General features: G+C 34.1%; 7 protein-coding genes across 8 annotated transcripts; all 7 read right to left on the bottom strand.

The window, feature by feature from the left end:
• Positions 1-5,002: 5,002 nt before the first annotated feature.
• On the bottom strand, positions 5,003-8,288 carry LOC131938127 (uncharacterized). The gene is made up of 2 exons (XM_059296029.1): positions 8,169-8,288; positions 5,003-6,016 (listed from the first exon to the last, which is right to left on the bottom strand). Exon 2 carries the CDS (start codon positions 6,008-6,010, stop codon positions 5,003-5,005), a length of 1,008 nt encoding a protein of 335 aa, XP_059152012.1. The 5' UTR covers positions 6,011-6,016; positions 8,169-8,288.
• A 10,337-nt stretch (positions 8,289-18,625) lies between these two features.
• Positions 18,626-20,944, bottom strand: LOC131938141 (uncharacterized). Its single transcript, XM_059296054.1, has 2 exons — positions 20,860-20,944; positions 18,626-19,843 (listed from the first exon to the last, which is right to left on the bottom strand). Coding segments are annotated over exons 1-2 (957 nt in total). The 5' UTR covers positions 20,862-20,944; the 3' UTR covers positions 18,626-18,888.
• A 3,759-nt stretch (positions 20,945-24,703) lies between these two features.
• LOC131938143 (uncharacterized) lies at positions 24,704-33,139 on the bottom strand. Of its 2 annotated transcripts, none has more exons than XM_059296056.1 (2): positions 33,106-33,139; positions 24,704-26,640 (listed from the first exon to the last, which is right to left on the bottom strand). In XM_059296056.1, coding segments are annotated over exons 1-2 (954 nt in total). In that variant the 5' UTR covers positions 33,108-33,139; the 3' UTR covers positions 24,704-25,688. The 2 variants fall into 2 exon arrangements, with proteins under 2 accessions (XP_059152039.1, XP_059152038.1); XM_059296055.1 differs by lacking the exon at positions 33,106-33,139 and adding an exon at positions 28,419-28,564.
• Positions 33,140-34,878: 1,739 nt separating this feature from the next.
• Positions 34,879-40,641, bottom strand: LOC131938117 (uncharacterized). The gene is made up of 2 exons (XM_059296020.1): positions 40,482-40,641; positions 34,879-36,398 (listed from the first exon to the last, which is right to left on the bottom strand). Coding segments are annotated over exons 1-2 (1,035 nt in total). The 5' UTR covers positions 40,484-40,641; the 3' UTR covers positions 34,879-35,365.
• A 7,005-nt stretch (positions 40,642-47,646) lies between these two features.
• LOC131938116 (uncharacterized) lies at positions 47,647-49,179 on the bottom strand. The gene is made up of 2 exons (XM_059296019.1): positions 49,073-49,179; positions 47,647-48,693 (listed from the first exon to the last, which is right to left on the bottom strand). Exon 2 carries the CDS (start codon positions 48,684-48,686, stop codon positions 47,871-47,873), a length of 816 nt encoding a protein of 271 aa, XP_059152002.1. The 5' UTR covers positions 48,687-48,693; positions 49,073-49,179; the 3' UTR covers positions 47,647-47,870.
• Positions 49,180-57,741: 8,562 nt separating this feature from the next.
• On the bottom strand, positions 57,742-61,804 carry LOC131938159 (uncharacterized). Its single transcript, XM_059296077.1, has 2 exons — positions 61,682-61,804; positions 57,742-58,944 (listed from the first exon to the last, which is right to left on the bottom strand). The coding sequence occupies exon 2, from the start codon at positions 58,940-58,942 to the stop codon at positions 57,758-57,760; it is 1,185 nt and encodes a 394-aa protein (XP_059152060.1). The 5' UTR covers positions 58,943-58,944; positions 61,682-61,804; the 3' UTR covers positions 57,742-57,757.
• Positions 61,805-70,606: 8,802 nt separating this feature from the next.
• On the bottom strand, positions 70,607-71,461 carry LOC131938125 (uncharacterized). Its single transcript, XM_059296028.1, has 2 exons — positions 71,426-71,461; positions 70,607-71,275 (listed from the first exon to the last, which is right to left on the bottom strand). Exons 1-2 carry the CDS (start codon positions 71,459-71,461, stop codon positions 70,607-70,609), a joined length of 705 nt encoding a protein of 234 aa, XP_059152011.1.
• Positions 71,462-72,089: the final 628 nt, after the last annotated feature.

Here is a 72,089-nt window from a genome sequence, read left to right as displayed (position 1 = left end):
TTTTTATTACAAATCGATCGTAAATAAAAAGTAAGTAGTTTTAGAAAAAGTGATATTTTTTTTTTAAATTTCATTACAGATAATATTATATACATACAATTTTATATGCACCAGCCCTCACACAAAAATTATCATTAGTAGAGGTCATGCGTTTGTACATTTTTAATAACTTTGTCTTTCTAACTAAAGGTCCCATTCAAACATGACGGTCTATGGGGCAAATGAAGTAGAGTTGAACCTGTTTTTTTGTGATCTTGGTTTATGAAGAGATATTGTGGTCAGTACTATGCCCAGGCGGCTTTACTTTCTCTAACTCAACATCTGGATCTGAACTAGAGACGTTCGGGATGGCAGTCGTGTTTACTATCCCCCGACTATTGTGTTTCAAGAAGCCAACGTTTATTTTTGAAAATTTCTGCTTGGCGCTTGTCCAGCGATTAGGTTGTCGATTATTTTGTGCTTGCTGTTGCTGCTTTTCCCTTATACTTTTATGTAATCCATTCGTTTTATCTAATAAAGATGTGGCTGTTTCTGTAAACTTTTTTACTTTTTCTTCATCTTTTATTAACAAATTTGATAAGTTCATCAACAAGGCTAAAACTGTATACGTCTCATTACATTTTGAATCAAACACGTCTTGATGTTCCGTTGTCTCGAGTTGCTTAACGATCCTCTCTGTTCTTTGTAGCAGATTTACACAACACTGTTCATAACTATAAAATCCTTTCGACTTAGTTCGTTTTACATTTTCATACAATAACTCCCACTGTTTTTTAACTTTGCTTTCGTCTTGAGTTCTATTATTAAAAATCACATAGCGGTTATCAACTTCTTGAAACAGAGCTTGAATATCTCCTCTTTGTTCTCTACACCAGGAACTAAAGTTTGTTTGGGTGTCACCATCGTTATGATCTGAATCAAAGTTATCTCCATATGTGAAAACAATAATACCATAATTTCTGATAGAGTCCTCTCCTAACAAATATTTTATTAACGAGATCGCGTCTTTCTCTTGTTTGGTGAAGCGAACTCCGTATTTTAGCACAATCAGCAAATCTGTAAAACCGTGGGGACAACTGCGTAAGGCATCAAGTAATGGATCGATTTGACAGGCTTCAAAATAGTTGTCGTCGATACTAAAGCCATCGCACACAGTGATGACCGAGTATGTATTATCTAAATTATATCGGCCGGTTATCATAGCAATTCCGGAGCCTTTAGACGAAACTTCCTTGCCACTGTCTTGGGAGCTAACCATACGAGCTATTGAGTCTCGCACGCAACTTTTTCCATTTCCTGATCTCCCTACAAGAAATAATACATGATCAGCAGCTACTTGATTACCTTCAGCATTAGACGCTAGCATTGTCTTTGACGACTGAGATGTTTCATTATCTAACGCATTATCAGGAGGATCAGTCTCTAGATTTCCTTTAAAAACTGATGACATTATTGATATCTGATTTTTTTTATATTGTTAGAATTCGTTTAGTGCAGTATTCAGTTAAGACAGAATAAACATACTTGACAGTTAATCTGCAATAGAAAGTATTTTCTTTTTACAACATTATAGACCTTTAAATCTTTGATTTTTTCCTATTGTAAACATACCAAGTCGGTCGGTTTTTTTCTAGTTAAAAATTGACTAATGTTGATTCTTAAATTATGTATAAATGTGTGCCTTAATTTTCAAACTGCTGCCTGATTAAGTATTTAAGATTAACCATATTTCATTTATTTAACTAATTACTTTACACTCAGTTTACATTCACAGTAAATAGAAATGTCACTTTTATTAAATATTAGTTGTTGTTAACTTTTCGGACTTGGCGGTTCATAGGCAGATGAAGTAGAGTTCATTAGTTTTTGTGACCTCGTCTTTTTAAGGGTCCTAGGTGCTTTGACCACAGGTGCTTTGACCATAGGGGTTTTAACATTAGGGGGTTTGACCATAGGGACTTTGACCATAGGGGGTTTGACCATAGGGGCTTTGACAACAACGGAGCTTTGACCACAGAGGGGGGTTAACCTTAATATATAGATGTTCAAATATGTATTACAAACTGTTATTTGGTTTAAATTTATGATACAATTAATACGATTTTATACATGTTTCCTGAGAGTTAAATAATAGAAATAAACATGTACTACAAAAAAGTCAAGAACGATATTTTAGTCTCCACACAAAGGCTTGCGCTATTATAATCTCCACATTAAGGCTGGCGCTAGGCCTCATAAATTTATTTTAAATATAAATGAAACACAATTAATGCGACATACAACAAGTTTCACAAAAACAATAATGCAGGTGTACTTGAAAATACCTAGCATATATGAAGGATAAAAAACATGCCAACAGTATAGTCAAAGAGGTAATACTTGTATGGTTAACTAAATGAGAGTTGAATTAACATACTATTACATCCTGCCGCAATTTAAAATATAATTTCACAACTTTTAAAATTGATCAAAGACAAAATACCTGTAGTCAAAGACCCTCTGCTAAGAAAACACCTGTGGTCAAACCCCTATGGTCAAACCCCCTATGGTCAAAGCACCTGTAATCAAAGGTCCGCGCACATTTTTAAGGGATAATGTGATCAGTGCTGTCTAAGTGAAAATAACCTTGTTACGTGCAATACTATTTCAGAAAGTGGGTTCTGTTTTTCACCAGTAAGACAACAACTCCCAGCCTTTCGTATAGCTATATATGTAGGCTACTTCTAATATAGGAGAACTTCTCCCCAGTATAGGCTGCCCTATAACCCAAGTTAAGCAGTATGTGTGACTGCGTTCATGTGGGTTTTTGTTTGTTTTATTCAATATGGTTGAACAACAAATAATTCCTTTCTTATTTCTGAAATAAAACATGCATCGAATCTTCTAAATTAAGGTTAATTTCATAATTTCTTACCTGCGCTATACTGCAACCAACAAGTTTCTGTCCGCTGTGTATTTGGAGCAACCCTACCAATCTGGCCACCTATCGTGGTTTTCCCAGAAAGAGAGTGGGAAAACCCCTTTACGTGTTTAGTGAATTGATAACATCATCTGACTGACCTACTTTAGCTGTGCTAGCGATGTGTTTATGTCGCTGACTAAGCATGCGCACACAGAGCTGTTTCAACGGTGCAATAGAGAGGCATTCCATTACAACCCATTCAAACGGCGGTTCTCAAAATGGTTCTCAAAGTTTGCAATGTTCTATGTAGATTTGGCATAGTTAAGCTATGCCATTTAAAGTAATAGATATAATATAAATCCAGAAATGAACACCTATTAAAAACATACTTTAAATAAACGATAGTATAATACAATGAAATTTATTGAGGAAAATGAATCAAACACGTGAAATCATTGGATTGATAAAATGAATTTAAAAAAGACAGTAACAAATGTGAAATTGTTACGTTTTCATCAACACAGATTTACACAGATTTATACAACAACTAGCCGTCCCGGCCAGGCCCTGCTCTGGCTTCTGTGAAAAACCCTTCTGTTAAAGACCATCACCTGTGTGTTTAGTAATCATCATAAACCCGGCATTGCCCACCCAAACCACAACCAACCAAAACCAAAACAACAAAACGCAAACATAACGCTAACACAATTACAAATACAAACGAAAACAAAAACTTACAACAAACCAACCACAACCACAAACACCAATACGAACACAAAGAAAAAAGCAAACGAAAACAAACCAAATCCAAACACAAAACCAACCACAAACACAAACCCAAAGAAAAAAACAAACGAAAAAGCAAACGAAAACAAACCAAATACAAACGCAAAACCAACCACAAACCCAAAGAAAAAAAACACAAAAGAAAAAACAAACGAAAACAAACCAAATCCAAACGCAAAACCAACCTCAAACACAAATACAAACACAAACCCAATGAAAATAAAACACAAACGAAAACGAAAAAAGAAAGAACAAAAACGAACCAAATCAAAACGCAACCACTAACGCAAACCCAACCTAAACACAAAGAAAACACTAACGCAAATATAAACGCAAAGTGCTCACGGGGCTGAATCGCCTACTTCAACTTAATAAACGACTATAGTACCCCAACTTATTCATAGTCTTTTGCACTCACTTTAATGAACGTAGGCGCGAAACCGAACACGGGAGGCCCGGGACCCCAAAAAGCACCCTGTCTGGGCGCCAGAGGACGCACCATGACGTCACCGCCTGATTGAACTTAGTAAACGCCTATAGTGCATAACTTATTTATAGTCTTTTGAACTCACGCGAACGTAGATACCATAGCGTACACCGGAAGGCCCGGGGCGCCAAATAGCACCCTGTCGGGGTGCCGGAGGACGCCCGGATTTGATTCACTTAAAGACTATAGTAACCTTTCTTATCCATAGTCTATCGCACTGTTTAAAACAAAATTATGCAGCATAGCGCTCACATGATAGCCCAGGGTGCCAAATCAAACCGTGCAGGGGCGCCGGCGGACGCGCCTGTTTCAATTTAGTGAACAAAAATGATAATACTCCAAGCTTATCCGTAAATGGAAAGAAATAAACGTATATGATTTGTAGGACCTGGCTTATTAAATGTTATTGATTTTAAAAAAAAAAAATAATTATTGAACAGTATGTTCAGTGTATAGAATAAATAAAAGGCAGTGTTAAAAATACCTAACGACATTGCACTTAATCAATCCCCGCTAATTGTGTAATTATTTTTTTTTTTCTTAACACCAAAAACAAAGTAATAAAATGTTAATTCTCTCTTCTTAAGGATTTATTTTTCATTAAAGGGATATAACTTTGCAGTCAATACATTTCCGACACAATCGTTTTATTATTAAAATTAGAAAATCATTATGGCTTAGTTTGACTTAAAACCATTTTTAAAACGGCAACCATTTCGTCACTCATTTATTTAATTAACATTTTTAAAGCGGACTAGTTATTTTTCTTAAGTGTATCCCTTACTGCATGTAAGGTTTTTTCTTTGACGTGATAGGTAATTGTAGTATTACGATAAAGTAGCGGAAAGGATTATTATCATCGTCACTCCAACTAATACAGCAGCCAGTATTATCTTCTTTTGGATAGACATATTTCTAAGTCTGTAGCACCTCTTCTTCATCCCCCTTTCCTCGTCATATTCATCACACGAACGTCTTCTTTTCATTACTTTGGTGCGCTTATCTTTCTTATCGTGATTGAAATCATGAATACCTTGATCTTCCAATATAAATTGTTTTGATTCTTCTCTTTTATTTTGTGGATGTTTGTTTTCCACATTAGTTATTTGAGAATTGCTCCTTTCATGTGTTGAATCAATTGGAAGAAGCTCTACATACTTCGATTTCCCAAATATCTTGCTAGCTTCAAATTTTGTTTCTGGCTTGTTTAAACCGACCCATTCGTCGCGGCTTTCTTTAGCAAGATTTAGTAACTCAGAAGTGTAAGGCCCGCTCTTTTTCACATCGGCCACCATTTCAAGTAACGCCTTCCTTTGATTATTTTTAACTGTGTCATCCTTTGCCTTATTGTTAAATAACACACATCTATTGCCACATTCAAGAAACAGTTTCTGAACTTCACCCTTCTGCTCTCTACACCAATCATCAAAGGTGTGGTTACCATCTTCATGATCAAGATCGAAGTTATCCCCATACGTCATCAAGATAATCCCCCATTTTTTAAATACGTCATTGCCAAAAATAGATTTGATAGTTTGTACTGCGTCCTTCTCCTGTTGGGTAAACCTCACCCCGTACTTCATCACAAACACAAGGGCGGTGAAACCGTCGGTCAACTTTCTAGATATCGACCTCACTAAATCTTCAGGGTCTACGATCATGTCATCGCCGCTATCACCTACTCCAGTACCATCAATCAGCACCAGATTGTTCTCGACATAGAAAGAGATGTCATTACCAGGTTGCGTTCTCTCTTCTGTGAGAATTGAGTTGATGGACGAACTTTTACCATTGCCAGTCCTTCCAACAAACAGCAAAACATCTTTAGTAGACATTTCTCTCTGTAAGATAACAATACATATCCTTTATATACATATATGTAAATACATATACAAGTACACACACACACTCATATATATATATATATATATATATATATATATATATATATATATATATATATATATGTGTGTGTGTGTGTGTGTGTGTGACGGGGTGGCCTACTGATAGAGAGCTAGACTGCTATCCCAATAGTATCGAGTTAAAATAAGTCGGATGCCCCTGAGTCCACCCAGCTCTGATGAGTACCTAATTCAAGTCAGAGAAAACAAAGTCGGCTGGGGATAGTGCTGATCACACCATCCATATATATGCCGAGTTCTCTGAAGCAGATTAACTCTAACTCATTTGCTGCACATGTCTTGGGCACGAACGGGAAAATATTAAGATTATATATATATATATATATATAAGATTATATATATATATATATATATATATATATATATATATATATATATACTAGCCGTCCCGGCCAGGCCCTGCTCTGGCTTCTGTGAAAAACCTTTCTGTTAAAGACCATTACCTGTGTGTTTAGTAATCATCATAAACCCGGCATTGCCCACCCAAACCACAACCAACCAAAACCAAAACAACAAAACGCAAACATAACGCTAACACAATTACAAATACAAACGAAAACAAAAACTTAACAACAAACACAACCACACCCACAAACACCAATACAAACACAAAGAAAAAACAAACAAAAAAGCAAACGAAAACAAAAACCTAACAACAAACCCAACCACAAACACCAATACCAACAAAAAAAAAATCAACGAAAAAAGCAAACGAAAACAAACCAAATCCAAACGCAAAACCAACCAAAAACACAAATACAAACCCAAAAAAAAAAAAACACAAACAAAAACGAAAAAAGAAAGAACAAAAACGAACCAAATTAAAACGCAACCACTAACGCAAACCCACCTAAACACAAAGAAAACACTAACGCGAACATAAACGCCCGGGGCGGAATCACCTGTTTTCGCTTAATGAACGACTATAGTACCCCAACTTATTCACAGTCTTTTGCACTCACTTAAACGAACGCGCCTGTTTCAATTTAATAAACAATTTTAATACTCCAAGCTTATCCGTAAAATACCTACAACATTTGCACTTGATCAATCCCCGCTAATTATGTAATTATTTTTTTCCCAACACCAAAACAAAGTAATTAAAAAGTAAATTATTTTCACGGAATGCAATGGTTTTATAAAGGGAAGTAATTGTGTTTTTCCTAATTTATCAAAGGGAAGTAAGTGCTATAGGACTAAATAAAGACATAATTAGAATTTTTGTAAAAGATGATATTTTTTTTTAAACTTGTGTTTAATGAACATGCCGACAATTATTACTATAATTTGAAAAATGAAAATTATTTCCCAACACTTTCAATGGTAATTTTTTAGCTCATAAATTTAGACAATTGCGCACGATAATTTTCTAACACTTAAATTCGTACAATTCCAACGACATACAAATGCATTACATACAGAACTGAGCTTTATATATTAGATATATATATATATATATATATATATATATATATATATATATATATATATATATATATATATATATCGGCGCCTTATATATATATATGATCATAACAATGTAATGTCGTATTCAAAATTATCAAAAAGTCAGACTCAGTTAAAGAATTGATTCACTCGTAACTCCCGAAAAGATTTAATTAGGAAACCAATATTAAACTTGCCAAGCATCAACTGGGGAAGACTAAGGTTTAATAACAGATTGTATAAACAATTCTAGTATCTCGCTGTCCAGTGGCGTAGGCAGGGGGGGGTAGGGGGGGGGTCATAATCCCCCTCATATGAGTGGGGGTGCAAATCGAAAGTTTGAGGGGGGGGTTCAAATCGAAAGTTTGAGGGGGGGGGGGAGCAAATCGAAAGTTTGTCCCCGGGTAAAAATTTGAACCCCCCCCCCCCCCCCCCCTTGAGACGATCCTGGCTACGCCACTGTCGCTGTCAATATTCTTTCGTGCACTTAAAGAAATTCCCCCTAAAGCAACTCTACACTCTATTTTGTTGGAATACGCACGTTTTTTCGATTAAAAGCATGCGAATGCAAACATACGTTATTGTAAGTTATATTTAAAAGGTGGTTAATAATAACTACACAAACCTGAATAGAAAAACGATTTGACAGCGTTTAGTTTATTCCCTGTTTAGATATAGTCCTGTGTGTTTTCAGACAGCCAGAAGCACACAGCTACGCTAATGCAGTTCGGCTGACAATATGTCCACAAGAAACAATTTACTATTTAGATATCTCAATGTGTGTTAATCATCCGACAGTAGACGTCGCTTCGTTCCGGGTTTTCACAAGTAATATCAGGAATACCCAGAATTACTGACGTGGAAAAATCAATAAGCCAACACGAATATGTTACTGCTTCTGTTCTACCATCATATAGTTTTTAAAAACAAAAAGCAGCTAGAATTGCTGTTTTGAAGATTTATGTCGTATATTACATATTATTATTATGACTGAATTGTTAAAAAATAAATAAAAGAGAATACTTTAAAATACGATATATTTCTTTTATTCTTAGTGTATGCAAAAAATACAATTTGCTTCCTAATTGTATAATGAATATAATAAAGAAAATTAAAATACTTCATTTAAATTACGATACACTCTATATTTCTCTGTTCCATTATTCCATCAAATCTGCTGATTTTTATTTTATGTTGTAAAAACATAATAATACGGCATATAGTAGTGATTAATGAAAGTAATATAGACACATATTTTGGAGATAATGAAAATACTGCTACAATTACCCCTTCTTAACCCCCCACCCACCAAACCAACGTATCCCCTTCCCATCCCCTACCCCAGCCAACCCAATGCAACCCGTAACGCTCCCAGTCCCACATCCCAACCAACCCACCCATTCTCCTGATCCCAACTTCCCCTCCCCCCACACCCATTAGCTACCCCAGCTTCAACCAACCATCCTCTTTTCCTGTCTTAACCACTTGTCTGATAATATGTAGTTGGTGATGCTCGAGAGATGCTTAAAATAAACTGGTTAAAAATTAAAACCAACATGATAAACATGTTGAAGTAAAAGAGTTAAGACAAATTATGATCTGAAAAGAAAAAAAAAGAAACTTTTGAAAACAACTCCTGAACGGTGTTGTTGGGTTTACAATTGTTCCAATTTAGTGCTCCAAGCCTATGCATATAGGAGAGAAAAAACTCAAACATAAAACAAATTCAACCTTAAACTTTGTTTCCGGCTTCTGATATGTTTTTGGAAGCACACTCAGAAAGAAAAATAGGATCTTATCGGAATCAACAGACCATATTGTCACTAAGATCCATACCGTAAGCATAATTTGTGAATACTTTGATGAACACATTTTATTTTATTTAAAATTCACTTGAAAAAAAAAACAAGATTTGGTTGCAGCTTATTTTTTTTTATAATTTAAACAATAATCATATATATTAAATTATTTTAAATATTTTTTCTCCACATTTCTAATTATGGGAAGCAACCGATTTTTACTTAAACTGGATTTGTTCAAAGATATTTTTATTACTTCATGCTAATAGAACTAGTTTAAAACAACACATTTTATTATTTGTATCTTATCACAAATTGTAATAAAACATTTAACGCTCATAAATAATGATTACATATAATCTAGTACAATGATTTTTATTCTTTAAACTGCATTTTCATAAGATTCTACGTTCGATACACACCAAGGTATTCAAGGGATTTGACATTCGTGCTTATAAAAACCGATCGATTATTGGATATATTGGGGCGCAGTGTGAACTTGCCTTTGGTGTGCTAACAAACCCAACCCGTGTTAAACACACCATGACCACACCTATCCGGTGAAAACAACCAGGCTTACCGCCAAAATACCCTATCTGCGCATCCTTGCAGAAATCTTAGTGGTAGCACGCTCGTAAGCCGAAGACTTGTTCTTTCTGCGCGCCTATTTTTGCCTTATAGAACATTATTTGTTTTGTATCTGTTCTAATGAACAACACCAACCTCATTAGAAATCCTTCACTTAAGAAAGAAACGGGAAATGTAAGATCTGTCGTTATAACTAAAGAAAGTGAAACATCTTACACATTTAAAAAAAATTCTGTCTGATCTTAAATTATTAGAATTTTACATTTTTCAGATTTATTATTCTAATTCATTGATTTGGTTGATGTTTTAATATTTTAAAAGTATTGATACTTCAACATTCTTCAACGTGTTATTAAGACGAGCATAGCATACCACTAACATTAAAAAAGGGACATTTTTATTTTTATATGAATGGAAAATAGTATATAACTATAATCATTATAGAAACATCTTGTGCGTTTTTTAGTCTTTTAAACAACAATTGTATCTATTAGTAATCAATTAATTGAGTCCTTGCACGATACATCACGGATCGTTCAGTATGTAAACATCCTCTATCGCGGTGTACATGTCCGCGATCTAAATGGCGATCTGTGCTGTGGAAGGTTGTGATACTCGAAGTGGCAGATCTAAAGGGATTCTTTTATTTCGACTGCCAAGGGTTATATTAAACCAAGGTATAGAGATCGGCATTCAACAACAATTTATATATATATATATATATATATAGATTTAGATCTATAATCCAACTCTAAATCTAATCATGTTGTAAACGAAATTAAATCTAGATTTAGACTGACTGGCTACGCTAGGTAGATATAGAATCTAGAATGTACTTATTTAATTAAATTTAAATACAAATTTAATTAAATTTTTTTCAGCCTACAAAATTTAGACCTATATGCGATTGATAATACACCAATAATTAACAATTAAAAAAATAGGAGTAATAATAACAATGTAATTATCTCTAAGATCTAGAATCTAGCTCTAGATTATAATCATTAATATTTAACAAACGAAATGATCTGAAATTGAAATAGATTGTATGACTAGACTCAGATCTAAATCTGCTACTAATGTTAAATTCGTAAAGGTATTTGATATTTTTGTTGTAGAAGGATATAATAAATTATTTAGGCCTACCTACTATGTATCTAATTACAGTGCTATGTATCTGATACTGGACTGAGTTTAATTAAATTTAGAAGCAGATCTGCGGTACTAATTTCCCCTTAGTTTCTCTTCTGGGCCCTGAGGGTAATACATTATATAAGAGATGCTATCTCTGGTTGGCTGAGATCTAAGAGCAGCAATCCATGTTACCTACAAAGACATCACGTTTTATGGTGGGTTAGAAACGACTGTGGGCTTGGTGTGAAGTAGCATGGAGTTAGAAATTTTGAGGGGAGGGAAGTGGTATTGATTCCTCTGTGGTCCCCACCCTGCTCGACCATGACGGTGGGCACATGATAAGATAAGAAACATTTTACTATTTAGATATCTCAATGTGTATAAATCATCCGACAGTCAACGTCGCTTCGTTCCGGGTTTTCACAAGTAATATCAGGAATACCCAGCATTACTGATGTGGAATAATCAATAAGCCGACACACATATGTTGCTGATTCTGTTCTACCATCGTATAGTGTTTAAAAACAAAGTGGTGCTAGGATAACTGTTTGTAAGATGTATGTCGTATTATTCCAATGTTATTATTATGACTGAATTGTTAAAGAATAAAATAAAAGAGAATACTTTAAATTTGGATATACTTCTTTTATCATTAGTTTATACAACACATACAAAATGCTTCCTACTTTCTTTAGTGAATATACATATTTATGAAAATACATATATATATATATATTACCTTTCTTAACCCCTCCTCCCACCAAAACAACCTATCCATTTCTCATCCCAACCCCAGCCAACCCAGCGCGACCCCTTACGCCGCCAACCCACCCCCATCCTAACGAACTCTCCCCTTTCTCTCCTTGTCAAGAAAATATGTTGTCACTACAATTCATCCGAAAGCATAATTCTCATGAACACATTTCGTTATTTAAAGACTAACTTAAAAAAAAACCACGACTTGGTTGCAGCTCAATTTTTTTTTAATTTTTAGCAATAATTATATGTATTCGATTATTTTAAATCTATTTCTCGATATTTTTAATTATGGGAAGCAACCGATTTTTACTCAAAACTGAATTTGTTTATAGATATTTTAATTACTTCATGCTAATAGAACTAGTTTTAAAAAATATATTTTGTTATTTGTATCTTATCACAAATTGTAATAAAACATTAAACACTCATATATAACGATTACATATAGTCTAGTCCTATGATTTTTATTTTTAAAAATGCTTTGTACATACAATTCTATGCTCGATACTCACCAAGGTATTCAAAGGACTGAAAACTCGTGCTTATAAAAGCCAATCGATTATTGGATTTATTGGGGCGCAGTGCGAACTTGCCTTTGGTGTGCTAAGGTGTGTTATAAAACACTAACGTGTGTTATAAAGCACTATCTCTACACCAATTCCACGGTGATTATACCTTACGGTAATACAGGCTATTCGCCATACGTCTATCTGCCCTTCAATGCAGAAATCTGCGTGGTAGCACGCTCGTAAGCCGAAGACTTGTTCTGTCTGCGCCCCTTTTTTGCCTTATAATAGAAAATTATCGTTTGCTATGTATGTGTTGCAACCTTATTCGAAACCCTTCACATAAGAGAGAAACGGGGTATATATATATATATATATATATATATATATATATATATATAAAGCTGTCGTTATAACTAAAGAAAGTCAAACATCTTACACGTTATAGGCAATTTTATTTTATTAAAGAATCCAAGGTTGATTTATTTATTTTTTTGGTGCATATATGTGTTATTTTTATGAGTAAGATTATGTTGGACAATTATGATGAAGTGAAATATGGCAAAGTTTGCTTGTAAAAAAATCTCTCAAGTATAATATATGCGGATAGTTATGTATTGATGCAAACAAGTTACTGTTATTCATTCTAAGCAATTTATTTGATGTTTTGCAATGTTTTATTTGCAATCGCTGTGAACTGCGTTATGGTTATATACTCTTTATTTAAATTCTTTTTTTAAAATATGTGTTGAAATAATTTCCTTTGTTAAGAAATACCAAATATTTTAGTAATATTTTGTATTTGATTAAAATGTTATTAATTTTGTATTTGATTGTGTAATATTACCTGGGTAAATGACATCGCCGTACATTATAAATAGAATAATTTAACTACATATAAACACAAATGACAAACGTAATATATTACGTATATTTTAATCTTTTTATTGCTTTATAACTGTCTACATTTAGCTATGATATATATTTATAATTATGCTATGTTTTTTAACGTTCTCTAGAACGATCATAACTGTTCAGAAGATTTAAGTTTCATACTAAAAGTGTTGTCTAAATAATAATGTTGGTTAGACTCAGCACACAAATATGAACACAAATAGCCATCTGGCTACTAATTACTTGGTTAAAAAAGCGTTTTAAAACAGTCTTAACTCCTTCAGTAATGTAAGGATTGCACGCATAGTTTGTAATATATCATCAGAAATTTAGTAGTATAATGTTTGTAATAATGCACGAAAAAGTAGAAAAGTGTTGATTTTCTTTAAATATATAATAATACACTACTATATAAATAACTATAAAGTGTATTTTATTATGCATCACTAACAACTATCCACTATTGTACAGCACTACCAACTGCTTATTGTTATACATCACTACAAACTTCAGCACTAGTAAGTACCCTTTGTTATACAGCACTACAAACTAACCTTTGTTATACAGCAGAATCTACTACCCTTTGTTATACAGCACAACCTACTACCCTTTGTTATACAGCACTACCAGCTACCATTTGTTATACAGCACTACAAACTACCCATTGTTATACAACACTACCAACTACCTCTTTGTTATACATCACAACCTACTACCCTTTGTTATACATCACTAACAACTACCCTTTGTTATACAGCACTACAAACTACCCTTTGTTTTACAGTACAACCTACTACCCTTTGTTATACAGCATAATCTACTAACCTTTGTTATACAGTACTACCAACTACCCTTTGTTATACTGCATCAGAAGCGCTGTGAAATCATCCTTGTCTGGCCATTAGTTGTTCTTTTTCTTCTTCCGCTTTCTTAATTTAGTTTATTGCGGAGGATTTAAACAAGTCCAACTTCGTGTATGAACTGGATTGTGATCTCCAGATCAGCGGGTGCCCCATATAGTTTTTCCTTGAGTGGGGTGTATAGGGGCCAGTGTTTGGATCGCGCTTGACTTATAAGGAGCAGTCCTAAAGTACGTGCTCTGTATTCTCCGGGCCCACAAGAGCAAGTTTCACAATTCCCAACTTTTAGTTTTTTTATATATGTGTTCTTTTAGTCTTTTGTGGTATGATCTGAGTCTGAAAATTATGTGTTATCTGCGTGTCAATTTGTAATGTCCGTCGTCTTTTTTGTAGCGTGGGTGTGTGTCAGACCACATTTGTGATTGTTTTATTCAATATAAAATGTTAGATTTAACATCTCAAATGCCCGAGTTCGAATGCCGGTCCAACACAGTAGAACGTCCCTGACTCCCCCTGCAGCTCTGATGGGTACCTAACTCATGTTAGGGAAAGTAAAGGCGGCTGGGCAAACTGCTGACCATACCTTCCCTTCATATATTGAGGTCAAGAAACGTGTTTTCTACTTCATACGGATCGCTAGGTCTAAAGAGGGTTCTTTACTTTCCTTTTATTATGAAACCTTGCTTATTGGTCTCTAATGCAGTGTTCAATAACTTTTCAACTGGTGTCTACCTTGGCGTTTATATAAACAGCCACTTGAAGACACTCTCTGTAAGGTGTAGCAGTAGCGTAGCGAGGGGGGTGGGGTGGGCGAGGGGGAAATATGTCCCCGGGCGCCGACCTTAAGGGGCGCTAAAATGGGTTGGAAAAATAGATTGAAAGGTTGAGGAGGGTGCAAATCGAAAGTTTGTGGGGGGGGGGGGGGGGTGCAAATCGAAAAGAAAAGTTTGTCCCCGGGCGCCGGGAAGGGTCGCTACGCCTGTGAGGCGAGGTGTAGACGAATATTAATAGTCCGAGTGCCTTCTAATAAAAACAATAATCAAACTTAACATTCCACAGCATACTTAAAACTGAACTCGAGAAACCATATCCAAGAATTGCATCGCTATCACGTTAAATTCACGGGTGGTAGTAACTAGTAAAATACCAGTAAATATTCTGCTTAAAATTTAATTTTTTTTTAATTTAATTTTTTGAATTGACACCCACGTAATCAAGCATGAACAAACATCCAACATAAAACATTTTCAACAATATATCTTTTTAAATTTTTAAACTCCTGTTATATTGATCAAGACAATTACAATGCCATTTGTTAAAATCAATGAAGAAAGTAATAATTTTATATAGACTTATTAAAACAAAACAAAGCAAATATGTCAAGATGTTTAATTGCATTTCATTTTTTATATTCCTTTTTTACACAATAAAAATAATTAAAACTGCATACTTGGAAATAATATATTGTAACTATTATGAATGGATTGGATAGCCTATTGAAACACAAATACCATACAAAAGCAAGCACACACTTTTAAAAGTCAGCGTAAAATATACAGAAAGCTGAGAGAAACGGGATACGTAAGAAGCTTTCGTTATAACTAAAGAAAGAGAAACATGTTTCTTACACATTTAAAAAAATGTATTTTTTAAACTATTAGAATTTTACATTATTCAAATTTATTATTCTAATTTATTGATTTGGTTGATGTTTTAATATTGTAAAATTACTGATACTTTAAGATACTTCAACGTGTTATTAAGACGAGCATAGCATACCACTAACAGTAAAAAGGGACATTTTTTATTTTTACATAAATGGTAAATAGTATATAACTCTGATCAATATAGAAACATGTGTATTTTTTAGGCTAACTGCAATTTTATCTTTTGGTACCAATTATCTAAAGTAACAACAAAAATGTTTCTTTTAAGATTTTATGTTCGATTTAGCATAACATTTTCAAATAAACATAAAAAACACCATTTAGTCCTTAATATTTACATTTATAATAATTATGTACACCATTTTTCTCCGAGATAATTAGAGATAAAGTATTTTAAGCATTGCTGCCAAATACTGTCTAAAATAGATAAACATAATAACTAAACGGATTGGAGTAACCAAAATGTTTTTTAAAGTTATTTATTAGTAATCAATTGTTAATAATACAAACACAACGAAAAGTGTTTGAATGAACGGCAAAAATACCGCCGTTTGTTTTATTAGGAGAGAACTATCAGTTACATCATCACATGAGCTTACTACTATAATTGCCTTCGGAGATTGATCGAATGTGGACATACTTACACACCAACCCATTTCCCTGCTCATATTGAGTCGTTCTGTACGCGGCGCTCCTGCGATATTGTAATCGGGGACTCACGAGAGAGCCCGTCTTCGTCCCCGACACTTAGGCTGTGAGTGATTAACGTATGAAGGATTTGCCCCTATACATATGATACAAATGCAGGCATTGTTTACGCTGAAATAACTAAGTTTTAGAAAATTAAGGGTCACAAGTCTAAGAAAATATTTTGGTAACGCATTGCTGAAATGCTTCTTATATATTTCGTCAGACTTTAAAGTATCCCTGCGGCAACGCGCAGAGACGGGTACTGTGGTTAATTTAAAAAAAAAATACAAAATGCTTCCAATTTGTTTAAAAAATATCATTAAAAAAATTAAAATACATTATTTAAATTGCCAATTTCAGTATTAGTTTTTGTTTAATGTTCCCATCTAATGTGCTTGTTCGAGTCGGTAAAGCTCATGGGTTGAAAAGTCTATAGTTCGTACCCCCGGACAGATGCGTCTCGTTAGCTGGGGACAGCAAATCTTGTAGTAGAAACAAGACAAAATGAAAAAATAAACCGGGAGTGATCTCCCATAAACTTTCTCGAATATTTACTTTCTCGTATATACGAAGTATAGAGAAAGTATTGTAATCGTGCACAAAAATCACTTGAAATTTTAACAATTTTCACCGTATTACACCTCAGTCCTTCATCACATCCAAAGTATAGAGGACTTATTTTAATCGGGCAAAAATTATCAATTCAGATTTATCAAATTTAAGAGGTTTTATGCGTAATCCAGTCTGAAAAACTGGGCTTTGCAATTCTGTCCGTATGTCTGTGTGTCTGTCTGTCCGTGTGTAAACACGATAACATGAGTACCGTTACAGCTAGGTTGATGAAATTTCATATATAAGTATTTTATCAAAATCGTAGATCCGTATCAACTTTTGAGCGATTTCCGATAACAAGAAGTGGTACTTTTTTACTTTGAATTTTTCAAAAGCCTATAACTTTAGTACTATTTCAGATAGATAAATGAAATTTCACATGTAAGTATAAAATCTAATTCTCTACCTTCTGTCAAATTTTGAGTAATTTCCGTTGCCCGGAAGTACTAATTTATGCTACTTCCGATTTCTCAAAAAACTAATGTAAATTTTTAAAGTACTAATAATATTGCGCACTATTATGCACTTTTTTAATTTGGCGTTCACTTGGTGTGCAATCTTTTGTCTACGAGATTTTATTCTATTTTTAAAACTTCCGGTTATCGGAAATCGCTCAAAAGTTGATACGGATCTACGATTTTGATAAAATACTTATATATGAAATTTCATCAACCTAGCTTTAACGGTACACAAGTTATCGTGTTTACACACGGACACACACACAGAGACAGACAGACACACAGACATACGGACAGAATTGCAAAGCCCAGTTTTTCAGACCTGATTACGCATAAAACCTCTTAATTTTGATAAATCTGGATTGATAATTTTTGCTCGATTAAAATAAGTCCTCTATACATCGGATGTGATGAAGGACTGAGGTGTAATACGGTGAAAATTGTTAAAATTTCAAGTTATTTTTGTGCACGATTACAATACTTTCTCTATACTTAGTATATACGAGAAAGTAAAAATAAAACATTTGCCTTGTAGTTTTTTCTTGGCTGGACAAAGCTTATGAAAGCAAATACAAAAAAAGCAGGCTGAAATCGGTGTCCACGGCCTATGTGGCGAATAATAAGTTGACATGTACTATTTAATGTGGTTTCTACTTCATACGGATCGCTAGGTCTAAAGAGGGTAAGGGGTGGAAGCAGGCGTTGTAACTGAAATAGCAATATAAACATAAAGTGATATCTGTCTGTTCTGTCTTTACTTGGACTATATTCTGTACCTTTGTCTACCCTTGGCGTTGAAATATCACTTTATGTTTATATTGCTATTTCGGTCTAAAGAGGGTTACTTTTCTTTTATTATGAAATCTTGCTTATTGGTCTCTAATGCAGCGTTCAATAACTTTTCTCCCAGAGGTATGCGACCCTTCCCGGCGCCCGGAGACAAACTTTTCGATTTGCACCCCCCCCCCCCCCTTAAACTTTCGAATTGCACCCCCCTCAAACTTTCGATTTTCACCCCCCTCAACCTTTCAATTTATTTTTCCAACCCATTTTGGCGCCCGCTAAGGTCGGCGCCCGGGGACATATGTCCCCCCCCCCCCTCGCAATCTCCAAGAAAAGTATATAGGCCTACATTTAAATAGATATGAAAAGATGAGAAAATATGAAATGATATTTCTTATCTGATTAACGTGTGCTTACAACGCTGTAGTTTCTAGCATTGAATGTTTACAAAATTCATGAATAGCCCCTGTAGTTTTAACGTTTTAATAATTTAAGTATATGTTTTCAAGATCTTTCCGGGCTAAAACAGTATCAATTAATTAAATACAGAAACAAAACAGTGTACAAAACTATCCACACAATAATTATACATTAATTAGAAACAGAAACAAAACATAGTGTACAAAACTATCCACAAAATGCATATTGTAAAGAGGGGTGTAGAAATGTAGATTATATCTGCCGTGGCTTGTGGATAGCGTACCCTCTTATAAAGCAAACAACCAGCAGTACCAAAAATAATTTCAAGAAGAGGTGTGTTTGCTCCTTTTACAACAAGAGTATACAAAACAGAAAAATTATTATACCATCCATCGAAGATAAAGTACAATATAACCCATATTATGATCATGCATTTTTGAGTATGAGGTGTTATAGACCGTAATTCGTTTAATATGTTGGCTAATAATGTAGGTGGAATATTTTTGCCACCGAATTTGTCAAACTGCTTTCTTGTGTAGGGGAGTCTTTGAAACATGTCCACCATATCCATCAGCATCCTCACCATGCTCTGTTTATCTTGTGATTTGTTATTGAACAACACATACCTGTGGCCACACTCTTTAAATAGTTCCGCGATATCTCCTTTTTGTTCCTTACACCAGTCATTAAAAGATACGCTTTTATCCTCGTGATCGATTTCAAATATATCCCCATGTGTAAAAACTAACACGCCCCTCTTTTTAAAAACATCATAGCCGAACAATGATTTGATTTTATAGATAGCGTCCTCCTCAAGTTTAGGGTACGTAGTGCCGTACTTCAAAACCAACACAAGAGCGTGGAAACCCGTTGGTGGGATAGCCTTTCTTACGGCAGTTGCTAAGGACGCTTTGCTACATTGTAGGTCAGTTTCAGTGTCCCCAACTAAGTTCCCATCAATGACAGTTACCTCCCTACCTTGGACCACGCTTGTACCAATATTTATATTGAGGCTACCTTGAATATTGATGACTTTTGAGTCAGGATTTAATTTAGACAAAATTGACTTCCAGGTTGAAGTTTTTCCACTGCCATTTAAACCAACAATAAAAATTCCTCTTTTAGAAGACCTATTTAAAGAAAAAATAAATGAGATAAAATATATTTTAAACTAAACTCAAGTTAGTTGAAATAATATTAAAGAACACGAAACTATACTTTAGTTTGTCTTTATGTACACACATGTAAAATAGACTACATGATTTGCGAACTCGTCGTATCTTCGATGTGTCTCTATGAAAACAATATTTAGCTATATGACAATATAAGTTTTCCTCTTCCGGCAATTTGACGCTGTCCCAGATGAAAGTTTGATGCCAAATTTTGAAGAATTTCATCAATCCTATATTCTTGGACGCACGACCTTGTATTCTAAAACTGAGTTATTTAAATGTAAATAACGCATGCGCTTGGATTTTGTTTATAGGGGGGGTACCTAAAATACCGCCCAGCACTTACCAGTGCGTAGTGTATGAAAGCCTTGAGTGTGTATAAATCACTCTCCATAATAGTGGTGTAGAACACACATCCAGACGTCTTCAGCTCCCGGTTACAATACCGCAGCTCCAGCCTAATTTAATTTGCTGAACGACTTTGGCACCCCATCTTATCCATAAACTTTTGCATTAAGTAAAACGAACGTACGCGCCATAGCTTTCACCGGTAAACCGGTGGCACTAATTCGCAGACTGCCGGGGCGCCGGAGGTCGCACATGATTCGACTTTAAAAACGACTATATTAGCGAATCGTATTAATAGCCGATCGCACTGATTAAAAAGATCTTCTAAGTCTAAAAAAAACATCCACCTACCTACCTACCTACACATTTCTCTATATATATACTTATATATATATATATATATATATATATATATATATATATATATATATATATATATATATATATATATATATATATACACATATATATACATATATATTCATATATATATATACATATATATATATATGCATATATATATACATATATATACATATATATATATATATATATATATATATATATATATATATATATATATATATATGATCGTTGCATTGTCTAAAAAATATTAATTTACTTACATATTGAAGAAGTACTGTGTGACAACTAGTCAAAAATAAATGTCTCAAGTAAGATTCTTCAACGTTTAATGCAGCATAATCGTCTAACAGAATATTGTATTGTCTTGTGTTTTATAGGTTTGCAACGCATCTATTTATGAACCGTGACCTACATCTAAATATCTTTGGGGGGGGGGGGGGAGGGTAAACTTTTGTTTAATTTCGACCAGTGGGATTCGCTGGATATGCTCGATGATAGAACAGTTTACCTGAGATGTGGGGGTAGGAAGGGATGAAGCGGCTGAAGGACTGGGGGGGGGGGGGGAATAAGAACGCTTGAGAAAGTAGCTATGAGGGGATCGGTGGGGAGGGTTAGGTTGCAGCGTTGGTGTCTGTCTTCTGTGTACAAGGTGAACACACGGACACATAAGTTAAGTTCAGTGAAGCGCATCTTGGGGTCTGTAAACACAGCTACCAACTGATAACACAACCACATTTAACGAAAAAAAATAAAAATTTCTTATAGTAAAGGAGTAGAAGTTTTGTAACCTCTCTTCTACTGGGAAAGGCCAAGAGCTGCTAGATGCACACATTTTGGTTTAGAAGATGTTCTTATTTGTTATAAAAAAACATTTTAACGTTACCTTATGAGAAATGTAGTCTGAATTTTTAATGATTAACATCATTTTATTTACAACAATATTTTAAATTATTGTCAGCTAAGTTTATGCTAGTTTTCACTTGATTACGTTATCACATGCAGAAAAAAAGATGGGGGTGATAGTGACTCCAAAAAGCAAATTTTGCAGAGCATAATATAATAAAAAAATTGGAAATGAATTGAAAGACTATTAATATAAATTAGTATTCAAATGGGTCGGCGTGGTATGGTTGGTAACGCTTATGTCCTCTAAACATAAAAGACCAGAGTTCGAGCCCCTGGGCAGATAAGGCCTGAATACTGAGTACAGCAACCCAACTTGTATAATTTGGCTATTTGGCTCAAAACAAGCAGAAAATGTACTACTTAATTGTACTGTAATTGGTCTAGTTGATAAACGACATGTACGTAGTTCTAGAAAAGTATACACGTAATGAGGGAACTAACCCTTCTCCCCAATTTTGCTTAGAACACCTTCCTGGTCCAGACTATCTTCTTTGATCTTAATTTTAGTTTAGGAAGAGATACCCTTCCAACACGATCATGTATACGTGTCAGCTGGTTATCCGCCATTTACGCCGGTGACTCCAATTTAGCCTGCTTTTATTTGTGGATTTGCTTCCATAGCCTTTGTCCTACTAATAACAAACTACAAGGCAGCATTTGATTTATGAATTGTCTCTCCTAGAACAGTTGCTATCCTAGCTAAAGAGCTTCATCTGCCCCAGGGTTCGAACACGAGACTTATCGGTTTAGCAAACATGAGCTTTACCAGCTCGACCACGCCGACCCCAACTATGATTTAAAACGAAGATCAAAATATCCTGACTTTGCTGGAGAACATAGGAAACCTTGGTGAAATTAGGAGCCACAAAGGTTATGAAGTATTAGACACTCTTAGTCTAGTTTAGCGATGTATGGGAGACAAGTACCCCTAGCTTCACTGGAGAGAGAGAGAGAAATTAAGAGAGAGGGATTGAGAGAGAGAGAGAGAGAGAGAGAAAGAGAGAGAGAGAGAAATTAAGAGAGAGGGATTGAGAGAGAGAGAGAGAGAAAAAAAGAGAGACAGAGAGAGAGAGAGAGAGAGAGAGAGAAAAAAAATAAACGATTGGCATTGAATAATATATCAAATCGTACACATGAGTTGCGATTGCCTGCTAGACCTAAACATTTCTGTGGGTATTTAAAACGTAAGACAAGTTATTGTAAGAACTATAGAAGTGCTGTTTGCTAACATTGTATACAGATACGCACCTCTAAAGCAGGCTCAGATTTAAACACTGCCAGTATCTCACAGTTTTGGCTAAACTATTAATGCAGCTGTTTTATTACTTTTTATAACCGTGTATCAACTACCCAAAATAAACATCCGCTTGTTTGTCCAGAAATCAGTTTAAAAATACTTATGTACAGCTTCAGTTCTAGGAACGTATCCTAATAGACAAAACTGTCAGCCAATGGCGTAACAGATCGGCTGAGGGTCCGCGGACATTACAAGAATGGGGGAACAAAACCATACGCGTTTTTTGCGATAGTAGTAACGACGTATAGCATCATTCCAGAGGCGTAGCAACCGGGGGACAGGGGGGTACATATGTCCCCGGGCGCCGACCCTAGGGGCGCCAAAAAAGCTCATTTTAGCTGCTATTTTGAATTAAAAATATAAAAGATATAGGGGGGAAGGGGGGGGAAGGGGCGGCAAATCGACAGTTTGTCCCTTCCACTGCGCCGGGAGTGGTCGCTACGCCTTTGCATCATTGACCTTCTTTTAAAAAAGGTATGTATAATATTTAATGATATATATCAAATTTATTTCGGTATAAATATACTGTAAGCATCTATATAGGCCTTCTACTAAAACTCAAGTTTGTTTACATGTTTGAATATTTATTTATTTATTTTATTTTTGTGTGTGTTTGGTAACAGGAGAGTGTCTGTACTATGTGTAGAACTGTACAATACGTAATTATGTAGAGAACAATGTACTTTTGGACCAAACTGTAAGTCACAAATTAATTTAAAGACGTTAATTAATGTATTGATTAAGTCATTGGTAGATTAACCACATTAATTATAAAATTTCCAGAAAATTGACTTTACCTATATATGATTTATTTACTTATTATAACAATAATGGCGGTTTACATCAAAGATTTTGGTGCTCATTCTAAAGTGTAATGAGTTATAAAGCTAATTTTCTGTCGGCAATAGATTTAACGATACGTCCGTTCGCTATTTTTATTAGGTTCCAACACTATTATCAATTTTCAACAGTTCTTCTAATTTGATTATACAATACATTTCTCTATATCTACAGATCAGCTGTCGGAGGAATGGAAAGTCAATCTTCCTAGATGTAAAATCTAGAATCTAGGTCTAACCAAAATATCATAATTATCTTCTTAGGGCGCTTAAATTCATGGATGGCACAGATTCTTTCAGCATCTCTTCGGGTGTGGGTGGGGGGGCACTAATAAAGTCTACAGCCTTCCCCTCTACGAACGACTTTGAATTTATAAATAAAATAAAAATTATCAGCCCCCCCCCTTAGAAAAAAAGGTCTGAAAGAAACACTGACATGTTGTGGCAAATACCAAGTAAATATTTTGTTTAACATATCAACTTTATTGTCTTTTAACAAATGTGTGGTTGTTTTTTGTTTTTTTTTTTTTGTTAGTTTTTAGCGCAATTTCCATACTGACAATTGCGATTATTAATTTGTTATTTCTGGATGGATGGATGGGTGTCCGCAGCTTTAAGTCGTATCTCCTCCTCAACAAAGCAATATCGAGGACTAGTTCCAAAAGGAAATATGTTAAGCAAGTTCCGAGGATGATTGTGCGCCAAAACAATTCCCGGAATTCCTTCCTGGATTTCCCGGAAAAGCCAAAAAACCTCGAAAAAAAATGCAGTTTTTGGCCCATATCTCGGCAACCAGACCACTTAGCGACTTGAAACATTTACCAATCGATTCCTGCCATAATTTAAACCAATATTGCCGAAGAAAGTTTTCAAAAATATCCTTTCGTTCGGTCGCAAAAAATTTGCTGAATATATGATTTATCTCGATTTAAAATTGTTATGGATAACATAAGGAAATTGCGCTTAAATTGTCACTAGACTTTTTATTAACTTGTTTTGTTTTTGTTAAATCGACACACCAAAAATTCAAGCACAAACCAAAACCCATTTTTTTTTAAATAATTTATTTATCTAGTTATGATGAACTCATATGATATTGATCTGCAAAATGTTTACAATGCCATATATTAAAATTAATGAAGAAAGTAAACGTTAAAATAAACTGATGGGAAAAAAATCAAAGGCAAGTATGTCAAGATATTTAGTTATGTCAAAGTTTTTTCTGCAATTTGTTTTAAACAATAAAAGTAATTAAAATTGTATACTTTGAAGTATTATATTGTAACATACTGTTATGAATTGATTAGATAGACTATTGAAGCACAAATAACATACAAAAGCAAGCAGACACTTTAAAAGTCAGCGTAACATATTCATAAAGCTTTAAATCAAGTTGCTAAATAAAAAAAAGCTTTGCCAAATTGGGAATCCGTTAAAATTAGGAAATGTATGGAATGCTGCAGTGAATATAACAGAACACATGTCCAAAGTCACATCAACAAGCGAACTTCAAAAACTCTCAAGACCGCCATAGCCCACAGTGTATGGCCGAGTAATAGAGCGCTAATCTTCTAACATAAAAGTCTCAAATTCGGATCCAGTGCTTGAGTCTCTTGGACGTCCGTGAGTCAAACAAACAGATAGAAACCTGACACAATTTAGGGAAAACAAAGGCTTGACATAGTGCTGACCACATTATTCCCTGCATAACATGGTAATTAAAGCAGATTAACTCTACTCCATCTGCCCCATGTGTCTTGGGCACGAACGGGAAGAAATTATGATGATCTATGTATGATACACGTATAGATATACTGTTAGTTTACATTAAATGCAATTTCTACAAAAACACATTATAATGGCAACATGAACATTCTTTATAATATTATGTCTTATGATATTGTTCAGGGTTTAAATGAGTAATAATGATACATTTCTATTCTTAAAATAATACATACATTGGTTCTAGTTCTGGACATTTTTATTATACTCTACTAAGCTGTACAAGCGTCTGATAACAGCTGTTTTATGAGAAGGAAAGCATGCATTAAGTGCTTTTGTTTTCTACTTCTTCATTTACGTAGTTTGAAGCGTCCATGTTTACAAGTTTTCTTCCAGCTTCATAGTACCAACTATATAAAGAGTACAGCGTGATGTGCAAAAACCGAAAAATACAAATGATCAGGAACGTTGTACATGGCGCATCTAATCCCACTCTTTGATTACGTAACTTCACAAAAAGAAAACATCCAGTAAATCCAAAAACTAAACCTACAAAAGGGTTATCCACTCCAACCAAAATGACATAAGATGTTGCAAAATGGCACCAAAATCCATCAAAGATGAAAAACAACGAAATAAATAATAAGATAGGAAAGATCTTAGGAAAGGGCTTCTCTCCAAAGTAGGGACCAGCTCGTAACAAATTAACATTTTCCATCAGCTGCTTCACCATGCTCTGTTTATCTTGTGATTTGTTATTGAACAACACATACCTGTGGCCACACTCAGCAAACAGTGACGCGATATCTCCTTGTTGTTGCTCACACCAGTCATTAAAATCCATTTTATCATCCTCATGATCAAGATAAAAATTATCCCCATGAGTAAAAACTAAAACTCCCCACTTTCTGAAGACGTATTCACCGAATAAAAGTTTAGCTCTCTCCACAGCGTCCTTCTCTTGTTTAGTGTATCTAGTACCGTACTTCATAACAAACACAAAGGCTGTGATACCATCACGTGGGATAGCCTTGTTTATGGCAGATTTCAAAGACGGTATGCTTGGTAGATCCGGTTCTGCGTCTCCAATACATTTCCCATCAATGGCGGTAATCAGTCTTCCATCAAACATGCCTGTACCAACATTCATGTTGAGGTTACCTTCAATGTTTATAAAATGCGATGGTACTACACGACCTTGTTGTGACAAAATCGACTTCCAAGTTGAAGTTTTTCCATTGCCATCTCGTCCAACAATGAAAAGGTTGATATTAGACCTATTAAAAAATAAAATGAAGAACTGATTTACACGTTATACTAAATGTAATTTAGGATTTCATAAAAATATAATAATATGAAAATATTTTTGGTTATGATTAGATGTGTGTGTTATGATAGTTTTAAAATAAATCGGTTAGCTTTGTCAACAGAGTTTCTTCTAGGCATCTCTTCGGGGGGGCGAAGACCCCCCCGAAAAATTTTTACCGCCCCCCCGAACGAAATGAAATTTATATAATTTATATAGAAAATATATACTTTTAACAGTGTCCGCCCCCCCCCGAAGAAAGTTTACCACCCCCCCCCCCCGAAGATTTCAAGTGCCCCCCCGGAGAAAAAAGTCTGGAAGAAACACTGTTTGTCAATATACTTAGATAAGAGAGAGGACGTGAACAGGAGAGATACTTGCGCGCTATAAAATATATTTAACAATATTTGCACATTCTTGTATATTTTTGAATCGTGCTAGATTACCTTATAATTATCTAACATATATGAATGTATATTGGGCCAAATATGATCATAGAGAACAGAGAATCTAAGAATGGGCAAAAAGATGAGAGTAGGGTGAACTAAGTGTCGTCTTTGTATTTAAGTGTGTTAACGTGATGTAACAAGAAAAATAGCAATCTTTCTATAGGTCAAAATACGCTAGCTTTAGAACCGCTTAGACGAAATCAAACCTTGTTGATGTCATATGTCCTTCTCTGGCAGTGTGAGAAAGGTTTCTATGTGCAAAAGAAGTACACAGAAGCTAGCAGTGGCATAGACAGTAGGCTGTTGAATGGGAAGGGGCGTAACTCCATATGGGCTCCGAAAATGAAAGATGTCATACAGAAGTCATACGTTTAGTTACAGCTACTGGCTATCATGTGATCTTGCTGATTGATTGATGTGTGTCTACAATTTCAAAGTTGTGAATGCCATTTATAGAAATATATATATATATATATATATATATATATATATATATATATATATATATATATATATATAATTATATATTTATTTTATTAGTATAATGGACACAAATATATGGAGTAAAAAACAAAAAAAGCCTCCCACACCATCACTGTAGTATTCTGCATACGCCACGTAAAACTATAGATTCACTGACAACAATTCACTTCATATTTCTGGCCATAGGCTTATGAATACACATGTAATCATATCACTTCATATATTTCGTCTTATCTATATAAATGTAACCATAGCCAACCTCTGAGTGACAACCTTTATCAGACGTCTATAATCTATCGACCAGATAACTCGATAACTTGAAAGGGAGATACAAATCGAGTTACAGAATTCTTGAGATCTATATATTATTGCCATGTATGCCTGGGTAATGAGCCACGAAAACCATTCGCATCTATGTTTAGGGTTAGGGTTGGGTTTGGGGTCAGTTTTGGGTAGAAAAGTACCACTATACAGACTTTTCATGCAGATTCTAAATCTAATGTCCCAATTCGACCCTCATCAATAAAATCTAAACCTACAAGTTTCATATACTTTTTAATAATCTTTTGAGTGGGAGGAAGGGGGGGGGGGTTACGTTTTAGCATGATTAAATGGAGAAATCATATATATATATATATATATATATATATATATATATATATGTGTGTGTGTGCGTGTGTGTGTGTGTAATGTGTGTGTATTTATTTATGTTTCTTTATTTATTTATATACATAAATATAGATATACAGATATATTGATACATTTATAATATTAATTCTTCTAAATATATTTACATAAAAATGACATTTTAACTTACATTTTGAAGCAGTACTGTGTTAAATGCGTCAATTCATACACAACAGCCGAAGTATTCTGCTTTAGACGTCTACTGGATCCTTCTGTAGTGCATCATATCATCTGCATCGTTTTTCCCACTGCTGTTTTTGAATACGCCAGCAACGCGTCTATTTTTATCCGTGGCCTAGATAGGATTTTCGGGAAAATTTCCGCTTCGTAGAAAAGAAATTACATCAAGCTTCGCGAGGCGAAGATGTGGATTATATTAAATCAATACAAAGCGTACAATGTAGAGAATAATGGTAACAGATGTATTACAAAAATGGCTTGGAATGTTGTCGTTTATTTTTCTTCTAAAATAGGCCTACAGACGAAGTCGTTTGAAAACTGGAGTAGAAAAAAATTTGTAAAAAAAAAACCTACAAACATAATTGAAAGTAACTCAAGTTATAGAGGATTTTGTAGAAATTATAAAGCATTTTGAGATGAAAATAACATGGACACAATTACAATGTTTTACAAATTGAGCTTCAGTTTAACTTAATCCCTTAATAAAGACGTTTGTTTAAAAATGCTAAATACTCTAACAAATGTAAATAATAAACACACATGTGTCTCTAGGTCTATACATCAGGTTATATATATATATATATATATATATATATATATATATATATATATATATATATATATATATATATATATATATATATATGTGTGTGTGTGTATGTGTGCAGTGGCGTATCGAGGGGGGTGCGGGGGGTGCGGACCGTACCGGGTGACACCATTCAGGGGGTGACACCAAGGCAAAAAATAGCAAAGTATATACAGAAATATGATAATTTCATTTCATTAAATGATTAATTAGAGTGCATTAGATAGTCTTTTAAGAGCAAAGTGGACAAATCCCGAATAGGGTCGAGGTAGGGGGGGGGGGGGTGACACCATGACGGAAAACATGAGAAAACATGCAACATTCAGCTGTATTTATAACCGAATATAGATATGAATCGTTAGTATTATCTGAGCACAGTTTAAAGCAATCATCGTGGGGGTGACAGGGAAGGGGAGTTACATTAACTCAACTTTGATATATATATATATATATATATATATATATATATATATATATATATATATATGCCTGAGGATAACGGTTTGATTGAGAATCGTAATAAGCTATATGTTAATCCATGTATGGGGTGGGGGGAGGGGTGGGGGGTGGGACTAAAAAATTAAATACATACAGAAAGAAAAAAAAATTGAAAAACTTTACACATGCGTATACACATACTTACAAGCAGTATTTCTTCCAGACTTTTTTCTCCGGGGGCACTTGATATTTCCGGGGAGGGGGGGGGGGGGGGGGCGGATAACATTTTCCGTGGTGGCGGACCTTGGTAAAAATATGTTTTCTATATAAATTCCTTTCACCCCCCCCCCCCCCCCCCAAAGAGATGCCTGGAAAACTATGCTTACAAGTGTATATAATATATTTTTCTTAAAGGGGGGGGGGTGCGGTGGGGGGGGTGACACCATTAGGTGCCGCACCGGGTAACACCCGACCTCGCTACGCCACTGTGTATATATAAATACATATTTATTTATGTGTGTGTGAGTTTGTAAATGTAGGTATTGTATACACTTTATATACCTGTTTATCAGGCAAACTAAAAGCTGTTTTCTAAGGAATACACTTTCTACGTCACTTGGGTGACAGGCGCGGCGACAATGTCGAAGCAAAATGACATTCTTTAACAGTAACAGCTGTTTGTATATAATAGCTGTATGTGCATTACATGGTAGATTCAGTGTGTTATTATAGATCGTTTGGGGTGTGTACGAGTGGAGATGGTTAATATAGAAGTGAAATACTCGGAACAAGAGTTTGGGAAATTGTTTGAAATGTCTTATTTGAATCTGTAGTGTATAAATTGTCAGTTTTGCGTTATTTCTAAAGATATTAGGATTAACACTTAGAAATAACTCTTGCCATGCTAGTTTTAACACTCAGAAAAAAAAATCGTAATGCTAGTATTGGTACTTAGAAATCAACTCACACATTTTAGTAAGTCCTATCGCAATGCACATTTAATGCTCATTAATTTAAGTAATTGGCTTGTTTTTAACATATTCTTTATACTATCGTAAAAAAAACTTGTCATAAAAAGCCAGATCGACCTCTAGTATGGAGGGAGGTGGTCGGTTGATAGAATATATGACTGCTTGCACCAAAGTCTCGAGTTCGGATCGCGGGCGATAATCCGTGGCACGCTCCTGGTTCCGTATAGCTCTGATGGGTAGGCCTACGGTGTTGATCACACCTTCTTGTCCTATACCTACATCACAAAAACTGGTAAAATATATATTTATCTTCCTCTTAGTTCGCCAGCTCCGAACAAGTGACTTTTCCTTCCCTATCTTCACCGTACTATGTCAGTCTTACATAATAATCATAATTTTGTTTTAATTTTAGATTTACTTTTCTCTGTCTACATTCTTTCAACAATTGATGGAGTTGTCTCTGATTTAAACCCATTCTTAGTTTCGTGAAAAACGTAAGAAACCACTCTCCTATGATTGATTCCTGACTTACTTTAGTTTGATTGAGCTCAAAAGTGACTGCGCTATGTTTTTGCATTTCATGATCACTAAACACATGAAGACCACTTTATTGGCTCAACTTGCTAAAGAGCAATACATTACGCTTTTACCCTCAATTTTATGTATATCTTAGTCACGCAAGAATTATTCTTATCACTGTATGTGGTTTACAATGTGACTTACACGATGTATATAAAAACCTTAGTCTCCTCTATATACGTGTGTAGTAAAAAATGCATTTATTTTTTAAGAAAGTGTGTATTTGCTTATTAAATAACTGCATAAATACGGTCTCCAACACGTCTCATGTAAGTTCTCATACACCCTGAACCACAGCCAATACAATACAAAGCGAAAAGTGATTTTAGAAACAAAAACTGTAATTAAAAATTGCTTTTTAATGAAGGATTTTAATATGAGAAAAAAAATAGAACACAGCTAAAACAAAATGTTAACATTAAAAATTACAAGGATAAAACATGCATGATAAAAATCTTTTAGAATAAGAAGTAAATAAATGACTATAATCTCTAGGCTATATATGTGTGTTGAGTACATTGTATGGCTATTTTGTAAACTAACCTGTGTAGAGAACTAGAACGTTGACGACAATTTACAGTAACGAAAATATTTTATTCTTTATTATGATAAAACTCTCTCATTCACATACAGTATAGCAAACAAGAAAATTACTTATTATAATAATACTTCGCCGTTCTACCTATAATAGATTTTTAAAAAATGACTTTTTATTGCATATGGCATGTAGAAGAAAATACAATTAACATTAGATTAATGTGTTTCTTGAGTTACATCTATTCTTAAAAACAATACAATAGACTGACATTTAAATGAATAATTTTAAAAATATTTAAATTGGTTATTGATAGGGCTACCTTGATCTGAACCAATTATTACCTTTAATAAACCTGCAAGCGACTAGATCCCCTATACCCACAACATTGATTGTCCTTTTGTGTTTATTTAGTAAACATCTGATGTATCCTTTATGAGCATACGTTTTATCATTATTAGAGTTATCTTCTTTATCACTGTCCTCGATAACATTTGTAGATTTAGCTAGATGTTTATCAGTGGTCGAAGACATTTTAAGAATTGAACTTCTAGCCGGCCAGAAAAAACATTGCATGGATGACAAAAATAGCCAGAATTATTTTTCTGTTTGCTGCCTTAGCATACCGCCATATGGTATTACGTAATGGTAAAGACAGAAGAAGTAAGCTTATTGATGAGACAAAATATACATCATCAGCATTCTGTAAAGTATAAACAACCATGTTATAAAATATATCCTACACAATCCACCTCCAAAGTAGGGACCAGCTCGTAACAATTGAACTTTTTCCATCAGTTTCAGCACCATGCTCTGTTTATCTTGTGATTTGTTATTGAACAACACATACCTGTGGCCACACTCAGCAAACAGTGACGCGATATCTCCTTGTTGTTCCATACACCAGTCATCAAAAGATACATTTTCAACTTCATGATCAAGAGCAAAATTATCCCCATGAGTAAAAACTAAAACTCCCCATTTTCTGAAGACGTCTTCGCCGAACAAAAGTTTAATTCTCTCAACGGAGTCCTTCTCTTGTTTAGTGTATCTAGTGCCGTACTTCATAACAAACACAAATGCCGTGATTCCATAACGTGGAATAACCTTCCTTATGGCAGGAATCAATGACGACATGCTACATTGTAGGTCCGGTTCTGTGTCCCCAACACATTTCCCATCTATGGCAGTAATCGATTTTCCTTTAAACAAGCCTGTACCAACATTCATTTCGAGGTCACCCTCAATGTTAATAAAATGCGATGGTTCTACATGACCTTGTGACAAAATTGACTTCCAAGTTGAAGTTTTTCCGCTGCCATCTCGTCCAACCATGAAAAGGTTGATATTAAACCTATTTAAAGTATACAATAAAAAACTGATTGACATATTATACTAAATGCAATATATATATATATATATATATATATATATATATATATATATATATATATATATATATATATATATATATATATATATATATATATATATATATTGATACATATATAATGATATTTATACTTACATTTTGAAGCAGTACTGTGTTAAAACGTCAACTCATATACGACAGTCAAAGTATTCTGCTTAAAAACATCAACTCATATACAAAAGTCAAAGTATGCTGCTTAAAAACATCAACTCATAAACAACAGTCAAAATAGTCTGCTCAAACCGCCTGCGCAATCCTTCTGTAGTGCATCACATCATCTGCATCGTTTTTCCCACTTCTGTTTCGAAAAGGCCAGCAACGCGTCTATTTATATCCGTGACCTAGATAGGATTTTCGGGAAAATTTACGTTTCGTAGAAAAGAAAATACATCAAGCTTTGCGAAGATGTAGAGTATAATTAATCAGAGGCGTAACGACCCTTCCCGACGCCCGGGGACAAACTTTCAATTTGCCATTTGCACCTCCCCCCCTCCTTTCAAACTTTCAATTTGCCCCACCCCCTTAAACTTTCAACATCACCTCTTCCCCCCCCCCCCCCCCACTCAAAATTTCACTTAGTTTTTTCGACCCATTTTGGCGCCTCAAGGTCGGCGCCCGGGGACATATGTACCCCCCGGCCCCTCTCGCTATGCCTCTGTACTTAATCAATACAAAACATACATTGTAGTGAATAATGGTAACAGATGTAATACAACAATTGCTTAGAATGTGGTAGTTTATTTTTTTTTAAATAATAGAGGAAATCGAATGAAAACTGAAGTAGAAAAACAAATAGGCCTATAATCGAAAATAACAAAAGAGGATTTTGTAGAAATTATAAAGCTTTTTGAGATAAAATTAGCAAGGACACAATAACTATGTTTTAGGTCTAGCAAGTAGCATTGGAAGTTTACATCAGAAAGTGAGGATTAGTCCCACTAAATCCCTTAATAAAGACGTTCGTTTAAGAAATGCTCAATACGTAATTACAAAGTATTCAATAATATACAGTAACATATGTAAACAATAAACACACACGCGTTTCAGTGTCCTCGAGTATGGGAGGAGGTGGTCGCTTGATAGAATACATGACTGCATGCACCAAAGTCTCGAGTTCGGATCGCGGGCAATAGTTCGGAGGATGCTCCTGGTTCCCTCTAGCTCTGGTGGGTACTGTGTTGACTAAACATTCATGTCATATATCCAAATCACAGACACTTGTGAAATCTATTTTATCTTCCTCTTAGTATGCCAGCTCCGAGCAAGTGATTTTTCCTTCACCCTTTTATATGTCAGTCTTACATACTAATCGTAATTTTGTTTTAATTTTAGATTTACTTTTCTCTGTCTACATTCTTTAAACAATTGACAGTGTTGTTTCTAGTTTAAACCCAATCTCGGTATGGTGGGAAACGTAAGAAATCACTCTGCTATGATTGGTTCATGACTTACGCAAGACTTATTGAGCTTAAAGTGACTGCGCTATGTTTTTGCATTTCATGATCACTAAATCACATGAAGACCACTTTATTGGCTCAACTTGCTAAAGAGCAATAAAGTACGCTTTTACCCCCAAATTTTATGTATATCTTAGTCACGCAAGAATTATTCTTATCACTGTATGTGGTTTACAATGTGACTTACACGATATATATATAAAACCCTTAGTCCTCTATATACGTGTGTAGTAATAAAATGCATTTATTTTTTAAGAAAGTGTGTATTTGCTTATAAAATGACTCCATAAACACGGTCTGCAATACGTCTCATGTAAGTTCTCATACATCCTGAACCACAGCCAAGACAATACAAAGCGAAAAGTGATAACAATTTTTAGAAAAAAAAACTAAAATTAAACCATTGCGTTTTAATGAATTATTTTAATATGAGAAAAAAATCGAACATTAGGTAATACAAAATCTTAACATTAACAATTACAAGGATAAACCATGCATTGTAAAAAATCTTTTAGAATAAGAAGTAAATGTATGACTATTATCTCTATGCTATGTATGTGGTTTGAGCACATTGTATGGCTATTTTTTCAACTGTACAAGTGTAGTGAACTAGAACGTCGACTACCATTTTCAGTAACGAAAATATGTTATTCTTTATTATGATAAAACTCTGTCATTTACATACAGTATAGCAAACAAGAAAATTACTTATTATAATAATACTTCACCGTCCTACCTAGATTTTTTTAAAAAGCGACTATTTATTGCATATGACATGTAGAAGAAAATTCACTTAACATTAGATTAATGTGTCTCTTGAGTTACAACTTAGTTTAAAAACAATACAATAGACCGACATTTAAATGAATTATTTTTAAAAATGTTTAAATTGGTCATTGTTAGGGCAACCTTGATCTGAACCAATTACCTTTAATACAGCTGTAAGCGACTATAACCCCTATACCCACAACAATGATAGTCCTTTTGTGTTTATTTAGTAAACATCTGATGTATTCTTTATGATCATTATTAGAGTTATCTTCTTTATCACTGTCCTCGATAACACTTGTAGATTTAGCTAGATGTTTATCAGTGGTTGAAGACATTTTAAGAATTGAACTTCTAGCCGGCCATAAAAACATTGCATTGATGACGAAAACAGCCAGAATAGTTTTTGTGTTTGCTGCCTTAGCATACCGCCATATGGTATTACGTAATGGTAAAGACAGAGCTAGTAAGCTTATTGATGAGGCGCACAATACACTATGCTTCCGTAAAAACTCAACCACCGATGTGGTATAAGATTTGCTACACAATCCACCTCCAAAGTAGGGACCATCTCGTAACAATTTAACTTTTCCCATCAGTTTCAGCACCATGCCCTGTTTATCTTGTGATTTGTTATTGAACAACACATACCTGTGGCCACATTCAACAAACAGTGACGCAATATCTCCTTGTTGTTCCTTACACCAGGCATCAAAATCCATTTTTTCATCCTCATGATCAAGATCAAAATTATCCCCATGGGTAAAAACTAAAACTCCCCACTTTCTGAAGACATCTTCGCCGAATAAACGTTTAATTTTATCAACAGCGTCCTTCTCTTGTTTAGTATATCTAGTGCCGTATTTCATAACAAACACAAATGCTGTGATACCCTCAGGTGGGATAGCTTTTCTTATGGCAGCTACAAGTAAGGATGTGCTTGGCAGATCTGGTTCTGTGTCCCCAACACATTTCCCATCAATGGCTGTTACCTCAAAGTTTTCAGACTTTCTTGTACCAATACCAATCGCCAGTGTATCGTTAATGTAAATAAACTTATCTAGTTGGTCGCGAGTTTGTTTCGACAAAATTGATCTACATGTTGAAGTTTTTCCGTTGCCGTCTCTCCCAACAATGAAAAGTTTAGCTCTAACCATTGATGACCTGTTTGAAGAAAATACGTTTTTTTTAATCAAACACAAATAAACACACTAAAACAGAACACGATACGAGACACTTTACTTTTAGCTCATGGTTTCATTACATATAATAATATATGAGAAGTTTCAGTCCTTGTACATTACCTTTGTGTGATTCTCTACACAGAAATAATTATTAATCTTAATTATGGTTTGTAACTTGTACTTCTACATGAGCAGTCACAATACCGAGATCTATTCAATGTGTACACTATTTCCAAAGGCAGATATCTCGGTGTCCTTAATAATCACAGCAAATGTGACATTCAATAAGGCACACACACACACACACACACACACACACACAAACAAACACACACACACGCATATATATATATATATATATATATATATATATATATATATATATAAATATATGTATATATATATATATGTATATATATATATATGTATATATATACATATATATATATATATATATATATATATATATATATATATATATATATATATATATATATATATATATATATATATATATATATATATATATATATATATATATATATATATACAAAGAAGTAAGGGGGTTATAACCCCGTCCCGAGCCCACTACCTCCCGCCCATGGTCCACTCTATTCAAAATAAATGTCATAATACCACTGTTACGTTTTTAAATTAGTAAAAATGCAAAAATATAAATATTGTTATAATACCCTAAACATGATGCCATGTATTATCTGAATGGGTATCCGACCGTTATCGCACCCTAACTTCCCTCCACCATCACCACCACAAGAACGGAACTGGCCGTAAATGTGTATAGCGACATAAGGTTATAGACATGAAGTTAGCGGAGAGGGATGAATGCATGTATGGAACCCCCCCCCCCTCCCACCCAGTAGCGTACGCAGGGGGGGAGCAGGGGGAGCGGCCGCTCCCCCTCTGGCCATTTTCAGCAAAGTGGCGCCTTTTTGGAAACTTTTTAAAGTTTTAAACAATGATATTTGTTAAAAAAATATTTTTGGTCGGCACATCTATGTAAATCACAAGATTTCTTTTCATGCAGCAATTAAGCATTATTGTACTAGCCTAGTTGTGTCTACGTTTACAACACGTATTAACAGCTGCATCAGTTTGCCATTCTAAAAATAACCTTTTGATGCATTGCAATGTTTAAAAAACCTCTAAGGGTAGTACCACTTGGCAAGAGGGGTGTTAAGTTTAAGGCAACTGTATAATGTATTTGCTTACGAATAATTGAATTAGAAAATGTTATACATAAAACTTCACACATAATTACTTTATATATACAGTTTGAGTCGTGTGATTATTTTTAAAAAAAATTACAATACAGAAACAAATACAACTGATGGGGCACCTCTATTTAAATTTACTTATGAGCAAACTACGTAGTGGTGGGGAAATTTTGACAAGGCCAACAACGTCATCACGATGAAGTAGTATTATTTTTACAGTTTGGGCGATAGTGATTACAATTACAAATTATATGAAACAGTTACAACCCCCCTCCCCCAAGGAACCCACTGTAAAAAAAAATTGTCATAATACCTCTGCTACTTATTTAAATCTATTTCTGTAATATATATTTGCGTAATATATATTTGTTTAATATATGTATGTTTAGAACAGTCATCTAAAAACTGACGCTATGTTTACTCTGAGTTGGTTATCTCCCCCCCCCCTCACACACCTCACCACTACAATTGTGTAGAGCGACATTAATGTCACACCTAGGTGTACACTGGGTTGGATAATTGACCTAAAGTGACCGGACAGTGGTGAATGAAGTTGAACCCCCCCCCCAACCCACCCCGATCTGATCTGTTAAGTACGTGTAGAAAAACGCGTAATGATGTACCAAAGTACAATGCCGCCAGAAAATTAGCTTTTTAAACGTAAAACTCTGTGAATATTGTTTTTGCAATTTCCAGTAAACAGGTGTGTGATCAATACAGTGATCTAACCCATACCTATCACTATGTTAAAAATGATCTTTAAAGAACACAAAGAAACAGTAGTTATTTTGAAATATATGATCTGAACTAAAAGACCGATATTTAGTAAAATGTAGGCTGTTATTCCGAATGTTTTTCTAATAGATCAAAAAGCGTGATTTTATACCAACTCTGATTTTAAAAACTTTCATTATGCTGTAATACTTTAGCATTTATGATAACGATATATTAAATTCTGATTATAGACAAAAACATTTTGTAAACACGAATAGTGTTAAACAATTTCATTATATTCTAAAGTAATTTTTTTTATTTGTTTTGACATTTATAATTAAATGTGTAGATATATACATATTTATATTAAGAGAGTGATTATTTCCCCTATTTCACTTGTCTTAATTAATTTCCCAGGAATTATTATGTACGAAATTTTTTTTCAAGAATTACAAAATAGATTGTGTTACGTTCATTGTTTTTGGTTGTATTGTGTGTATATATATTTTTTTTGTTTAGATTGATACAATTTTTGTTTTGTCGGCCTACATTGTGTGTTTTTTCTTATTTCTTCAGAGTGCTACTTTCAATTTATTTTATATCATAGCGAAGTAATGACATACAGCTAGTAATTATATATATATATATATATATATATACTAGCCGTCCCGGCCAGGCCCTGCTCTGGCTTCTGTGAAAAACCTTTCTGTTAAAGACCATTACCTGTGTGTTTAGTAATCATCATAAACCCGGCATTGCCCACCCAAACCACAACCAATCAAAACCAAAACAACAAAACGCAAACATAACGCTAACACAATTACACATACAAACGAAAACAAAAACCTAACAACAAACCCAACCACAACCACAAACACCAATACAAACACAAAGAAAAAACAAACAAAAAAGCAAACGAAAACAAAAACCTAACAACAAACCCAACCACAAACACCAATACCAACAACAACAAAAAAAACAACAACGAAAAAGCAAACGAAAACAAACCAAATCCAATCGCAAAACCAACCAAAAACACAAATACAAACCCAAACAAAAAAACACAAACAAAAACGAAAAAAGAAAGAACAAAAACTAACCAAATCAAAACGCAACCACTAACGCAAACCCACCTAAACACAAAGAAAACACTAACGCGAACATAAACGCCCGGGGCGGAATCACCTGTTTTAGCTTAATGAACAACTGTAGTACCCCAACTTATTCATAGTCTTTTGCACTCACTTAAACGAACGCGCCTGTTTTAATTTAATGAACAATTTTAATACTCCAAGCTTATCCGTAAAATACCTACAACATTTGCACTTGATCAATCCCCGCTAATTATGTAATTATTTTTTTCCCAACACCAAAACAAAGTAATAAAAAGTAAATTATTTTCCACTAATGCAATGGTTTTATAAAGGGAAGTAATTGTGTTTTCCTAATTTATCAAAGGGAAGTAAGTGCTATAGGACTAAATAAAGACATAATTAGAATTTTTGTAAAAAATTATTACTATCAGTTTGAAAAATGAAAATTATTTCCCAACACTTTCAATATTAATTTTTTAACTCATAAATTTAGACAAATGCGCACGATGATTGTCTAACACTTAAATCCATCCAAGACCAACGACAAACATATGCGTAACATACAGAACTGAGCTTTATATATTAGATATATATATATATATATATATATATATATATATATATATATATATATATATATATATATATATATAATACACGTATATAGAAGGTGTTAAAAATTCTGCGCCTTTTTTTGCTCTTTTCGCTCCCCCTACAACGAAAACCTGGATACGCCTCTGCTCCCACCCCTCACCTCACCTCCCCACCCTACCTGTTACATATTACTGCTATTATGCGATTATATTTTAAAAAAAATATATTAACAAGCGGTATACAGCCTATAACATATATATATATATATATATATATATATATATATATATATATATATATATATATATATATATAAATATATATATATGAGTGTGTGTGTACGTGTGTGCTTTTGTGTGTGCCTGTGTTTTTTTTTTGTGAGTCCACATTTAAATATGCCAAAATTGACCAAAATTAATAACTTACATTATTAAGAAGTCTTATGACATAGATCTCCACACCAAAATGTATAATGTTGTATCGATTTCCGTCTAAAAATATCTCCTTCGTAGCACATCAACAACGCTACCGATACAACCACAAAGTTACCGACTACCGTGTATTGTATGATCGACCAGCCGCCTGCTTTTCGTTTATCACTCGTTTCACCGTGACCTCAATTCTCCGACGGTTTTTCGGGAAAATCTGTTATTACACGAAGCGAACTACACACTTCTTCGCGGAGTTTCCTATTGTTGTTATAGTTTTAGTATTAAGTTATCCTTACGTATACAAGTGTAATAATTTCCACAATTTAAATAAAATGTGTCTAAACATATAGCATTTAAGAAATGTTTGTAACATAAATTACAAGGAAATGGAATAAATATTTAATTTTAATTACAAAATATAAACGCTTATTTTTGTCCGTCCCACTTCCTTAGTAAGTATTAAGTATCAATTGCTCCCCACCCCCAACACCATCAGGAATGGTGCACACTGATAAAGAAAACTAATATACGAAACTAAAACTTAAGATCTCTTGTATGGGGCCGTCTATAAATGACGTCACACTCGCAAGGGGAGGAGGGGTCCGAAAATTTGTGACGTTGTGTGATAAGGGGGAGGGGGGGGGGGTCAGATAGTGTGACATCACATTTTTGCATTATAAAAAACCAATGTTAGAAAACGAATTATAGATGTTATTTCGCGTTTTAGAAAAGGGTTTTAATAAATTGTAATTGGAATTGATCAAAATACTCAGAGTTCTGACAAGATTTTGGAAAAAAATATCGATGTTTCTCAGAAAAAAATCAAAAGCAATTTCGAGGGTGGTTGTAGGCTGAGATGTGACGTCATTTTAGGGGGAGGGTCTAGTTTTTTAGGACGACGTGTGACGGAGGGGAGAGGGGGGGGGGGGTAAAAATCGTCAAAAAAGGCGTGATGTCTTTTATAGCTGACCCCTATATAGAAGTGACAATTCATGTATCACAACATGGTAGAGTGATGGGAAGAATTTTTTAAGAGAGTAATCATTTGTTGAAATAAAATGATTTATAGAATCTCATAAACTAGCGCTCTGATACGAAGGGGAGGAAGATTCCGATGTAACAGTTGTACAGTGGCGTAGCGAGGTCGGGTGTCACCCGGTGCGGCACTTAATGGTGTCACCCCCCCCCCCCCCAGAGGCGTTGCGACCCTTCCCGGGGACAAACTTTCAAGTTTTCGATTTGCACCCCCCCTCAAGTTTTTGATTTGCACCCCCCCCCCCCCTCAAACTTTCGATTTGCACCCCCCCTCAAGTTTTTCTCTATATATTTTGCTATTTTTTGCCTTGGTGTCACCCCCCTAAATGGTGTCACCCGGTGCGGTCCGCACGCCCCCCCCCCCCCTCGCTACGCCCCTGCAGTTGTATAATATACTTTCAAAAATGTATAAAGAATTAGATATTATTATATTGCGGGGGAGGAGAGGGGGAAAATATATTGTAATGGACCATACTGGGCGACCATTTCCTATTGAGGATAATACCATTTCCAAAGTTTAAGTAACTAACAGGAATTTTATCTTATCAAACATATCTGGCGCTGCAATTACTTTTAACTAAAAAATGTGATAATATATTTACTATTGGGTTTACGTCACGAATTTCCATTTCTGCATTGTATCGTGGTTTTGTGCAGGAAGAGGTGGGTAATTGCTAAAAACGAATTAAAATATTCGTGGTTACGTTTCTAAGAAATTGATATAGCCTGTACTAAGTAGTGTCAAATATTAGAGTTTTAAGTTTGTGAGGTGGGGTAACCCAGAAGTATTGTGCAATTTCTTGCCTCAAATGACCCCGCATCTATCTTAGCACCCTGAGTCTGTTGATCATGCTTCCTTCACAGAGTCATTACGGGCACGAGTTGAACCGACAGTCAAGCCACACCTGTGTCTCCTTTTAGTAACCTTGTGACCTGGCGCAACCCCGGCTACAAAATGAGTACTATGCGTCAACACTCGTTTTAAAGAACGCTCTACATTGGCTAAGTTACTAAACCTTACATGTGGCGGAGCATTACAAAGGAATATAAGAAAAAACTAAAAATAAAAAGACGATACTTTAATGGATTTAAGTGTTAGATTATTAAAGTGCTCATGGTCTAAATTCATGAGTTAAAATTAATATTGATAGCATGGTCAGATCGATGCTCAGCCAAAATATGTGATTTTAAACAACAATTAGGGGTCGGCTGGTCGAGTCGGTAAAGCTCATGGTTGCTAAACCGAAAAGTCTCGAGTTCGAACCCTCGGGCAGATGAGGCTCGTTAGCTGGGGACAGCCACTCTTCTAGAACAGACCACTCCAAAATAAAACAACTGCTGCCTTGTAGTTTGTTCTTGGTTGGACACAGGCTATGGAAGCAAATCCAAAAAGAAAAGCAGGCTGAAATCGGAGTCAATGGCCTCAATGGCGCGTAACTAGTTGACACGTATACTTAATTGTGAAGGAAGCATGCTAGAGTCGGCAAAGCTCATGGTTGATACATTCGAAAAAAAAGTCTCGAGTTCAAAACCATCTGGCAGATAAGGCTCGATCCCTCCCAACACAAAAAATTAAGAACGAAGAAGAAGAAGAATATTGAAAGTTTTTAAAAACAATTTTCATTTTACTTAATTAGATTATAATTTTCAATTAAGAACATTACATAAAATTTAAAAAAAAAAGTGCATCATCGGTTATAAAATAATTGTGTCTGAAATGTATTTGCATTTTGTCCTTGCGTCCCTTGATTTGGAAAACACAGTTACTTCCCTTTAAAAAACCATTAAATCGGGGGAGAAAGAATTTACTTTTTATTACTTTGTTTTGGTGTTAGGAAAAAAAAATTACATTAATAGCGGGGATTGATTACGTGCAATGTCGTTGGTATTTTTAATACTATACACTGAACATACTGTTTACTAATTATTTTTTTAAATCAATAACAGTTAATAAGTCAGGTCCTACAAATCCTATATGTTTATTTGTTTCCATTTACGGATAAGCTTTTTGGCGCCCCGGGCCTTCCCGTGTTCGCTATGGTACCTACGTTCGAGTATGAATAAGTTAGGTACTATAGTCGTTTACTGAGTGGAATCAGGCGGTTACGCCGCATATCGTCATGGTGCGATTTGGCGCCCCGGGCTAGATTGTGGACACTATGAGTTTATATTTGCGTTTGTTTTTTCTTTGTGTTTGAGTTTGGGTTTGCGTTTGTGGTTGTGTTTGCGTTTGGATTTGGGTTTCGGCTTGGGTCTGGGTTTGTTTTCATTTGCTTTTTTTCTTTGCGTTTGTGTTTTCGTTTGCTTTTTTCTTTGCGTTTGGTTTTCTTTGTGTTTGTGGTTGTGTTTGTGTTTGTTTTTGTGTTTTCGTTGGTGTTTGTATTTGTGTTTTTGTTATGTTTGCGTTGTTTTTTGTGTGTGTTTTGGTTTTGTTTGGTTGTGGTTCTGTTTGTGTTTGCGTTTGGATTTGTTTTCGTTTAATTTTTTGTTTGCGTTAGTGTTTGTGCTTTTTTTGTGTTTGTGGTTGTTTTTGTCTTTGCGTTTGTTTTTGTGTTTTAGTTTGTGTTTGTTTTGTGTTAGTGTTATGTTTGCGTTTTTTTGTGTGTTTTGGTTGGTTATGGTTAGGGTGGGCAATGCCGGGTAAATGCTGATTACTAAACACACAAGTTATGGTCCTTTACAGATACGTTTTTCAGAGATGCCAGTGCAGGGCCTGCCCGTGACGGCTAGTACGTTTATATAATTTGAATGTCAGTAAAAAATATTACACCTCTTAAAAATATCAATATGTAATTAGTTGACAAAACCCACATTCAAAGGTGCTTTCGTTTGATGTATACGACAAGAAAACAGCAAACAAAGATAATTAATTTGAAATCTAGTAACATTGATACCACAAGCACATATTTGTATGTATCCTCAATATATTTTTAAACTATATTTTTTTTCTTTTCTTTTAATATGTCTGATAGTGGCGTAAAAAGAATCGTCTCGAGGGTGTGGGATTCAAAACTATATTTTATGTTTATATTTATACTAGCCGTTCCGGCCCCGCTCTGGCCTCTGTTAAGGACTATTACATGTGTGTTTAGTAATCATCATATACCTGGCATTGCACACCCTAACCAGAACCAACAGAAACCAAAATAAATAAAAAACAGCAAACATAACACAAACACAAATACAAACACAAACGAAAAAAAACGCAAACACAAACACAAAAGCAAACAAAAGGCAAACGAAAACAAACCCAAATCCAAACGCAAACGCAAACACAAGCCCAACCACAAACCAAAACTCAAACACCAAGAAAACACACGCAAACATAAACGTAAAGTGCTGACAGCCTAGCCCGGGGCGCCAAATCGCACCCTGCTGAGGCGCCAGTGAAAACGCCTGATTCAACTTAGTAAACGATTATAGTACCACAAATTATTTTTAATCTAATGCGTTCACTTAAACGAATGTAGGCGCCATAGTGAACACGAGAAGGCCCGGGGCGTCAAATAACACTCTGTCGGGGCGCTGTCCGGATTCGACTCAGTCAAAGACTATAGATAAAAGTAAACATAGAATACATTTAAGAGCTGACTTCTAAACTGTTATTGATTTTTTTTAAATTGCTGTACAAAGCAAAGTCATCTAACAGAAACTTTGAACAATGATCTTTAAAGAAATTGTTTATTCGATCTTGCATTTACAATCGAGAACGTAGTAATACTTTACACTGCTAAATGTACTATTGAAACGTCTGCTTAAAAAAGTACGCACTATGGTTAGGTAAAAAAAAAGACGACGTTCATGTTTCGTGCGACAGACAAAAGCGAATTCCCCTTTGCGTGCAAAAAAACAGACAAAAACGAATTCCCAAAAAAGACAAAAAGGTGTCTTTTTTACGCCAACTGTCTTTGATTAAAAATAATAATTACTAAACAGTACGTTCAGCGTATACAATAAATAAAAGGCAATATTTAAAATATCTACCACATTGCACTTGATCAACCCATGCTAATTATGTAATTATTTTTGTTCCCAACACCAAAACAAAGTAACTAAAAGTTAAAAAAATGAATGTTTACAAAGATGTTAAGTTTTTTGTCGTTACACAAAAAAAAATTTAAGCTTCGATTATATGTGCTAATCTTAAAAGATTTCCTAGAATTTGTTGACTTAATGATGAGTTCAGGGGCGAGTCAGTAGGTTTAATTTTCTCCATAAATGATTTTTTTTCTTTTTTGGTAAAGTAAAATTGCTATTTTATGAGACTCACATTGGGGGTGCTCATATGACACACCTCTCTATTGTCTTTTTCAGTTTGAAAATGAAATTTTCGAAAACTTTCTCAACCTATGTAGCCATGAATACTGAAAATTGACAAAACATTTTTGCTTGCTGGAAATTTTAAAAATTCGCCAAGACGCATGATATTTTCCAATAAATAGAATAATTTATCATTTGCTATAAAATCTCCTTTATCATTTGCGTAAGAAACAAGCGAAAATGCTGAATTTATAAAATGTCATGATGTAATCTTCTTTGATTTAATAAAGTAGTTTTTAATTTCACTTTTCCATCCGCCATCATTGAAATGAATTTAAATAGCTTGAAGTACTGAAAAATACACATTATAAAAACAGTATGCGCATTTAAAATCGCTGTTTAATCAATTCCTTTTTTCACAAGCTTTTATTTAACTCATCTCTTCATCAGTCGTCAGTCTGTCGTCACTCTAGATCGAAACGCCCGAGCGAAATTACTAGCACTTCTAACTGATAGATACGTTTCGTAGTTTGAACGTGGGTCAGGACATGAAGACAATGCAACATGACATTAAATTTGACTTTATTGGATGACTAATTAATTTTTAATGAATTAATTGAGATTTTGACCAAATTAGTAGGCAGTTCAATCCAACTACTCCACACGCGTCATCACGTTCAATACGTGCTGTCGGTACCCGTTACACGTGAATTACAGGCCTATATATTTTAATATTTATATATGTTTGAGAAATATCAGATACATTTAAAATTACATCGGCTACCAATACCTATTAGGAAAATAAAAACCAAATTATAGACTATGGATTATTAGTCAACAGAACAACATATTAAATCCACACACTGATTGATAGACGTAAGTGATTCCGTTAAAAACCCGGCTATTGAATGGTCATTATGTTGTTTTTTAAAAGTAATTTGTATTAGTTTGACCGATAAAATTGTATATATTTCATAGCGTACGTCTTAATACGTAGATTTATAGAATCTAGATCTAAATAAAATTCGAATGAAATAGTTCAGTTTTTATATTCTAAAATCGGAAGATGACACCATTAGTGTTGTTTTTTTTTTTACAGTGAAAACATGTGGCATGTGACGTCATTGTTTAATGCGTTCTTGTCAAAACTATAAACACTTTTTCAGGTTGTATAATAAAAACTGTGTTTCTCCTTTATTTTTATTATTATTTTTTAATTAAATTGTACGTTATACATTTTAAAAAACTAACATTATTTTTAACAGAAGTCCGTATCCAGTTTTCCATATATCGCTGAAGATACTGATCTCATACTCTGTGAAAGTATTTTGATGAAAGAGTGAGAGAGAGAGAAGTACGCAAATGGGCTTTTGTATATTAGGATAATGGATCGCAGAGAGTAATGTCTGGAAAATTCAAATCGATATTTTGAAATTGTGATATATATGGTTTATTAAGATAAAATATAAAGCTTTTAAACATATAAGACAAGGCATAATACAAAAAAGTACACATTATATAACTCATGTAGGCCTATATGCTTAGACTACTATAACGATAAATAGCTGGATTGTTAATGAAATATTATTGCTATAAAGAAAGCCTTGTTGTAATGAGTTAAATATGACCGTCTCTAAAACTGTGTTGAGGAATGATATAACACCCCGTCTGTCTGTAATACGGGAATAATTTTGAATGTGCCCGTCTTCCGGTGTGTAATAATTTGGCAAATTAAAATAATTATATTCGCTAACTTTAATATAAGTTTATTTACACTTCCTGTACAATTAATGCTATAGTAAAAACATATTTGAAAACAAAATATAGCTTATTTAAGTAAAACACTGTTTGTAGAACATTGAATTAAAATAAAACATTACAATTTTTTAATTCAGTTTACATTTGTTTATCTATAAGATATACCTCTACACAGTAACAATGCGACCCTCGTAAACAACCACATATTTAAACAGGGTAAATTCAATAGACAACATTTCTTGTGTTTACTTATCATTCATGAAAAAAGAGGAAAGTAAAGCAGACATAGCATTATAAAAGATTATAAATGATTATATAGAGCTTTATAAATTTACCAAAATTTTAGATAATGATACCATTTTCTTGGCGGATTATTTTTTTTGATACAAAAACACACCAATACCAAAATCATAACAGCACCTAAACAAACATAACGACAAGTTACTTTAAAACGCCATCTTTGTGGTAAATTCAATTTACACTGATCAACACCTAAAATGCCTCTGGTGTAGGGACCATCTTGTAACATGTCCACTTTATAGGGGCCAACACGTAACTCATCAACCTTATCCATCAGCTGCTTCACCATGCTCTGTTTATCTTGTGCTTTGTTGTTGAACAACACATACCTGTGGCCAAAATCATCAAACAGTGACGCTATGTCTCCTATTTGTAATGCATACCAGTCATCAAACGACCAGCGTTTATCCTGACAATCTCTTTCAAAATCATCCCCATGGGTAAAAACTAAAACTCCCCACTTTCTGAAGACTTCTTCACCGAACACATGTTGAATTCTCTCCACGGTGTCCTTCTCTAGTTTAGTGTATCTGGAGCCATACTTCATAACAATCACAAATGCTGTAATACCCTCATTTGGTATAGCCTTTCGTATGGCCTCAACCAGGGAAACATTGTTACATTGTTTGTCAATGTCAAAGCACCCTATACCTTTCCCATCAATAGCACTAATACCATTTATATTCCCGTTTCTAAAATCGCTTGTACCAATGCCCAAGCAGAGATTATCATCAATTTTGATAGAACTCTCTGGTTTGTAACCCATTTCTTTCGACAGAATTGAACACCATGTTGAGGTTTTTCCGCAGCCATCTCTACCAACAACAAAAATGTTAGCCCTATGCATTTGTGACCTGTTCAGAGAAAACAGGCAAATAAATAATACAGTCAACATACTCAGTTAGACACACTCTAACAACACACAACAATAAACTGTCCGCTAAACTCGGCGATGTTTCAATTATATAATTTGTATTGTTACAATAAATTTTCTGAGATCTTTCATCCATATATAAATTATTAAAAAATAATATATAAATTACACACACACACACACATATATGTATATATATATATATATATATATATATATATATATATATATATATATATATATATATATATATATATATATATGTGTGTGTGTGTGTGTGTGTGTGTGTGTTTGTGTGTATGTGTGTTTGTGTATACACATTAGTATAATTAACAAGTTATTCAAAAATAACAACTTACTTTTTATAGAGATTGTGTGACACAGTACGCAGAAGAAAATATCAGATCTGAATCGTTTAAGAACTTTTCTCCGTTTGAAACTACAGCCGTCTTGGCACAACGCCAACTCTCCTACCGTATGATGGGCTGGCGTATTTCTACACGGTCCTTGATCCTATTCAACAGCCAATTTTTCGCGAAAATGTTTTTTTCACAGGAAGTGAACTAAACGCTTCTTCGCGGAGTAATCTATTCTTGTTGAAATACAATTATATTTAAAGCATAGATAACTATTTCAAAAAGTTTAATTTAAAAAGCGATACGTAGTGTGCAGAGCATTTCATTTTTGTAATAGATTGAGTTAATTGTGAGGTCAAGGGAACTCACTCTTCTGTATTAGTATTATATTTATATTGTTATCTTGAGTGATGTCCCTTGTGCATTTACTTCCGTCCTCTCTGTGTGTTACCATCGTGAGGTAGTTAGACCCATTAAATGTGTTATATACAACCACAGGCTTCTGTCGTCAATCTATTATAACTGGCGACGAAGGATAAACATCTACTAGAAAGAGCACCTACTTACGCAAAAAAGAGGTTTGCTAGAGCTTATTAGCTAATTATTTCTAGAATTATGGCGCTGTATGGCCAAATAAAAGAATTTGATGCGAATGATGAAATCATTCAAGATTACCTAGAGAGGTTAAGCTTTTACCTAGAAGCAAACAACGTGACGATAGAAGCCAAAAAGAGAGCTGTTTTGTTAACAGTCATAGGGCCTCAACAATTCAGGCTACTAAAGGACTTATGCGCACCAGCTAGTCCAGATACCAAGAGCTTTAACGAGCTGAGCAAATTGCTAACAGACCACCATGCGCCCACCCCATCAAAGTTTCTATGTCGAGCTAGATTTGACAGTAGGACTCGTCAACCAAACGAGTCAATATCAGAATATGTTGCTGCTTTACGTCATTTAAGTAGATTCTGTGAATTTGGAGAAACGCTGTCTGACAGACTATGTGAAAAGTTTGTGACAGGTGTAAACAGCCCTGATATTCAAAGAAAGTTGCTGCTCGAGTCAGATCTAACATTAGAAAAAGCAATACAACTTGCAACTTCAATCCAGCAGTCATCAGATGCGGCGAAATCTTTAGCACCTTCAGAGATCCATGCAGTAAACAGCAGGTTAGTCAATAAACATCAACCCCATCAGAGCATTCCAACTTATGCTAAACAGCCTGCTCGTTCAAATCCTAGATCTAAATCTAGTAATAATTATCAAAAATGTCATCGATGCAAAGGTCCCCATGCATCTCATCGGTGCAAGTTCAAGTTAGCAACTTGTTATAAGTGCGGTAAGCAAGGTCACATTGCCAAGGCCTGCTTTGCAAAGTCTTCGTCTGTTGCTAAATCTAGCCAGTCAAGACAGTACCGCAACCAAAAGCAGCACTATGTTAACTCTCACCAAGACTACCTAACCCAACCAATGAACCACTCTACCTGTGAAAATGCTCAAATTGATTTGCAGCCGGATTTCAACCTGTTCTCTGTTAAATCAATAAGTCATGCTCCCATCAATGTACAAGTTAATATCAACGGTAAGAGCATTAGCTTCCAACTTGACACTGGAGCATCTCTAACAGTCATAACAAAGAAAGATTTTGACGCTGTCACAGGAGGATCAGTGTCTCTACAGCCGTGTCACAAGTGTCTAACAACATACACTGGTGACAATGTTCCGGTAATAGGAGAGTGTATGGTTCATGTAAGTTATAATGGTCAAAGTGTTAAACTTCCTCTTCTTGTGGTTGAAGGAAATGGACCGCCATTACTAGGTAGGAACTGGTTAAGTGATCTTAAGTTAAATTGGGAGAGTATTTGTTCATTGAAGAATGTAAAAGAATCTAGTCTTACTTCACTAGATAAAGTTATATCTGAAAATAAATGTGTTTTTGGTAACTCTGGATTACTAAATGATAGAACAGTGAAGATAAGCATTAAAGACACAAATCCAAGATACTGCAAAGCTAGAGTTCCACCTTATGCAATGAGGAATAAAATTGAAAATGAGCTAAGTAGATTGGAATCTAATGGCATTATAAAGAAGGTAGACTATTCCGATTGGGCGACACCCATTGTGCCAGTGTTAAAGAAGGATGGTTCTATAAGAATTTGTGGAGATTACAAAACTACACTGAATAAGCAAATAGAGCTAAATAGGTACCCTATACCTAACATTGAGGAAATTTCTTTGAATTTGGCAGGAGGAGACAAATTCACTGAATTAGACTTTAGTCATGCTTACACTCAACTAGAACTGCATCCAGATTCAAAAGTCTATACGACAATAAACACACATAAAGGACTCTACCAATATGAAAGACTATGTTTTGGTATATCATCTAGCCCTGGAATTTTCCAAGCTGTCATGGACAGTATTTTTAAGGACATTCCAAATGTTTGTGTGTACTTTGACAATGTGTACATAACTGGTAAGAATGACACTGAACATCTTAAAACACTAGATAAAGTCTTGAAAATTGTTAGTGAAAAAGGTTTAAAGATAAACAAAGATAAATGTCAATTCATGCTGACAGAAATTAGTTTTCTTGGTTATATATTAAGCAAGCAAGGCATCAGACCTCAACCTGAGAAAACAAAAGCCATTAAAGAAGCACCCAAACCTGTAAATACCCAACAGCTAAGAGCTTTTTTGGGCTTGATAAATTACTATGCAAAGTTCATAGGGAATCTGTCTGGTAAACTATCACCACTGTACAAGCTGCTACAGAAAAATGCAACTTGGCACTGGGGTAAACAACAAGAAGCTGCTTTTAATACAGCAAAAGAGGCTTTGTCTGCTGACACCTTACTAACTCACTATGACCCAGGGAAAAGACTTATATTAACATGTGATGCTTCACCAGATGGTGTAGGAGCAGTCTTGTCCCACATGGATGAGAAGGGTGACAGACCCATTGCTTTTGCCAGTAGATCTTTGAACCAGGCTGAGAAAAATTATTCTCAGTTAGATAGGGAAGGCTTAGGCATCATTTTTGGTGTTAAGAAATTTCATAAGTTTCTGTTTGGTAGGAAGTTCACCATCTTTACAGATCATAAACCATTGCTAGGTTTATTTGGAGAAAACAAAACCCTACCTGAGCATGCCTCACCAAGAATTCAAAGATGGGCTATCACACTAACTGCATACAATTATGAATTGAAATACAAACCTGGATCTGAGAATAGTGCAGATAGTCTTAGTAGATTACCTTTAAAAAACCAAAGCCTGAGCTATGTACCAGAAGATGTATTTGTTCTCTTCACTATCATGGATAACTCCAATATAAATGTGAATGATATTAAGAGAGAAACACAAAAAGATGAGTGCTTAATAAAAGTATATGAGTACTGTAAAAATGGTTGGCCTGAAGAGTCTGTGAATGATGAATTAAGGCCATATTAAATAAGAAATAAAAACCTTTGTGAAGATAATATAAAAAATGGAGAAGATGCAGTCCATTATCAGTCAGAGTTGCCTAAACAAAGTATTTGTAACTTAATAAATGATTATGGTGATATGGCAATTTCAAATGTTTTAAAGAGAATACATTAGTAAGAAGGAATGTGATCATCAAACAACGTTGCTAACATCATTAGCACTTACAGAAACTAAAAGGGTAACATCAAAAGAAAAAAAGATTTTTGCCATTGAATACACCCACTTCAAATACTGGATCACAGTTGCAAAGTGATATTGTCCAGGATATTACTTTTAAACAGTATGTTTGGTTACGGAAAAAGCACTATCAGATTACCTGAGAAAATTGATCAATCAAAGAAATCTATGTCAGTCAAGGATCTGAATAACAGCATAATACTTTCAGATGCCAATTAAAAAAAAGTAAATCATGACAGAACACACATTGAAAGAGAATTTGGTGTTAATGAGAATGTGTATCTAAGAAACTATGGGAGAAGGGAAAAATGGATACCAGGTCAAATTGTTCAATGTACAGGACCTGTGTCTTATAAAGTAAAAACAAATGATGGACTTATTGTCCGTAGACATGCAGACCAGTTAAAAATAACTTGTGCAGATAATAAGTGTGAATCTGTCAATCCCACCAAGTCTGATCAGTTCACACCAACTCAGTTTGTTCCACAACCAAGTTCTGTTGATATGAGTGAACCAAGTTGTCTAGAGTTAGAAAATGTAAATTCTGGAGTTAATAATTTAAATCCTAGACCTCCTGAGATAGAGAATCCAAATGGTCAGAATATTGAGTCACCAAATCAAAAGCCACTGAGAAGGTCAAGCAGGACAATCAAAGTCCCAAATAAGTTAGACCTATGATTCTAAAGGTCAAAAGGACTTTGACATCATTGTTTTGTATTTTGATTATGTTGTAGCATATTGTGCATTGTTTGTAAGGATGTAATCTACCATAATGTTCATGTTACAATATAATTGGTGATTTTAGGATACTATCAATTGTTCTATTGAGAGATGTGTTATTGTGTTCTAAGGGTAAAGGGATGTAATAGATTGAGTTAATTGTGAGGTCAAGGGAACTCACTCTTCTGTATTAGTATTATATTTATATTGTTATCTTGAGTGATGTCCCTTGTGCATTTACTTCCGTCCTCTCTGTGTGTTACGATCGTGAGGTAGTTAGACCCAATAAATGTGTTATATACAACCACAGGCTTCTGTCGTCAATCTATTATAATTTTGTTCTTAGAGACGTAACAACCTGTACAAGTTGGGTTGTAATATAAGTGCCATTGCAACTCTTGCTGCTAAATAACGATATCTGATGAAGTTACACTTTTAATATTGCAATGTATCAATTAACATCTTGATGGAATGTAGCTAAAGATTACTGAGCATTATTGAGCATAATATGAACTTAAAATCTGCTGTATTTTATTTATGCGTCAGTGCTTTTCTCTTCACTGTTCTTAACCATTTTCGAGGAAAAACGTTAGACAGGTGTCATTAAATACCTTAGATGCAAGACCTGCTGTTATTCCATGAATTGTCAAGCCCGCTGAACCGGTTCGTCGTATTTCATTCAGAGTTCATACTAGTGAGAGATGGTGGAAGGGGGGGGGGGGAAGGGGCAATCGGAACTTCTGGAGCGGTGGGGTAGATAAACGAGGTCTGGAAGAAATTGTTCGTATTTCAAAGCACAAAGATCGTAACTCAAAGATCGCTTATTTTAGGAAACACGTATTTCGAGTTAAATAGTAGACACATTTTTAAAAAGTGCAATAGAACATTCAAGAGATTTCCCAATGAAGTTGTTCATTTGTGTCCATCAACATAAAGGTAAATTTAGTTAAGGCAGAGCAAAAAGGCTGCACCATAATAGCATGTTTTTTTTTCAAGAAAGGCACATCTTTCTGTATTTGCAGTTCTATACGTACAGTTATATATTTTTATTTTTAAATTTTAGATCCAACGTTAGTTTGTTTGCCACAAATTATTTTTGTAAATTTGAATAAATGTGTCTTGTAAAGGACTTTTGTTTAAAACTTGTATTACTTTTATTATGTAAGGTTTGTCCATAAACGACATTACACGCACACGAGATAGGGTCGTAATTTCGTGACGATGTGTGATGAGTGGAAAAGGGTATTACTTGACACTTTTGCATTTTGAAAAAGTATTGTAAGCAGCTAAATTTTAGCCGTTTGTTCGCGTTTTAGAAACTGCATTTTTGTAAATTCATTGATACTACTTAATGTGGCTGAGCTAAGCTAATAATTTAAAAAAAGTAATTTATGTTTTAAAAGAAATTATCCAACATATTTAAGGGGGGGGGGGTGCCTGTAGGGTGAGGAGCGACTACAAATTGACGGTGGCGGGGGGCTCTGGCTTTTTCTGACGATTTGTGACGGTGGTGGGATGGGATTTAAAACTTGACAGAAAAGTGTGACGTTATGTGAGAATGATCCCAAATGAATCATTTAATGTTGGAGTTCATTTACATAGGTGTGCACACTAATAACAATTTTGACACAAAACAACATACTCAAGAATATCGGTTCTCTTCATAGAAGTTAGTTCACGCCAATGTAAATAGTTTTCTTTGTTTGAAAGGCAAACTTAAATAGAACGATTATTAAACAATATAAATTTGGACGGTTGAAACTTAATTTGTTTCTATTAGTACATACAGAAATGATAGAAACAAATTTATAGATATTAGCACTTAGGCCTGTAGATTATTCAATATCATGATGAGCTAAGAATTCCAATATTATTTTAAACAAATTTTAAAACATGAATTTAAAATAGCATTTATAATACATAAAAGAAAAACATATTTTATCGATAACAAATTTATTTTACTAACGCCCATGATTGTATACATTGATGAATAACTCAAATATCGTGCAAAATATTTTCTTAGGTATTATATTTAAAGTTTTAAAAGACACATGTTTATAAAAGATTTATTTAAATAAATTAGTTTAATATTTAATGAAAAAATAATAAAGACCTGGTTTCTATTTCGGCATAACAGGTTACACGTTAAAACGTGAATTATCACAATATACATTCATTATCACATTCAAATATAATTTTACTAAATAAATCCTCTAAAATTTAGGTACAAACACAGTTCATGACGAAAAACTATTAAAAATAATTTTTAACCAAAAAATATTCATCATACTTAACTAACAATGTATTTTCTAAATAAAATGTAAGAATTTTACAATCCATAAAATGATGCATTTTCAACTTGTAATTACCTCTATAACATCAGTTAAATTCCGAATTAAAAATTGTCTGTAGAAATTTCCATTCTTTTGGCACAATTTGATGATGTTATTTCTAACCACATTATTGTCTATCTTGAAAGTGATATTGATTCAAAATTGCCCACCATACTTTTGCTTATTATTCATATAAGTAAATTTTTTTGTTTTTAACAAGACTCAACATAAATACATTTATATAAGCAGAATGCTGACTTAGACAGACGAAAGTTAAAACAAAGTCTAAGAACATTCGTCATAAAAATTATTTAATACGCACGTCTGTAAACTACTTCACTACTCACGAATGTCAACGAAAATTGTATACCTATAAATTGTATTAAACGAAATCAGCAATTTAGCCAAGAAGTCTAATAGGCTATGACTGAGGTGTCAAAGTAGTTTAGTAGGCCAGGGATCGGGCAACAATGAACTCGAAGGTAGAATAGATGAACGATGCTTTAATTTGTGTATCAGAAAACAGAGGCGTATGTACGCCCAACGTGTACTTTAATGTGGTTTTGATAATAAGAAATACATGAAACTAAATTAAAGAATTACATGTATTAAAAAATTATTTTTAAAAAATAACATAGAAGCTATTAGATAAGATTCCTTTCTTATTGTGTAAAGTTAAACGGTGAAAGACTGTAGCTGATGGGTGCCTACTGCATGTACAGCTGATAACACGTAAAGATACTGCCGTTATACGTGACATCCTACAGGCACTTAAGTTTACAACCTACCAGATCAGCAGGTCACGGCCCACCGTCAGACAAGGTAACTGCAATAACTAGACGAACTCTGGACAGCTGTGTGATTTGTATTCATTAAAAAACCTAAATTTTATCATTGAGCTAAAATCATCCCAAAGTTAAAGATGCCAATAAACAACCGGATACCTAAATATTCAAAAGTCATTCTACAACATCATATTTATATCACGCCATGTTATAAAAATAAAATCAGCAAACCGTAACAATGCCAAAAGTGTGTATAAATATATTGCATTTTATCTTTATGTATTAATCTTTTTTATGTGATCCCTGGTTCGTATAAGAAATACTTTCTTGTATATCAATAAAATACAAAAGACTAGCTCGTATGCAAATACAGGTTTATAAGCCTATTGGTTATTAAAATCATAAAACGTATATGTATAAAGAAAAAGGAACCTGCGTATTTTGCTGGGAAGCAGTTTGTAATTACACGGCGAATGATTTTATAAAAAAAGTGTAAACAATCAATGGTTCTTTTTCTTTCTATTTAGATAGACTAGTAAGACAGAACAAACAAATCATTTTTTAAAATGTTCTTATGTTGTCACATTTCAGGTGTAGCCTCTCTGGTTATTGATATTTTAAAATACAATTATATAGGGACGGATACCACAGAATACACATTAAGTCTACTTACGTTTGAGAATGATGAAATCATATTGTTTAATCTAAATTAAGTTAGAATATAAAGCTTAATTTAAATTTAAAGAAAAAAAAAACTCCCAGCAAAAAGCTAACTTGAACAAAATTACAAGGTATCTAGAGTTGAAACTTTTAGACTAGCATCATATTTTGACCATAAGTCAAGGACAGCTTAAAGTTTTCAAAAGTATAAAATATCTATTATTTGGCATTAGGCGCTACATTGTACTAGTCATCATCTAATATTATATTTAATAATATTTGATTACATTAATTAAACTGTGTTCTCAAACTACCCACCGGTTAAATCCATAGATTCAACATAGGCTACAAATAGACAAACCCATAGGGAAGTAGGTAATTTTTTTTTAAATATGTTGTTTTAATAAACTTGCACAACCAAAATACTTCCTTTAATGATAATTGATTGCAGAGGTAATAAGAAAAAATAAATAATGAATTTTTTATAAAAAAAACCATACGATCACCCCCTTGATTGTATAAGCTCTGAGCTACTTCCATGACAACAAGCTTGTCATTTTGCCTCCGAGCGAACGGCTCAGAGAAAATCGTCCATAAGTCCATATTGTATTAGGGGCGGCAGGATCAGTAAATCGGTGTCTATACAAACGATACAGAATACTGCAACTAAAGTATACAACAAACCCTCCACCAAGTAGGATACCTATCGTCTTGCAAACTACCCACACGTCTTTTTTCGGTTTTTTAGGTCCACCATTGCCTTTCAAATCAGCATCTCGATCTTCGTCGACAGGATTTATATTAATTCTTAAACCGTTTAGTTTCGAATTCAGTGTTAGTACTTCAAGTGACAAACTGTCTTCGAGATCACGAAGAATCTTTGTGCCTTTATCCTCATATCGTATAAGTTCTAACTTTTCTTCTAATTGCTTCTTACACGTTTCAAGTTCCGAAACCAACATCTTTCTATCACTGGCGTATGTGAAGTAGTTTTTCTTTATCTGTGCATGGACAGTCGCGATGAAATCTTTGACTACCTTAATATGCTTTGGACGATTCTCGTTGACGACGATAAAATCGTGTTTAGTTTTGTTTTTGTCAAAGTCAGTTATAGTATAAGTACTAATATTAAGTTTATCTGTTAGAGCGAAAAATTCTTCCCGGGTTGCCGTTTTATCTTTGGTCTTGTTGTTAACTAAAACAATCCTATACTGAACTTCCTCAAAAAGATTTTCAACTTCTCCTGTCTGTCTACGACACCAGTCAACAAATTCAACATTTTCATCTTCGTTGTCAAGTTGAAAATTATCCCCATACGTCATGACAATGACACCTCGTGTTTTGAACACATCCTCACCAAACATGTCTTTAACCCTCTGTACGGCGTCTTTCTCTTGTTTGGTGAATCTCACGCCGTACTTTAGAACAAACACCAGGACATCAAACCCGCCATCTTGTAAAGCTTCTCTTGTGTTTTCCAACAAATCCTCGGCACTACAAGCCAGATCTTCTCCAATGTCCCCAATACCAGTTCCATCTATCACCGTTATAGCTCTGCCTGTAACTGTAGCAGAGTAGCGAAGTATTCTCGTATCATCAGATAGACTACTATGTGGGAGGAAATACAGCCCAGACAGAAAGAAATTTCCGGTTGAACTTTTGCCATTGCCGGTTCTACCAGTTAATAGAAAGATTTTACTTTGTGAATCTGACATCTCTGAAAAAAAAAATATTTGAATACTATTATTTAAAAATATGCTATGTAGTAGCTTATGAATAATCTATATATATAATTCTCTTCATGGGGACCATGCGAGACACCACCAAGACGAAAGCTCAACAGACCAAAACCAGTCTGGTGAGCTGTTTACTATCGTGTCGAGTTAGTGACGGCTATTTAGGGCATATAATTTAGTTTATATCCGATTTTAAACTAAGGGGGAGTTAATAACACGTTCTGCTTGATCTTGTCATTGTCGTCTGTAAACTGTCGTCACTCTTCCATGGTGGAGGGGAGATGAGTGGAAAGCGAGGGTGAGGATAATAGACCTTCACGAGCTACTGATAGTGTTTTGAGGCAAAATATTTTCAGTCGCAGCATTGGTAGTGTCGAATTCACAAAATATGAAGAATCTATCTAAATATATATATATATATCTGTTCATGGGGACCTTGCGGGACACCACTAATGAGACGTAAGTACGCCTAGCAGCACCCTCTCTTCCTCTCTAGTGATATCACTACCCCCCCCCCCCCCCCACCGGTCTCGAGAGCTGTGGTTCACGCTAAATGTTTACAATCGTAGTGAAGGCTATTAGGGGCAGATAATTTAGTTTGAAACTAACGGTGACGGAGAGGAGGTTGGAGGGGGTTGGTGGGGGTGGGGGAGGGGTTGGGGGGAAGGAGGGTGGGGGTATCGTCCTTAACGAGCTACTGATAGTGTTTTAATGCAAATATTTTCGGTGGCAGCATTGGTAGTGTCGAATTCACAAATTATAAATTACTAAAAAGTAGAAAATAAAACAACTAAATATCGGCGTATACTGCTCCGCGGGTCGACTCCTTACATATATAATAATATTTCTTATTGTTGTTTTTTTCTACCTTGGTATATGAAGGGATAGTGTGGTCAGTACTAAGCCATACTTCCTATACTTTTAGTAACATGAGTCAGGTATTCATTATAGCTGGGTAAACTGAAGAACGTCCAACTATCTTGAGACAGGGATCAGAATTTGAAGGCCTTTTATTTAATTAGCAATGAGATAAATTGTTGTAGGGTAAAATTAAAATCAATCTAAAAAAAACCACATAGATATTTTATTAAAAAAACGGAACAAGTAACAATAGATAATATAGTCTATAATGGTGGGGTTTTCAAAATATTTAGTCCTGAATTGAATAATTGATTTTGTCAGAGAGGGTGGGGGTAAATTTTATTTGTTATGTAATATAAAATTAGGTGTAGACGTCTGTGACAATATTATATACCTTTATACAGGCAACAGAGGCGTGGCGAGGGGGGCGGGGGGGAGGTAGGGGCGCCAAAATGGGTTGGAAAAACAAATTGAAAGTTTGAGGGGGGGGGGGGTGTGGAAATCAAAAGTTTGTCCCCTGGCGCCGGGAAGGGTCGCTACGCCTCTGACAGGCAAGGAGCAACTAAGTGTTTCTTTTTTTTTGTACTATACAACTGATGCACCTGCCACAGCATGTAATTTTCTAAAAAATGGTGTCATTTTTTTTAAAATCATTGGGGGTGCAGTGTGTGTGTGTGTGTGGGGGGGGGGGGTCGTCCATCTTTTAAGAATTTTTACTCACCCACCAAGCCGTACTATTCGTCGTCACATGACGTCACAAAAAGTTAAATCTTCATTCCGACAAAATAATAGCATGTGTTCCCTTCAACTCCATTTCTCAATTGGGTTTTGTTTTAAACTGCTATTTATTTGTAAATAATAACTCGGACGAGTCAAGATTACACACTTTGATACATTGTTAAGGAAATTAACCTAAGCAATTTTTTTTTATTGTGACACAGTTCAACTTTTGTTTAAAATATCATTGTAATGCAGGAAAAAAAAAAAGAAAAACATGGTGTTACACTTTCCCTATTTACCGCCCCGACCCCCGTTAGTACAAATTGTCAAAAAGGTCACAGCATGACCTACAGAGTGTGACCTATACCCTACGTATTTCCAAACGACGTTTTTTTTTTTCATAGGAATGCTATTAAATAGTATTACATCTAGATCTAGTCTAGATCTAGATCTAGGTGGTGAATGTTTGGCCATATTCTAACATACATATTTTTTGTTTGTCTAAATTATCACATATTAGGCCTGGGGGTCATCCATAAATGACGCTTTTTTTGACGATTTTTACCTCCCCCCCCCTCCCCTCCGTCACACGTCGTCATAAAATGCCAGACCCCCCCTAAAATGACGTCACACCTCAACCTACAACCCCCCCCCTCAATATTGCAGTTGAATTTTTTAAAAACATCTATTACAATTTATTACAACAGTTATCTAAAACGCGAAATAACGTCTAAAATTTGTTTTCTAACATTGCTTTTTTATACTGCAAAAATGTGACGTCGCAACAGCTGAACCCCTCCCCCTCATCACACATCGTCACAAAATTACGGACCCCTCCCCCCTACGAGTGTGACGATGACCCCCTATATGTGTTAACTAGATATAATATATTCACACATCCTTTAAGAAGTTAAAAATGTAAGTATACAGGGCTAGCAATGTTAAAATGTATACGCCTGCTGTACCCCGATTAGATCAATACACTGTATCCCAGCGTAGCTTGACACACTGGCCTCGTTAGCCGGCACTAGCAAATACATTGTTAGCACAACACACTATCCGACTATAGTGATCGTAGCGTCGTGTTATCTACATAGTAATAGTAAGGCTATTTATTTTTTGTTGTAGGCTACTTACTAGAAGACTGCTGTTGGTTTAACACACACACCCACAGCTTCAACTGTGTTAAAGTATTCTGGTGAACATCGATGTAACAGGTTTCGTAGCAGGACAACACACCGGCCAAAGTTTAATGGACTTGGTTCGTGACCTACTTACTATAAATAGCATACGGGAAAACTAAATATGTTAGGCTACGTGTTGCACTTCAAATAACTGTTATTGCTATTAATAAAAATAATTTTGTTTTCTGTTTTAGCTATTGAAATCAGTTATTGTACACGCTATAGTATTAAATTACAATAATAGCAGTATGAATTAAAATAGTACTTTATTTGTGTTATTATTATAACTGCTATAGTAATTGCCTGTATCATTAACAGCATTATTTTTTATTTATATTATAATCAATATAATTTTTATTCCATTATTATTATTATTATTATTATTATTATTATTATTATAATTATTATTATTATTGATATTATTATTAACATTGATATTTGTGTAATTATTTTTAATTATACTATTATATTACTATTATATTATGCTTTTACCATTTTTACCAGTAATCTCATGATTAACATTATAAATAATATTTTTTTATGTTATTATTATTGTGATTTTTATTAGTTGTAATTATAATAGTGTAAGTATTTATTATTATAAGTATTAGCATTATGTTAATACTAGCAGTAGTACTATCATGCAAGTTAATAAGTATGCCCACACATACCTAACACGCACATTGAATATCATGAATCAAATATAAACATCTTCATCTTTCATCATTCTATATCAAATATTGTGAAATTATATACCGTTTTTTTTAAATTGAATTGTTAAAAATATCGGAAGTATACCATAAGTATTTTAATTTTGGTGTAGGCTACACAAACATAAGGGGCCATCCATAAATGACGTCACGCTTTTTTTTGACGTTTTGTACCTACCCCCCTCCCCTCCGTCACACGTCACAAAAAGCCAGACCCCCCTAAAATGACGTCACACCTCAACCTACAACCCCCCCCCCCTCAAAATTGCAGTTGAATTTTTTTTTAAACATCGATATTTTTCCAAAATCTTGTCTAAATATTACAATTTATTAAAACAGTTATCTAAAACGCGAAATAACGTCTAACATTCGTTTTCTAACATTGCTTTTTTATAATGCAAAAATGTGACGTCGCAACACCTGAAACCCCCCCCCCCCTCCCCCTCATCACACATCGCCACAAAATTACGGACCCCCACTCCACCCTACGAGTGTGACGTCATTTATGGATGACCCCTAACACATCGTTGATGACAAAGCATTTTTATCTTGAGAATGTTCATTTTATTTTTAGACAGGAATGTTTTTACATATAATTCAAAATGTTGTAACATTAAAATTGTACAGTTAAAACATTAACACATAGACGTTATAACTATTAATATTTTAACCCTGTTTAGTTTTTATTATATTATGTACATATAGAAAGATAACAATATTTGAAAAGTATAAAATACATATTAAAAGAGAAAACCCACACAACCGTCAATGTACATATTATTATATTGCCCTTATATATACATACTATATAAAAGCTAATTTTTTTTAAAAACCATTAAAATGCTATTTTAAATGTATAGAAAAAAGTATCAAATTATTAACTTATTTGCATAGTATTGGTGCATAAATATAATTTCAAAAACGAATAATAGCTGTGACGTATTGCAACATATTATAAAAGGATGTGAATCGTTGGTTAGTTATATAACTGTTAGTTATAACACTCAAACTATACTATTGTACTTTTTGCAACTACTACAGTGGCAAACCGAATTGCACACTTCAGACCATAACCTATCTATCCATGACATAATTTTTTCAAAACATCCAGCTTCTCCTAATTGAGTTGCAATCGTCTTGATATGTGAGTCAATGACTTTAATCTCCGATAACAACGTTTCGTCTTTACGTATGTTATTACTTGTCAAACAGCTATATGCTCCTTCCTGTGTCGTCGCTACCTCTTTCATTTTCCTAATCCACATGTTTTACAAACGTAGGAGCGATTGTTTCAAACAATTCTTTTTGAAACCGAGTTTGATCTTAAGACCTGTTGTTAACTAAAACAACCCTGTACTGAACCCTGTACCCTTGGCCTTCCTTGCTTTATTCTTGCTTTATTTCTAGACACTGGATGGGGTGTCACCCTCTATTTCTGCGCTTTTACTCTCTCTCTCTCTTTCTCTGTCTCTCTCTCTCTCTTTTTCTCATATTCCAATATATTGCATTATTTTAACTGGATAAAACATTGTTTGACAGTTCCTTTACTAACATATTCGATGTAGTTACCCCTCATCTGTTGATGCTACGGCTTTAATATAAACCTGACCCTTTTTGCGACTCTGTATTTGTGTTTGTTATGCGATGAAGTTAATTTAAACACTTTAATAATTATGTATAAATTTAATGTATTCATTGTCTTGTACTATTATTTTATAGAGGAGGTAGTTGAATCGAACACATACCTGAATTAGAAATAACTTAGTTTTGCAATTTTGTCCGTACCTCTGTGTGAGTGTGCGTCCATATGTTTGTGAACTCGATAACTAGAGTACTATTACAGTTATGTTGACGAAATTTCATTTCAAATAAATATTGTATCAAATGTGTAGTTCTGTATTATTTTTGAATGATTTCCGGTAAACGAAAGTGTTAGCCTACTTAATAATCTACCCTATGTTGTTAAAAAAAGAAACCTAAAAACTTGTGCTGCGTTTAACATAGGGAATTTTTTTTATACATAAGTATGTCTCATTCAAAGTTTAAAAGCTTTTCGGCAAATGACTGAAATAAGTTTCTCTTTTTTCGCACGTACACGATAACTTGAATACTGTTTCAGTTAGGTAGAAGAAATTAAAAATTAAGTATAACACCTTAGACTTGGATTAAGTAAAATTTTTGAGTAACTTCCGATGAACGGAACTTGTACTTAACTTTATTTCTGGTTTCTAAAATACTGATAACCTTAGTACAATTTCAGTTTATTTGACGATATGTTAATCTCGCAAATGAATTAAAATTCTCTTGATTCTATCTAATTTCGAGTGATTTCCGGTGAACGGAAGTATTACTTTTCGCTATTTCCGATTTCTGGAAAAGAGATCACTTCTACTGACCCAATTAAAAAAAAAGTTTTACCTAGTATATATTTGATGACAATAGATTGTTTAAAAAATGTGTCTAAATTATATTTATAATTAACTTCTATAAAAATAATTAACGTTTTCTTTATACAGCTCTTATCTTCCGCTCTATAATACACTCATTTATTTACGTTCATTCGGTGTTAAATTAATTTATCTAATTTATTTTTTTTTTCTACAATTTAAACTTACGAGTAAGTTTAGTGATTACTCCCTCTTTATTTTCGAAAACAGTGTCTGAATTTTTATCTGTATTCAAGAGCTAGCCGTCCCTGCCAGGTCCTGCACTGACCTTAGTGAATAACCTATTTGTAAAGGACCGAGACGTGTGTGTTTAATAAGCGTTATATAGGCCTACACGGATTTATGAAATATATTACTTTTCAAATTAAATGTTCATATTCAAATATGGACATTTGAGAAATTAAACACATAATCTTAAACCTAACTCTAACTCTAAACTTGACCCTATCCACAATTAACAACAAACAAAACACAGATAAAAATTTAATTTGATAATGAAGAATATTGCGTTTTTAAATAATCCATTTAAATTTCAAAACAAAAACAAACACTTTAAAAATGTTCACTATGGCGATCAAGTCCAGTTTTTTACTATAATTATGCCTGTCTCCCACTCACATTTTACATACATACAGAGACACTTAGTCCATTTGAGCGTCATGTATTAGATTAGCCTTGTATTATTTTAAATACTTTTCAGTGTAGCTGGACTAGGTATTGGTTGCGGTTGATTGTATTGTGTATTGGTTATATACAATCAACATGCAGTTAACCTTTATTATACAGGCACAGCCAAGGCAAGCCATTGCTACGTAAAATACATACTTGTTTTTTGACAGAAAGCTACAAGTTTGATAATGTCAAGAGTATAGTTGTTTGTATTTTACTAACTTTTTACAAAATAACTCTAGTGGTAAAATTGTGTCGATATGTTTTTACAGTAGACCACCAGACAGTTATCGCCCCGGTAGGTAAATCGTTAAGATTGATTGTGAAGTAAGAAGTCTGACTGTAACACGATTCTGAATCGTAAATTCATCAATTAACAGGCTTTATCGACTTTAAATTCTTTATCAAACACAGGTGTTATCATAGAAAGCTGCTAAAATTCGACTTATATTATTTTGTTCATTTTATTCAATGTATTCAATGTATTCAATGTATTCAATGTATTCAATGTATTCAATGTATTCAATGTATTCAATGTATTCAATGTATTCAATGTATTCAATGTATTCAATGTATTCAATGTATTCAATGTATTCAATGTATTCAATGTATTCAATGTATTCAATGTATTCAATGTATTCAATGTCATCAATGCATTCAATGTATTCAATGTATTCAATGTATTCAATGTATTCAATGTATTCAATGTATTCAATGTATTCAATGTGTTCAATGTGTTCAATGTGTTCAATGTGTTCAATGTGTTCAATGTATTCAATGTATTCAATGTATTCAATGTATTCAATGTATTCAATGTATTCAATTTATTCAATTTATTCAACTTATTCAATGTATTCATAACATAATAAGTATGGTTATGTACTTCCTGTTTTATGAGTCGCAGAGTGAGGCATTATAATTATATTAACTTGACATTTTTAAACAGAACTGTAGAAAAAATGTACTTTTGTGTTTAAAAAATAGCAAACTGAACATCCTTTTTCGATTTTAAAATACATCAAAAAGTGTAAAACAAGAAAATCTCAATATCAATTTTTCACCATCACCTTTCCTCTTAGACATTTGTATTTCAATTACTAGAAGAAAAAAACAACTCAAAATCTAAAAAATCATTTTATTTTGTCAAATCACTGTAATCCTTATTGAGGCGTTCTGTGTTTGGTAATTCTATAGTAGTTTCCCTTAGAAATACGCAGAAACCAATTTATTATAAATCAACACATCTATATTAAATGAATAATTTAAAACATTAGTAATCTAAAAATGTAAGCATTAAAGGAAAAGTAAAAACCAGACATTAGCTAAAAACACAAAATACAAATTCAAACATCGTTGTTTCTATTGATGTTTCTTATTTCCGCTAAAAAAAAAAGTTTAGCCATGGTGTTTATTTTTATATTTAAGAAAAACAAAATATTACTCCTTAAATTTGATCCAAGGCATTTTTAGCAATACCTATGATAGTGTAACTATTAGCTTTAACAATCGGCAAAATTATTATTAATTTTTTGAAAAAAAAATTCCAGGGAGACCATTGAGCCTATGGAGTAGTTCAAGTAGATTATATTATTTCTGTGACCTTGGCATATTAAGTAATATTGTAATCTGAATACTTCAAAGCAGCTTTTACTTTACTTTAATCAAGCCTTCTCTGTATTAGAGAAGTAATTTTATTTATGTTCAAATTTTTCTACGAAAGCAAAGAATTAATAGTAAAGAAACCTGTAATTGTTGAATCCTCATCTAAAAGATATGTAAAAATAATCTTGACTTCAACTTCAGCCTGCTCATCTTTTTGGAATCGCTACCACAGAATGTTTTCACAAAAGATCAAAACACAAGTCAGAAGGTGTTTGATTTTGGTTTTCCGTCGTTCCAGCTATTGAGCCTAATCTGCTTCGGGGATTAGAACTCCGGATATTAGGTTGAGCTTTATGGGTCCGACACACCAGCGCCTCTACATAGTCTACATCTATCAATACAATCGTTTAATCTTAAGTGTGGCTACTCTCATTTTCTACTCAGTTTATTTTGGGATATGAAGAACGATGTGAAGTTCAAAATACCGCTACACGTTTTTATTTAGATATAATTGCCAATCTTAATTATCAGCATCATAATTTTTTACAAATTCTCATCTGCTATAAAATTGTATTTTTTGTATGTTTACTATTCCATTTTTCAATTGAATATTGCTTTTAATGCATTAACATAATTCAGTTGGATATTAAAAAACAACACTTTTTAGAATACTCTAGTGTTAAAATGTCATCGGATCAATTTTTATAGCATATTTATTAAACCGCGTCATGCTTGTGTAAAAGAAAAATGTTTAAGTTTTTCTTAGTATTTTAATGTAAATTCAAACGAAGACAAACACATCCACACCCTGACACGACATTGCCAAGAGTGATCAAACTCCTTCCCTAACAACAAAACCATAATCTTCCCCGTAACATCCTTACTTGCCTCGTCGCATTCAACATCTTTAATTACTATAAAACATTTCACCACCCACATATTCTCATATCCATTCAGTAAACTAAAATACTATTCACAACAGACCTGTATACGGTATTTTATACGAGATCTGATCTTCAGAGGCAAATAATATTCCAACATGAAAATAAAATAAATTACCCTTTCGATCCATGGTGCAGATGAGGTGGAGTTCTCCTATTTCAGTGATCTCGGTATAAGAAGAAATAGTGTTTAGGATTAAACCAAGCAACATTTACATTACTTAACCCATTAGAGCTGGATGGAGTCAGGGACATTACCATTCTAATGGCCTTTTACATTTTTCATCAGGAATTCCTTCTTGGTTACTCATATTATCCATGAAAATGTATTATCATTTTCTTTTTAGTTTGATTAAAAACCAAATGAAATAAAATAATGGATATTCGTTTGGCTTGAGTATTTTCTTATTTTTTCACACTCCCCATAGTCCTTATCTGTTTCTTCTACCAATTATTTTCTTTAGAGTTCTTTATTGCAGTCTCCGCAAATGTCATGTTAATCTCTAGTTTATTTTTGGGTTTTTGCAGCTGCTTCTTGTATTGATGATTAAATATATTATAAACTATACGGTTTTTATATTTTCAAAAAAGAAATTGTGTTTTAAACACACAAGCACCATAATTTAAAATTTTATTTATCTAATATAAATAAAAACATAGTTAAGTAGTTATTGGACCAAGCATGTTATAAGAGTTTTAATACTCAGCAAAGACATAGATTATACTTTAGAAATTAATTATAGTATAGTATACAAGAACCAATACAATCAGTGGCGTAGGCAGGTGGGGGGGGGGTTAGGGGGGATTACAACACCCCCTCCCCCCATTGACCCTTCTGTAAAACAATTTTTACTGACATAATACCACTGTTACTTATTTAAATCTATTTCTGAATCAGTACATATGTATAATTTTATATGTATGTTTAGAACAGTCATATAAATCTTACGCTATGTTCACTCTGAGCTAGTTATTTCCCCCTCCCCCCACCTCATCACCTAAAACGGGACACGCTGTAATTAATGTCACACCAATGTCACACCTAGGTATATGCTGGGTACAATAATTGACCTAAAGTGACCGGACAGTGATGAATAAAGTCGAACCAGCACCTTCAACCCACTCCGAACTGATCTGTTAAGTACATTTGGGAAAACGCGTAATGAGGTACCAAAGTACCATGCTGCCAGGAAAAACTGTAAATATTGTTTTTGCAATTACCAGTAAATAGGTGTGTGAAGAATAGTAGTCTAACCCATACCTTATTATTATGTTTAAAATAATATTCAAAGAACAAAAAAAAAACAGTTGCTAATCAAAAAAGTTATATGTAGGCTATTATTTAGCATGTTCCCCTGTTAGATTTAGTTATTCTGTTAGATTTTAAAAGCTTGATTTTATACCAACTCTGAATTTTAAAAAAATATAATTATGCTGTAATACTTTAACATTAACGATGGCAATACATTTAATTCTCATTGTAGACAGCATTTTTTAAACAACAGTGTTAAGCTGCTATATTACATACTAAAATAATTATTGACATTAACAATTTAATTTGTAGCAACATACATATTTATATTAAGAGAGTTATTATTTCTCCAAGCTCGCTTGTCTTAATTAATATTCTAGTAATCATTATGTCAAATTGTTTTTTACAAGTATTACAAAACAGATTGTGTTGCGTTTATTGTTTTGGTTGTATTATGTGTATTTTTTTTTCATGTATTGTAAGGATCGTATTTAGGCATACAAACATTGAAACAGTATCTATCTGTAAATTTTCTCGTAGCCATTCACCTATCTCCTCAGCATTGTAGTAGTGTCCCATTTAAATTTAATCTTCTTGCCTATTACATCATCAAATCTGCCGGTAATTGTGAATGTGTATTGATTTTCATTGCATAAGCTGTTGATTAAATCGTCCACGTCTGTGTATGCGTTTGTTAAGTCGTTCCACAGCCACGGCAAAGAGCCGGCCACACTCTGTCGCTTCAGTGCTTTGTAGAAAGGTACATCAGGATCTCCAAATTTGTAGTTCAAAGTTGGACGAGCTTTACTACCGCGATGCTGATAATGGTAATTTGTATACGTATTTTCTGCTCCTCCACCCCAACGCATAAAACCCTGAAGTTCTATAGAAAACTTTGGAATTATAGTAGCAGTGTAGTTTATAGAGGTTTTTGTACTATAGACTAATAATGTCCAATTAGCGACAGAATAAGCATCTAAAACTTTAGAAGATGTGTCCTCTAGTGTGATTGACTGCTCTTTGTTTGACTGATCTGTCTTTGTTACGCTTGTCTCGAAGTTAAATTTGTATGAGACTGACCCACCAAAAATTCCAGCGGTGTGAATTTAATTTGGACATTGAGGTCGTGACTATTTTTCCAGGAACTGGTTGTAGTATGTGTGACTCTACGTGTACTAGTCTCAGTTCGTTTAATGGTCTTTGTTTCAGCTGTTGGGTCATTGTTATATTCTGTTCCAGAATCCACGGATTCCGGAATTAATTCTTGAACAACAGCCGTTCCATATGTGATATGATATCCTTAATCTCAAAGCTCCAATCATCGTATACCATACTTAAACGTTTATCGATCATGTAACCTTCACAACGCCCACTTTTATCGGCGACCCACTTGTCGCCATCTCTCCTAAAGTCTTTTCCTAGCGCCTCGGATCTACAACCTCCACACCTAGCATAACCAAGTTTATTAGCCAATTTAGCCATGCCTGACATTGTTAAATCCATGATGCGAGATTTTACTTTATACAGTTCATCAAGCTGTTCAGGCCCCGAGGCTAATTTAGAACATCGAAACTTTTTGACACAGAAGATTCCATCACATGAGCTTTGGTATAACCCCGTAACATAATAACCCGTGTTACATCCACACAGGTCTGTCTTATCAAAACAGCTGGAAGTGTCAATGTCGTAACGATGTTCATAGTCTGTAGGGTAATCTGCTGGCTTAACACATCGTCCTTTCTCTATATTGTTTAGTGGATCTTTACTGTTTTCCTTCTTATATAAACCATTCAAAAAGTAACCTGATGGGCAAACAACCCAGCAATTTTCTCTACCTAAAGCGTTGGGCCAATCAACATACACGACTTGAGACTTTGTGTTGTCCCATGGTGATATCCAGCTGAAATATTCAACATCCTCCACATGCTTCAAATACGTATCATTTCAAAGTTGTAAATCACTCTTATAGAATCCAGCGATAAAATCGTCTCTGTTGTCACATTTTGATTGCGAATAGTTTCCTTCACTTAACCACAAGAATGCCCTGTCCGTGTAAAATTCTTCTCCAACCAATACCGTGGCCAAAAGCAGGACAGATCCAGTTAAGTACATTTCAAGCTCTGTGTCGGGAAATAAAAAAGAGCACAATTACGATATATACTAGTTTCTTACATTTCTAAAATAACAATTGTAAATACCTTTTAAGGATTTAAAAAAATATTTATCAGCATCATTACACATGCAACACGCTTACCTTATTTATTTTTCTTGGTTCTTAGTTGGTATGTTGGAGGAATATTATATGACAGTATGTTATGAGCCACATAGAATGATTTTTAGTCTACTTTACTGTCTTGATTGATTTCCATCGCTAGTACCTATACAAAAATAAACAACACGGCGTCAGATATATATTATCTTTTTAAAACAGGTTCGTTATTATTGATTTAGTAAAAAATCGTAACATATTAATTCAATGAATGCATATTGCTTTGTTGATTCAATCTGTTAAGAACTGTCCTTCTGTCTAAATATGGGTTTGTCTAATTCTAAATGTGTCTAGTTTTCGTTTTATCAGAGTATCTGCTATTTAACACACACAAATGTAATAATACACAACGTAACAAATTCTAAGAGAAACGAGCTGACAACAGGAACTAAAATAATGCATCTATAAATAACGCTAAAGTCTTTTCCCAGAGTTTGTTTTTACTAATCAAAAACCGTGCTGCTGCCAATG

The sequence above is a fragment of the Physella acuta genome, unplaced genomic scaffold, assembly GCF_028476545.2.
Source record: "Physella acuta isolate Inbredline_101_S28 unplaced genomic scaffold, ASM2847654v3 ptg000235l, whole genome shotgun sequence".
Classification (NCBI taxonomy): Eukaryota; Metazoa; Mollusca; class Gastropoda; family Physidae; genus Physella; species Physella acuta.
Note: the sequence above shows the minus strand (reverse complement) of the source record. Positions and strands in the feature narration are given on the sequence as shown.

Coding starts and splice junctions, on each gene's coding strand:
- LOC131938127 (XM_059296029.1), bottom strand. CDS start 6,010: ATGTCTACTAAAGATGTTTTGCTGTTTGTTGGAAGGACTGGCAATGGT.
- LOC131938116 (XM_059296019.1), bottom strand. CDS start 48,686: ATGCATAGGGCTAACATTTTTGTTGTTGGTAGAGATGGCTGCGGAAAA.
- LOC131938159 (XM_059296077.1), bottom strand. CDS start 58,942: ATGTCAGATTCACAAAGTAAAATCTTTCTATTAACTGGTAGAACCGGC.
- LOC131938125 (XM_059296028.1), bottom strand. CDS start 71,461: ATGTACTTAACTGGATCTGTCCTGCTTTTGGCCACG. Junction 71,276..71,425: donor CTGTCCTGCTTTTGGCCACG/GTATTGGTTGGA, acceptor ACGTATTTGAAG/CATGTGGAGGATGTTGAATA.